General features: G+C 34.3%; 2 protein-coding genes across 7 annotated transcripts; both read right to left on the bottom strand.

Annotated features, from left to right (window-relative positions):
* Window positions 1–8,008: 8,008 nt before the first annotated feature.
* Window positions 8,009–63,575, bottom strand: LOC129237933 (mpv17-like protein). 6 transcript variants are annotated; one of them, XM_054872934.1, is made up of 5 exons: window positions 63,558–63,575; window positions 11,977–12,133; window positions 8,896–9,029; window positions 8,527–8,658; window positions 8,009–8,459 (listed from the first exon to the last, which is right to left on the bottom strand). In XM_054872934.1, the coding sequence occupies exons 2-5, from the start codon at window positions 12,122–12,124 to the stop codon at window positions 8,196–8,198; spliced, it is 678 nt and encodes a 225-aa protein (XP_054728909.1). In that variant the 5' UTR covers window positions 12,125–12,133; window positions 63,558–63,575; the 3' UTR covers window positions 8,009–8,195. The 6 variants fall into 6 exon arrangements, with proteins under 6 accessions (XP_054728909.1, XP_054728905.1, XP_054728910.1 ...); XM_054872930.1 differs by lacking the exon at window positions 63,558–63,575 and adding an exon at window positions 34,681–34,897; XM_054872935.1 differs by lacking the exon at window positions 63,558–63,575 and adding an exon at window positions 34,375–34,392.
* LOC129237935 (uncharacterized) lies at window positions 35,397–36,082 on the bottom strand. Its single transcript, XM_054872936.1, has one exon. It carries the CDS (start codon window positions 35,973–35,975, stop codon window positions 35,481–35,483), a length of 495 nt encoding a protein of 164 aa, XP_054728911.1. The 5' UTR covers window positions 35,976–36,082; the 3' UTR covers window positions 35,397–35,480.
* Window positions 63,576–66,635: the final 3,060 nt, after the last annotated feature.

Raw genomic sequence — 66,635 nt, 5'->3', positions numbered from 1 at the left:
GAAAAAAATTTACTGCACTGAGTCCGAAGAATTTGGTATCAACAGTGAAGCACGGTGGTGACAATGTAATGGTATGGGGAGCTGTTGCTTTTCCTGGAGATGGAAGTCAATCTGAAATCTTCGGTGGATGATTTGGAGCTTGGTCCAGGTTGGGTCTTTCAACAGGATAACGATCCAAAGCACACAGCACACATTGTGAAGGATTGGCTGCTTTACCATGCTCCAACGCAATTAAATACACCACCGCAAAGCCGAGATTTGAATATTATTGAACATGTCTGGGAAATTTTAGATCAAAAAATTAGAAAAAATCCGATTTCAAAGAATGACTAATAGAAGCTTGGAACAATATAACTTTTACAGAGTTAACAAATTTAGTTACCTCGATGCCACGACGGCTTCAAGCTGAAATTTATGCTAATGGTGGACCAAGTAAATACTAAGAAGCAATATTTCTTAGAGCTAGTGAAGTTTTTCATTCTGGCGTAAGATATTTGTGTATTGTATGTAGACTTTTCCAACGTTGGTTTTAGATTTTTTGCCATAGCTTTGCTATTTTATGTTAATATTTGGATTTTTTTAAGTTTATAATGATTAGAAAAAGCTTTCAAATAAAACTGTGTAAACACATTTTCCAGTAAAGTTTTTGAACTTTCAATCCAGTGGAAATTGGGAATACAAACAGAGAATTCAATATCGTTCCGGTGAATATTTTCGAAGTTACATGCAAATTTCAAAAGGCGTTTCAGAGTGCTTGAAAGTACAAGGCCGGAGTGGCTGCGCGTTTTTCTCAAAAAGGTGTTTTCAAAGTCCAACATTACTCGAAAACGGATAAACCGATTAGTCTGAAATTTTAACACGAGCTTTATAAATATTGTATATTTTTTAGAATAAATCTAAAATTTTTTTCTCACCGATAAATATTTTTTTATAAACAATTAAATTTCGAAATTTTAGTCAAAAACTAATTTTTTTTTTGAGAAACCACCATTTTGTCAAAAACATTTATTTTTCTTATTCCTTCGATTAATTACTAGATTAACATTACTTTAACGAAATCTGTTTGTTTTTTTGATTTGAGAGGATCCAGTTCAGAGATATAGTGGTCACCGCAAAACGTCTTTTTTGAGAGGAGCTCCCGGAGATCAGCTGTAGCTCCTTTCCAAATAGATATTTTTACTAATACTAAGCCTTAAAATGCACTTAAAAGATAACATAATATGTGCACAAAGTCCGAGAAAGTTCGATTTGGAGGCATTACTCAATTAAGACCAACCCATGCTACCTAAAAAATCAATAACTAAGGTCGAAAAATGTTTTCAAAATGCGAATTTCTGCTCAAACGTCAAGAAATGAAAAGAGTTTTTTTGCATCGGGTTTTGCCAGGGCATGAAAAACAGATAAACTACTACAATATAATCTATGATTATGGCTGAAAGAGATAGTTCACAACGAATTTCGTGAGAAACGGACGCACAGCTGCTGAATATGACGAAATTTGCCGTCATTTTTGCCGTTTGTTACATTTCTGATTTTACCTATGTTCTGTTGAAGGTTGAGGAAAAACGTTGAAAAATACTCAATGAAGTGCTTTTAACACACCCGGTTAAGATCTACACGGATGGATCTAAAATGGATACCGGTTTAGGATCAGGGTTATATTGCGAAGAGCTTTTTATCAGTGAATCCTTTAAACTACAGAATCAGTAGTGTTTTTGAAGCGGAAGTAAACGCTATTCATGAAGCCTTAAAATGGTTAGACATAAACAGAATATCATCAAAAGGTATCTACATCCTATCAGGCAACCAAGTTGCCCTATGAGCTGTGGATGCATTCCAAATCACACCATGGCATGTCTTTCATTGTCGCCGCCAATGTCTTAATGGAATGACTGAACAGTATCGTATTGTCTTAAGCTGGGTTCCAGGCCACAGAGATATACCATGAAACTGGGCTGACCAACTTGCAAGAGAAGGTACCTGTATGCCAAACATAAAAAATTTTATGGGATTACCTCGCAACATGTAAGCTTCTTGCTATGGACGCACTAATCAATTCTGTAAACCAAAGATGGACTAGTGTCAATACTTGCGAAATTGCTAAGCAAACATGGCCAAGGCTAAATTTACGTTTATCCAAGAATATTATAAAATCAAGTAGACTTCAAGTTATGAACTCAGTAGGGGCCCCCATAGGACATTGTCTCATAGTAAATCACGCAAGGAGATTAGGCGTTTACATGTACGATTTCTGTTGTAGCAGTAGGAATGAGGAAGAGTTGGAAGAGTTTTTGCATATGGCCGGCTCTAGCCTAAAAAATGGAACTGGACCGTAAACATTTGCAAGCGATTATTCACAATTTTCGACGTGGATTAACAAGGAGATAAAAATTTCGTAAATTCTCGTGCAACGAATTTTCTCGTGATCACTGTTCCCTTATTGGCTATGGTTATCTAAAGTCAATTATTGTACCAAAAAATATCGCTGCTGTGAGCGAAAGCAAGATTGAGCAAGATCATCTTATCTTATACTCTTACCGTGAGAGGTACCACTGCGCGACATGGCAACCTCATTTATTTTTCTTCGTGAAATCACTTTGTGGCTCTTACGAAGCGCAGGATTGGTACAATTCCAACGCCAAACAATTCACTTAAAAAAACTTCAATTCAGTTAGTATCTACCTAGAAAATCTGCTCTGATTTTAGCTAAGGCTGGACAGTTGCTCAACCTCTTCTTCTTTTTTATCTCTACCTCACCAAACTGCAGCGAAATCCCCTAACAGTGATACTTGACTCCAAACTCCATCGGAAGCTACACATTGAAAATCGGGTAAAGAAGGCCAGCATAGCCTTCTACTCCTGCAAATCTATGTTCCGTAAAAAATGGGAACTCAAGTCACAGGTCGTCCTGTGATTGTACAAGTGGGAAGTTCTTCGGAAGGGCTATAATATCACTAAACTGGGGAGAGTGCAAAGTACTGCATGCATTGGCATCACAGGAGTATGTAAAACTTGCCCCAGTGCTGCCCTGAATGTCCTTTTGCACTCACTTCCCGTCGACTTTTCCGTCATGTCCATCGCAGCTCAAAGTGCAATCAGGTTAAAGGAGATTGGCCTCTGACGGCAATCGCTCAAGGGACATGGTACCATTTTCGGGCAGTTAACACCGTATTTCTCCGAACTTTGAACAGATCTCTCTATCCGCAAACTGAAGTTTGAGGGTCGTGCTAGGGCAATCTTTAAAAGTAGACAGGATTGGATGAGCGGAAAATCTGCACCGAACCTTGCACCTCTGTCTTCACTGACGGTTCCAAAATGGAATCGGGAGCCGAAGCAGGGGTTTTCTCCAAATCAGCCAATTTATCTATCTCCTTTAAACTGCCGAACACTGCTAGTGTTTTTCAAGCCGAAGTCTTTGCGATCCTGCATGCAAAATGCTTAGAGAACGAGGGAGCGAGGGAGATATTAACATTTTTTCCGATAGCCAAACTGCGATAAAGGCTCTGTAGACACATCCAAACTAGTTAGGTCCTGTGAGAAGGAGATCAAATATCTTGGGTGTGCAGGTAACATTTCTCTGATCTGGGTTCCAGGACATAGGAACATAGATGGAAATGAAATTGCTGATGAGCTTGCCAGGAAGGCGACTGAATTGGTCTCAGAGACGTCCTATCCGATCATTGGCATTCCCCTGACAGTTGTTAAAGGGGAACTGCACAAATGTTTTCTCAGGAAAGCGCAGAAAAGATGGAGCTTCATTTCTTCATGTGTTATTTCGAAAACCCTTTGGCCCCAGTATAATATACGGAGGACTCAGAAAGTCCTCTGGACTCCACACCATTCAATTTCCAAACTTGTAGCTATGTTTACCGGTCATTGGATGGTCGGCTCACACGCAGATACCATTTAACCGCCATTGCAGAAGCTGTGGGGACTTTCAGAGAAGGAGACTGTTGAGGGTTTTCTCTGTAAATGTCCGAGTTTGGCAGCTAGACGACTAAGGTCACTGGGCGCTCCTTTCTTCGACAGCCTAGGGCAGTGCGGCAACCAAAATCCCATCAATCTTCTCCATTATATCAACAGGTCTGGTTGCGGCGCTTTAGTGCTACTTGAGGAGTGCCAGATCGGCACTTTAACCTTTTGAACTACCTACTTATGAGAGTCAATGAGGATGTATATGTATAATTAAATAGAGAAATTTAGTATCGGGTACCGAAAAGACTTCTCTTCGACTTCACCCAAGATATCCAGGGCCAAATACAGCTGGATCTACTGGACCAGCCTATATATACACAGACATGTAACGACGTTCACCGGGAGACTTTTACCACCACCTTCCTGAACTCCAACCCCCGAATGCCGTTATCGAAGTCCAGTCACGCCAAAGAGCTTCAGTTGTCTCGTAACTTTGGCTCAATTACAGTCTGGGTTTTGTAGCAGGTTAAACTCGTACCTATCCAGAATCAACTCCGACATACTCAATATATGACTGGCGTGTGAAGATACACCGCACCATCTATTTACTTGCCCTCTTAAACCCACTCAGCTAACACCCTCTCCTTCTGGACCTAACCTGTCGCAACAGCACACTTCCTGGGCCTAACGTTAGCTGACAAGAATGATAGAAACAAGATTGCGCCCATCAGAGCGTACGTGACGTCACGTTTGCTGAGTTGTGCAGTATTGCCAACCATATGCTCTTCGCAATAAATTGAGTGCTTTTTTATACCGAAAATGCGAAAATTTTGAAGTTTCGTGTTTGTTTCTTTTTGCGTTTAATTTAAAGCTACCGAAACTGTAAGTTAAAAAAACTGTATTATTAAAGAAAGAATGTTATAAAAGGTCACTCTGAGAAGATTTTAGTGCTAATGAAAATTAGTTGATTCTTATAAAATTTAGTATTTTGAAAAAATGGTGGGAAAAATCTTAAATATTTTGCAAATCATATGAAATTGTTCAACCAAGTCGTGGATCTACACATTTTATAGTGTCTAATATTGTTGCACAGCCGCTGATAAGATTGAACAATGTGTGAATATGGATTTTAATAGTGCTGATGGAGTTGCGCCAGGAGAAGTGCCTTGAACGGATGGTGCCACTTAGTGGATGGCGGAGGCAGTGTACTCTGTCCGTGGATCGGTGCTCAGTTACTATTCCTATAGACATTTTAAAACATTTAACTTTAATTTAATTAAATATTATAAACATATGTAGGTATGCAGAGCGCCTCATCCTTTGGAAATATAAAAAAGCTTATACATGGTGGCTGATGAAAGAAGCTACCAAAAAAAAATTGAATAACTTTTTTTCTTTTTAAGTTATCTGTTCCATTTTTGTTTTAATTTGCAGATTGATCTTTAAAATTTATTAAAATGGATAACTGGGACACGCAAACAAGAATTTGGATAGTCCGCCGCTATCACGCACTGGAGTCCGTAGTTTTGGTACAGAGAGAGTACAGGCGGATGTTTGGCGGCGATCCCCCGAGCAGATGGACCATAATGAGACTGGTGAATAACTTTGCTGAGCAAGGAACAGTCGCAAGAAGGCCTTATCATCGAAACCCACCAGTTCGGACGGAGGAAACGATCGCTGCTGTAGCTGCAGCTATACAAAGCAATCCAAGGGTTTCAACAAGAAGCTTATCTGCTCAACTTGGTGTCAGCCGACAGTCTTTGCAAACAATAATGCACAAAGATTTAGACTTATTTCCCTACAAAATTCAAATGGTTAACAAACTGAATGCAGCAGACTTGCCGATTCGCTTGGAATTTTGCCAGAAGATCCTGCAAATGGTGGAAGAAGACCAAAACATGTTAAACTGCCTTTTCATGTCTGATGAGGCCCACTTCGATTTAAACGGCAATATGAACAAACAAAATTGTCGAATATGGAGTACTTCTAACCCACAGATACTCCACGAGACGGAATTGCATCCTCTTCAAGTGACAGTGTGGTGTGCGGTTTCTTCGCGCTGTATTGTCGGGAATTATTTTTTTGAAGAAAATGGTCACACCGTTACGGTTACTGGAGACCGTTATTTGAAAATGCTGAAAGAATTTTTCTATCCAGAACTACGCCGAAAGAGAATTCCTTTCAACTCTGTGTGGTTTCAACAAGATGGGGCAACGTCTCACATAGCCCAGACTGTTATGACAGAGTTGCGACGAACATTTCCCAATAAACTGATTTCAAGAAACTCCGAATTTCGTTGGCCCCCCAGGTCGCCTGACCTTACTGCACCTGACTTTTTCTTGTGGGGTTTATGTAAACAAGAAGTTTATAAAACAAAGCCAACAAATTTGGATGAACTAAAACAATCCATTCGGGCAACAATTGCTGCTATTCCTGTCGCAACTCTCAAAGCAGCAATGAACAACTTTTTACTAAGATGCCGCACTTGTGTCAACGAGCATGGGGGGCATTTAAATTCAATTATTTTTAAAACTAGTTAAGCTAAATACATTTAATAAAATTTAATGACCTTCAACCTGAAAAAAAAATAAATGAATTCCATACACTAAAAAAAAAGTTATTTGAGTTTCTTAATGTAGCAAAATTCATCAGCCACCCTGTATCACACGCTTTATTGAGGTTCTTACTAGCACAATTTTTCACTGCACATTTCATGTTTTCTTATTTTTCATTTATACGAGTACACTTTCACGAATTATTTTATTTTTGCGTAAATATTCACTAAAACGTTTGTTACCCTTTGTTCTTATTAATGCACATTTCAAAGAAGAAACGAATATTCATAAACATCAACAATAACCGCAATCATGGGCAATGTGACCAGATCTCTGAGAAGATTTTAGTGCTAATGAAAATTTTTTTACTCTTATAAAATTTGATAATTTGAAAGTGCAAATTTAATTTTTGGCTCCATTTAAGGTTATGCAAAAATATTAAATGCCCCTCTCTCAACTCTTCTTAAGATTGAAAACCTTTTTACACATTTTAAAAAGCGTTTGAATTTATTGAATGCGAATTAAAACGATAGAGGTGTAATCGTTTCTTCCGGCCATCAATCCTTAGTGAGACATAGGACATTAAGAGTTGTATTCATTGTAAAAATAAGCAACAAAATACCAGAAAATACTAAAGAAACCATACTGACATTTTTACAAAAAGAGTACCTTATCTAGTTACATAACTTCAAATATAGCAAAAAAGTCGTTCGCTTAACAAAAGAGTCTCGTTTAAAAAAAACCTCATAAATTAAATTGTACGTAAGCATGACACATTTATTTAAAAAAACGCACATTTTAAAGACAATTTGTCACGCATACAAATTCTTTAAGTGATTCAATAAAAATTTGTTGGGTTATTTTCTTTGAATGGGCATTTAGTGCGTTTTTATATCCAAAGCTAGGCAACACTGCAGTAGCGAGAGAGAGATTTGACTGCCGAAAGCAGAAGAACACCAACAACACCTGCACTCGCGGGCAATGCCACCAGATGTTAAAAAAAAGTAAAGCTAAATAAAACTGAGTGCATTATTTAACTAATTATTAAAAAATGTATATTTTACAAAATTATAAACATGACATTTTAATTAGAACAATTAGAAAAATGTCATGAAGAAATAACTAAAACTCCGAGACACAAAATAATAAAAATAACAAAAAAAAAAATGATAAATCAAGTTACGAAAATGGTAATCTGGCCATACTGGAGCTAAAATCACGTAACTAGTTGTCAAATTCGCTGATTGCAAAGTAACGGGACCACGATAGGCGCCACCTCATTATTCTTTCCATCATGGTTAGCTGAGCTAGGCGATGGCAATCGGTGACTACACTCCACTGGCAGGGCCTAGTGAGCTGCTACAAAAATGCCTGCTTGAAAAAATTTTGAGTTTACGAATTTTCACTGAGACTTCCTACTTCTCTCCTGAAAACTCAATCTAATCTGTGATATTTGTAGATTGTAGCAAAACCAAACCAACACTTACATATCTTTAAAATTTAATAACAATTATTTTTATTAATTAAAATAAATGCACGCTTTAAGTTTTGTACAATGCATTTAAATTCGTCTAAAGGGGTGTCAACACTTCATATAAATATACTTAAAATACGCATATAATTTACTAATAACAAAATACACCGTTACTACCAAGTACAGTGGGTATTGACCTAGTTTTGTGAATCACATTTTGTTCTCTTATTCCTCCACTTATTATAAAATATTCACAGCGCGAATGCTCGTTTGACTTTTAAAACTAAACTTTCGTTCGTTGTCAATTCCTTATCCTGCTGGTGCAAGCTTTTTTGTTGTTGTAATGTCTGGGAATGCACTTCATCCACTTCATCTTCGTGCATATTCTTTTCCTGAATGTAGGCCAAAAATGTGGTCCAAGCCAAACTACAAATACTAACAAACACCACACGATGCTGCTCAGGAACCATTGAGAAATTTATTGTCTGAATAATCGGCCAAATGCAAATTCCAGTCTGCAAAATTGAAATGTAGGTTAGGGAAATCGGTATCAATTAAATTAGTTAATTTTGTATTGTATACTTCAAATGCTTTTGGGAATTTATCTTTGACCTCCTGCACAGCCTCCGAGCGGGTACGACCCTCTAGCAAACTCATAATGAAAAAGAAACTAGTGGCGGCGAATGGTCCATACGAGATTTGTTCGACGGCAGCCTGGAGGAAGGAAGAAGAAGAAGAATAAGCTTTGAAATCATTTTATCAGTAGTCTTAAAATATATGTGAAATAATATTTTGAAACCCATATTTTTTCAATATGATTTGTCATATACCTTCCCGAGGCATCACGCCAGACACTGGAGACATTTAAGAAAGTAAACTTTTAATTCCTCTAACCTAACCTTACTTAAATTATACTAAGTATTAAATAAAAATGCTTATATGTTCACATACTTTCACGAGTCCAACCCTCAAATTCATTTGTGGCCACATAACAGAGCTGAGACGTACCCATCCATATAAAGTGGGTGCCACATAAAGAGCGCCGAACAGACTATAGCGCAGACAACATATCCAGTCATAGGTCTCTGTATAAAAAAAAAAACAAAAAAAATCATTAGAGTTAAATTTAAAACATAAACAAAGTTCAGACAATCAAAAAACTGGGCTAGCGGGAAAGTCGTTCCAGATACTTAAGGGCATATTTAGGGACATTCTTATTTATTTATATTTTAAATGTCGGTTCAAGAACTGATTATTTTTCTGTATTTAGTTAAGAGGTATGCCAGTTAATAAAAATCCTCAACGAAATTTTAATCAAGCCCCTTGAAAGTTCAAAACTAGTATGACTCGAAGCTCCTATAACCACAAGAGAGAATTTCAATGATCTCCTATGTTGGCCATTGCACGATAATGGCGTCCGGTGTTAACATCGATGGCTTGTGTTCCAAAGTGAACGTTTATCTCGCTAGCCTTTCTCGCTTTTTCACTGCGAGCAAACTCCAGCTTTGACCCACTAAACCTACGGCGACCCTCTTTACCACCTAGACGAAGGAGGTCAAACTGCAGCTAAAGGCGAAAGTCGATGACACACCAATACCGACCGTTACAAAACCACAAAGGTTTGGGTGTGACCTTCAACAATTTGCTCTCCTTCTCAGCGCACACAACCGCTACAGCCACTAAGGTCCAAAAGCCCAAAAAAGTCCTCAATTGCTAGGCGGTAGCACTTGAGGCAAAGACAAAGAAATGTTGCTGGCGACATGTAAAGTACGTTGCTTCTGTTTTACGCTGCGCCCGTCTGGTTCCCTGGTTCTAGTGGCTCGCAGTGGACAAAGCTGCAGACCTGTCAAAATACTGCGATCGGAACAGCCACTAGTAGCTGTATGCAATAAAATGCAGATAGCCGTAAACAAGATTGATATTTGCTGGGAATTACATGGACTTTCAGTGAATTATATAAAAAGTACCTTGGTACTTTCCACTAGGAAACGACACTACGCACCTTGAAAGGAGTAACACTGCAACTGTCTTCTGAGGCCAAGTAATTAGGGGTAATTTTAGATTGTAAGTTGCCCTGGAAGACGCACGTCGTGCAGAAGGTCTCTCGAACACTAAAAGTCTTCTGACAGTGTAAGAGAATCTATGGCAGGACACGGGCTCTAAGACCGACGACAGTATACTGGTTGTACATCACCCTTCGTAGTCTGGTGGAAGTCTACCATGGTTAATTCTAGGGTAAAACCCCTAAACAGACTACAGAGAAGTGTGTGTGCTACGAGTATGAGTACGACATCTGACGATGTCTTTAATGCCATCCTGAACTGGCAACCTTTGGATCTTCAAATTCGGAAGGAAGCAATGAAGGTGGCATACAGACTCAAGTCAAACGGAGTCTGGGGTAACGAAGAAAATACTGACCAGTGTCAGATTTGTCACCAGTTGTCGGAGCGATGCGCACTGTTCTCAATGCCAGCGGATAATCGGGTGCTTTACGTTGGCTTCGGTATGAAGTATAAGGTTTTGATCCCAGAGAGAGATCAATGATTAAGTCCAGCGAACCTATTAACGGGATTTCAGCACACTTTCTACACTGACTGATCCAAAACCAGCGTTGGTAGCTGCATTGAGAGCCCTTGCTAAGCCCCGCTGCTCTTCTAAATTGGTCGGTGAATGTAAGACAAAACTGAACAGTGTTGCAAAACACAACAAAATTTGTCTTATTTGGATGCCTGAACAATGCGGAATTACAGGGAATGAGTTGGCTGATAAACTGGCTAATGAAGGTTCTGGTACACCACTGGGCGCTGAACCCTTCCTAGGGGTCAATTCAGCATCGTTTAGATTATAGAATGACGACTTCAAGAGGTTCACCCATAGAAGGCGTTGGTCTGAGTTGGGCTCCAGCAGAGTAGCTAAGTGCTTTGTGAAAGAAGCTAACAAGAACCGGCGACCTTTCTTTTAAAACTTAGTAGAAAGGACCTGAGAATACTGGTAGTTGTAATCACAGGGCACAACGCCTGTGGTCAGCATATGGCTACCATGAGAATATCTGGCGACCCAATATGCCTATCTTGTCGTGGACACTGCAGAGCATTTTCTCTGTAGCTGTGCGTCGTTTTCTAGAATCAGACTCAGACTGTTTTGGGGTGCGATGTTCTGAGTATTGATAAAGTTCATACTCTTCTTCTTCCGGATCGCATAAGATTCATCAATGCATCCAAAAGATTCGCGGAAGAGTGACCTCTAACCAATTCGCCCGTCATACCATCCATACACCGTATCTATCCTGTCTCTCTATTCCTTCCACTGTAATTTATGGTCTTCATAACTAAGTGTTTGGACTTGTCCAACCCCCCAAAAATCTAATATAATCTAAGTGATTTCTGCTTGGGAGTTACTGTTGGAATCACCCATGCGGACATGCTGATTAAAGTCTGGACCAACCCCTAGGCTAGTTAGAAGGCTTATCTTCGCTTACACCGACGAGATCCAGGAGCAAAAACAACTGGAATTGCTGGACTGGATAGTATATAGACCGACATTAAATCACATTCATCGCGAGACTCTTACCACCTTTCTAAACTCCCAACCACCGAATGTCGTTGATTGAGTCCAACGACCACAAAGAGCTTCCGCTGCCTCGTATGAGCCGCGTGACTTTGGCTAAATTACGGTCTGGGTTTTGTAGCAGGTTAAACTCGTACCTATCCAGAATCGACTCTGACATACTCAATATATGACTGGCTTGTGAAAATACACGGCACCACCTATTTATTTGCACTCTTAACCCCACTCACCTAACATCCCTCTCCCTCTGGCAGCCAGCCTGGCGAAACAGAACTTTTTCTGGGTCTACCGTTGTAAAGGCTAGACGATGACGATCGGTGTCTACACCGCATTGGTAGGGCCTAGTGAGCTGCTACAACAACTACAACAACATCAGTTAAAAATGCCTGCTTGAAAATGTTTTGAATTTACGAAAACTACCACAAATATTGTATAAAAGTACAGTAAAGTTATGTGACTACTTACGAAAATTTCTACCCTCAATGGTTTGCTGTATCAAACTACTCGTGGGCCAAATTACGGCGTAGGAAATGCAACCTCTGGCCAGCGGATGAGCCGTAGCAAAAAGGCGCCATTGTGCTTTTAGAAACTTTAAAGTTAAGGGGACCACCATTTTTTAGAGCTGAAAATTCAAAAAGAAAAGTTAATAAAATTTCATGGAAAATACAAAGAATAATACAGTTTTGATGAAGAAATTTGTAATTCACAAAAAATGTATCACAGCGGCAATGAGTTTCTGTGCCTAAAGCCTCCTATACGCGGCACTATAGTAACCTCGTTTTGACTAAATGATGTTTAATGTTTTCATATGTTACTGCACCGTGCACCGTTTTTGCTTGAATGGAGGATGATTTTTTTTGCTATTGAAGCAATCACACAGGTGAAGTGCGTGCATGCATTTACAATAATAACCGCCATTTTCGATTATTATTTCTATTATCCAGTAATTTTAAAGAACATTAAGGGGTAACAAAAGGCGTTCCTAATTTGTTGAAATTATTGAAACTTTAATTAATTGAAACTTAATTCAAATTAAATTTCTATACCGATGGCTCCAAGCTAGACAATGGAACTGGCTATTAGGTATCTTCGAAATAATTGGGAGTTGAACTAACCGTTCGACTACCAGACTATTGCAGCAGAGAATGTTAATGCAATGAGAAGGTGCAAATGTTACTGTAAGCTTTTTTTAGTACAATTGAGATCTGAAAGATTTGTAATAAGGTCATTTAGCACACCGAGTTTATAGACACCTCACTGACTTTTGCCCACACAAAAATTAGAAACACCACACATCTTTCACCTCAACACACAACACATTTCTCACCTCGACATTAAACCAATTAAATTTGTACTATTTTCGTATTTTTGAAATAATAAGCGAATACGTAAAATTTATTACATAATTTTTTTTTTTCAATTACATTAAAAAAAAAAAACCATTTTAAAAAATAAAATTTATAAAAAAAAGTTTACACCGGGAATTGAACTCGAGTCTAACATGTGGCGAGGAAAAATAGGCGGTGCGTTTATTTCTTCGACTGCTTATTTTTTGACCATTTTGTTACTTTTGAAATTATAAGCGGATACATAAAATTTATTAAAAATTTTTTTACGATTACATTAAAAAAAAAATTTAAAAACGAAAAAAAAAAAAAAATTTGCACCGAGAATTGATGGCGAGTCACGTGGGGAGGATAAATACATTAAACTAATTAAATTTTTACCATTTTGTTACTTTTGAAATAATAAGCGAATACGTAAAATTTATTACATAATTTTTTTTAATTACATAAAAAAAACGAATTTAAAAAAAAAAAAAAATTAATAAAAAAAGGTTTGCACTGGGAATTGAAATCGAGTTTAACATGTGGCGAGGAAAAATAGGCGGGGCATTTATTTCTTCGACTGCTCGGATACATAAAATTTATTAAAAATTTTTTACGATTACATTAAAAAAAAATAAAAAAAAAAAAAAAATTGGCGCCGAGAATTGATGGCGAGTCACGTGGGGAGGATAAATACATTAAACTAATTAAATTTTTACTATTTTCGTATTTTTTGAAATAATAAGCGAATACGTAAAATTTATTACATAATTTTTTTTAATTACATAAAAAAAAACGAATTAAAAAAAAAAAAATTAATAAAAAAAGGTTTGCACTGGGAATTGAAATCGAGTTTAACATGTGGCGAGGAAAAATAGGCGGTGCATTTATTTCTTCGACTGCTTATTTTTTTACCATTTTGTTACTTTTGAAATGATAAGCGGATACATAAAATTTATTAAAAATTTTTTACGATTACATTAAAAACACATTTAAAAAAAAAAAAAATTGGCGCCGAGAATTGATGCCGAGTCACATGGGGAGGATAAATACATTAAACTAATTAAATTTTTACTATTTTCGTATTTTTTGAAATAATAAGCGAATACGTAAAATTTATTACATAATTTTTTTTAATTACATAAAAAAAACGAATTAAAAAAAAAAAAATTAATAAAAAAAGGTTTGCACTGGGAATTGAAATCGAGTTTAACATGTGGCGAGGAAAAATAGGCGGTGCATTTATTTCTTCGACTGCTTATTTTTTTACCATTTTGTTACTTTTGAAATGATAAGCGGATACATAAAATTTATTAAAAATTTTTTACGATTACATTAAAAAAAACACATTTAAAAAAAAAAAAAATTGGCGCCGAGAATTGATGCCGAGTCACATGGGGAGGATAAATACGCAGTGCGTTTATTTCTGCGCCTGCGTTGTGAACCAAGGTTTTGTGCATGCGCGCGACGCGAATTAATTTTAATAAAGTTCTGAAAGTAATTCATGAAGTTTTTCATTACATACATTCATAAATGAACGTATACTCTATATGTACATAAATGATGGTATATGACAATATACATACATAATATGTATGTACATGTCAATAGGAGGTATTTGCATTAAGAAAAAAAAAACGGTTTAAGATAAATCAACACTTATTTTATATTGTATGTCAATTTATAGTTCATGTATTCGACAGCATTTACATACATATGTAGGTATGTACATTTGTATATGCAAAACAATAATGCACAAGCGCAAGAACATCATCTTCCTTTCATACATATGTACATATGCATGTATGCCCAAATAACCTTGACTTATGTATGTACACAAGTCACAGCCATCACATTCTTACAAGACAAATACACATACGCACTAGCGAGTTTCTTCCTAACAAGTGCAAAAACAATTCTGCTCTATGTATGTATTATGTCCTAGCATATATACATACATATATACCTACTTGCCTTCTAAACTTCCTACAAAATAATTGTATTCATATGTTACTACATCCATGCACGTTCATACATTCATGCATATGTACATATATGCGCGAGCACAGCGCTCCCTTCTTGCTTCCGTGTACTTTGTCTTTCACCAGTCGATATTCCTAATATTGTACTTACAAAAACACAATACTTTGATAGACGCAAAAGCAAAAGCAAGCGCAACGCGATGGCCGCTTTGCCACCACACATTCTAAAATGTTCTAGAACACAACAAAAACACATACCTCACATGCGCATGTCGCCCAAAGCTAAAATCTAAGCCTGGCGACTACAAAAATAAAATACATTCGTAGACGCAGTCGCAGCGGCCATGATTCTATCAGCGACTGCGCTGAACAATTTAGAAGAAAAACAAAAAGTTCATTCATAAGTTAGAGCTCATATTTCAATTTCATTCATAAAACGAGCCGCCCATATGCCAATTTTCGCGACCGTTCGAAAATAGTCAATATTGGAATATTTCGCGTGGAATTATTTGCCAATATTAGATAAATCTTAAATTTTTGTCATGTCGAGTGGCCGCGGCTCCGTATGTATGTATGCACCCTTATATGTATGTAAATATGTCTTCTAACTGTGCGACAGAGTTAATGCGACTTCCAGCGAATCACACATTGCTGTCCGCAAAGCCGCAAGTATGTATCTTATGATCAGAAAGTACCGGGAATGTTTAAATTAAACAAAACAGAGTTAAATTTAAGGCAAATTTATATTATCTTCTTCAAAATATGACCCGTCTGAAGCAACACACATGTGCCAACGTTTAACCCAGTCCTCCAAACACCCCCGGCAGGCCGATTTGTATTCTCTTTGAGCGCGTTATCATCATGCAAAATCTGAGAATTGTTTGCTCACATTTCCGGCGGTTTGCAACACACAGCATCTCTCTAAGGTTTCAAAACGGATAAATAATATTCTCTATTGACTGTCTGGCCCGATGGAAGGTACTCATGGTGGACTATGCCTTGGCAATCGAAGGAAACAGTCAACATCACCTTCCCGGTTCTTTTTGCTCATAGGGTATACATATCCCATGTGTCAAGTGTGCGCAGAAGCTTGTGTTCTGGGTTTGTTAGAATGGTGGTAGTTTGTACATATATTTAAACACATATGTGAGTATGCGCGTTAGGCTTCCTGGATGGATATTAGAATATTTTCTCATCAATATGTGTATGTAAGTAGTTCAGATTTGACTGAAGAAATTAAATATAGGAATGCATATTCATATGATTGACTTTATGGCTGTTTTACATATAAATCAATTCAAATGAATAATGTTATATAGAAAATAAATTTCTAAATAACTGGTATTAGAAAAACCTGAATACACTATTTCAAATCAATTTCAATTAAACCAAATATAAAAAATGAAATAAAAATATGGAATAAAAAACTGTGCACAGGATTTGAACCTGAGTCAAACATGAGACTACGTACTGCATATACGACACGTCTTTCACGATTGCGCTAATCTACAATTATTAATGGTCTTTTCTAAATCACTCATTTATTCGATTCGCAGTTTTATATGTACATATTCTGCGTTAGTTGAAAGTTTGTATGCGTAATTATATGCATATGCATCTGTGTATGCGCGTTTGGCTTTCTGGACGGATATTAGAATGATATTTTCTCATCAATATAATTTGGATTTGATGAAATAGATTATAGACATATGTACATATTTTCTGTTTTGATTGATTTATATAAAAATCAGGTCATATCCAGTATGAACTATTTTATACCGAAAAGAAATTTCCATTTATAAAATACAAAAAACAGTATTTTAAAGAAATTTTAATTAAAATAAACTCAAAAATTTTACCAAACTTTCCTGGTTTGAATTGTAAAAAAAAAAATGTGCAAGAAAAAAAATATGACTTCAGGACTTGAACCTGAATTAAATACGTGCAAAAACACAAAACGAATAACTCCGCCGACTTTAGCTTCTGCACCACAAACTAACTACCGCGCGGCCTTCTTAATCGCAAATTTATTCGCTTCGATTTCCTTAGTAGTGTGCCGAAAAATCTTATGAACGTCCTCAGTAGTATCAGAGAATGTTAATGCAATGAGAAGGTGCAAATGTTACTGTAAGCTTTTTTTAGTACAATTGAGATCTGAAAGATTTGTAATAAGGTCATTTAGCACACCGAGTTTATAGACACCTCACTGACTTTTGCCCACACAAAAATTAGAAACACCACACATCTTTCACCTCAACACACAAACATTAGAAACACCACACATCTTTCACCTCAACACACAACACATTTCTCACCTCGACATTAAACCAATTAAATTTGTACTATTTTCGTATTTTTGAAATAATAAGCGAATACGTAAAATTTATTACATAATTTTTTTTTTTCAATTACATTAAAAAAAAAAAAAACGATTTTAAAAAATAAAATTTATAAAAAAAAGTTTGCACCGGGAATTGAACTCGAGTCTAACATGTGGCGTGGAAAAATAGGCGGTGCGTTTATTTCTTCGACTGCTTATTTTTTGACCATTTTGTTACTTTTGAAATGATAAGCGGATACATAAAATTTATTACAAATTTTTTTACGATTACATTAAAAAAATAAAAATTAAAAACGAAAAAAAAAAAATTCCACCGAGAATTGATGGCGAGTCACGTGGGGAGGATAAATACATTAAACTAATTAAATTTTTACTATTTTCGTATTTTTGAAATAATAAGCGAATACGTAAAATTTATTACATAATTTTTTTTTCAATTACATTAAAAAAAAAACGATTTAAAAAAAAAAATGTATAAGAAAAAGTTTGCGCCGGGAATTGAACTCGAGTCTAACATGTGGCGAGGAAAAATAGGCGGTGCATTTATTTCTTCGACTGCTTATTTTTTTACCATTTTGTTACTTTTGAAATGATAAGCGGATACATAAAATTTATTAAAAATTTTTTACGATTACATTAAAAAAAAACACATTTAAAAAAAAAAAAAATTGGCGCCGAGAATTGATGCCGGTCACATGGGGAGGATAAATACGCAGTGCGTTTATTTCTGCGCCTGCGTTGTGAACCAAGGTTTTGTGCATGCGCGCGACGCGAATTAATTTTAATAAAGTTCTGAAAGTAATTCATGAAGTTTTTCATTACACACATATGCACATAAATGAACGTATACTTTATATGTAAATAAATGATGGTATATGAAATATACATAAGTACATAATATGTATGTACATGTCAATAAGAGGTATTTGCATTAAGAAAAAAAAAACGGTTTAAGATAAATCAACACTTATTTTATATTGTACATATGTCAATTTATAGTTTATGTATTCGACAGCATTTACATACATATGTGGGTATGTACATTTGTATATGAAAAACAATAATGCACAAGCGCAAGAACATCATCTTCCTTTCATACATATGTACATATGCATGTATGCCCAAATAACCTTGACTTATGTATGTACACAAGTCACAGCCATCACATTCTTACAAGACAAATACACATACGCACTAGCGAGTTTCTTCCTAACAAGTGCAAAAACAATTCTGCTCTATGTATGTATTATGTCCTAGCATATATACATACATATATACCTACTTGCCTTCTAAACTTCCTACAAAATAATTGTATTCATATGTTACTACATCCATGCACGTTCATACATTCATGCATATGTACATATATGCGCGAGCACAGCGCTCCCTTCTTGCTTCCGTGTACTTTTGTCTTTCACCAGTCGATATTCCTAATATTGTACTTACAAAAACACGATATGTACTTTGATAGACGCAAAAGCAACAGCAAGCGCAACGCCATGGCCGCTTTGCCACCGCACATTCTAAAATGTTCTAGAACACAACAAAAACACATACCTCACATGCGCATGTCGCCCAAAGCTAAAATCTAAGCCTGGCGACTACAAAAATAAAATACATTCGTAGACGCAGTCGCAGCGGCCATAATTCTATCAGCGACTGCGCTGAACAATTTAGAAGAAAAACAAAAAGTTCATTCATAAGTTAGAGCTCATATTTCAATTTCATTCATAAAACGAGCCGCCCATATGCCAATTTTCGCGACCGTTCGAAAATAGTCAATATTGGAATATTTCGCGTGGAATTATTTGCCAATATTAGATAAATCTTAAATTTTTGTCATGTCGAGTGGCCGCGGCTCCGTATGTATGTATGCACCCTTATATGTATGTAAATATGTCTTCTAACTGTGCGACAGAGTTAATGCGACTTCCAGCGAATCACACATTGCTGTCCGCAAAGCCGCAAGTATGTATCTTATGATCAGAAAGTACCGGGAATGTTTAAATTAAACAAAACAGAGTTAAATTTAAGGCAAATTTATATTATCTTCTTCAAAATATGACCCGTCTGAAGCAACACACATGTGCCAACGTTTAACCCAGTCCTCCAAACACCCCCGGCAGGCCGATTTGTATTCTCTTTGAGCGCGTTATCATCATGCAAAATCTGAGAATTGTTTGCTCACATTTCCGGCGGTTTGCAACACACAGCATCTCTCTAAGGTTTCAAAACGGATAAATAATATTCTCTATTGACTGTCTGGCCCGATGGAAGGTACTCATGGTGGACTATGCCTTGGCAATCGAAGGAAACAGTCAACATCACCTTCCCGGTTCTTTTTGCTCATAGGGTATACATATCCCATGTGTCAAGTGTGCGCAGAAGCTTGTGTTCTAGGTTTGTTAGAATGTTGGTGGTTTGTGCATATATTTAAACACATATGTGAGTATGCGCGTTAGGCTTCCTGGATGGATATTAGAATATTTTCTCATCAATATGTGTATGTAAGTAGTTCAGATTTGACTGAAGAAATTAAATATAGGAATGCATATTCATATGATTGACTTTATGGCTGTTTTACATATAAATCAATTCAAATGAATAATGTTATATAGAAAATAAATTTCTAAATAACTGGTATTAGAAAAACCTGAATACACTATTTCAAATCAATTTCAATTAAACCAAATATAAAAAATGAAAAAAAAATATGGAATAAAAAACTGTGCACAGGATTTGAACCTGAGTCAAACATGAGACTACGTACTGCATATACGACACGTCTTTCACGATTGCGCTAATCTACAATTATTAATGGTCTTTTCTAAATCACTCATTTATTCGATTCGCAGTTTTATATGTACATATTCTGCGTTAGTTGAAAGTTTGTATGCGTAATTATATGCATATGCATCTGTGTATGCGCGTTTGGCTTTCTGGACGGATATTAGAATGATATTTTCTCATCAATATAATTTGGATTTGATGAAATAGATTATAGACATATGTACATATTTTCTGTTTTGATTGATTTATATAAAAATCAGGTCATATCCAGTATGAACTATTTTATACCGAAAAGAAATTTCCATTTATAAAATACAAAAAACAGTATTTTAAAGAAATTTTAATTAAAATAAACTCAAAAATTTTACCAAACTTTCCTGGTTTGAATTGTAAAAAAAAAAATGTGCAAGAAAAAAAATATGACTTCAGGACTTGAACCTGAATTAAATACGTGCAAAAACACAAAACGAATAACTCCGCCGACTTTAGCTTCTGCACCACAAACTAACTACCGCGCGGCCTTCTTAATCGCAAATTTATTCGCTTCGATTTCCTTAGTAGTGTGCCGAAAAATCTTATGAACGTCCTCAGTAGTATGGTAAACGCAGAAAATATCTGAATTCTTGGCCTAGCGTGGTAAGTAAATATAGAAACCCTCCACTCGCGTCACTCGCGTGGTAAATATCTGCAATTCCGACCTCTTCAGGAAAGTTGAATTTGAAATGACCTTATTATGAATCTATAAATTAGAACTCGAAAAAAGCTCTTTTTTCGAGTTCTAATTTATAGATTCATAATAAGGTCATTTCAAATTCAACTTTCCTGAAGAGGTCGGAATTGCAGATATTTACCACGCGAGTGGAGGGTTTCTATATTTACTTACCACGCTAGGCCAAGAATTCAGATATTTTCTGCGTTTACCATACTACCAGAGAATGTTAATGCAATGAGAAGGAACAAATGTTAAATGAGCTTTTTTCGAGTTCTAATTTATAGATTCATAATAAGGTCATTTCAAATTCAACTTTCCTGAAGAGGTCGGAATTGCAGATATTTACCACGCGAGTGACGCGAGTGGAGGGTTTCTATATTTACTTACCACGCTAGGCCAAGAATTCAGATATTTTCTGCGTTTACCATACTACTGAGGACGTTCATAAGATTTTTCGGCACACTACTAAGGAAATCGAAGCGAATAAATTTGCGATTAAGAAGGCTTTTTTCGAGTTCTAATTTATAGATTCATAATAAGGTCATTTCAAATTCAACTTTCCTGAAGAGGTCGGAATTGCAGATATTTACCACGCGAGTGGAGGGTTTCTATATTTACTTACCACGCTAGGCCAAGAATTCAGATATTTTCTGCGTTTACCATACTACCAGAGAATGTTAATGCAATGAGAAGGAACAAATGTTAAATGAGCTTTTTTCGAGTTCTAATTTATAGATTCATAATAAGGTCATTTCAAATTCAACTTTCCTGAAGAGGTCGGAATTGCAGATATTTACCACGCGAGTGACGCGAGTGGAGGGTTTCTATATTTACTTACCACGCTAGGCCAAGAATTCAGATATTTTCTGCGTTTACCATACTACTGAGGACGTTCATAAGATTTTTCGGCACACTACTAAGGAAATCGAAGCGAATAAATTTGCGATTAAGAAGGCTTTTTTCGAGTTCTAATTTATAGATTCATAATAAGGTCATTTCAAATTCAACTTTCCTGAAGAGGTCGGAATTGCAGATATTTACCACGCGAGTGGAGGGTTTCTATATTTACTTACCACGCTAGGCCAAGAATTCAGATATTTTCTGCGTTTACCATACTACCAGAGAATGTTAATGCAATGAGAAGGAACAAATGTTAAATGAGCTTTTTTCGAGTTCTAATTTATAGATTCATAATAAGGTCATTTCAAATTCAACTTTCCTGAAGAGGTCGGAATTGCAGATATTTACCACGCGAGTGGAGGGTTTCTATATTTACTTACCACGCTAGGCCAAGAATTCAGATATTTTCTGCGTTTACCATACTACCAGAGAATGTTAATGCAATGAGAAGGAACAAATGTTAAATGAGCTTTTTTCGAGTTCTAATTTATAGATTCATAATAAGGTCATTTCAAATTCAACTTTCCTGAAGAGGTCGGAATTGCAGATATTTACCACGCGAGTGGAGGGTTTCTATATTTACTTACCACGCTAGGCCAAGAATTCAGATATTTTCTGCGTTTACCATACTACCAGAGAATGTTAATGCAATGAGAAGGAACAAATGTTAAATGAGCTTTTTTCGAGTTCTAATTTATAGATTCATAATAAGGTCATTTCAAATTCAACTTTCCTGAAGAGGTCGGAATTGCAGATATTTACCACGCGAGTGGAGGGTTTCTATATTTACTTACCACGCTAGGCCAAGAATTCAGATATTTTCTGCGTTTACCATACTACCAGAGAATGTTAATGCAATGAGAAGGAACAAATGTTAAATGAGCTTTTTTCGAGTTCTAATTTATAGATTCATAATAAGGTCATTTCAAATTCAACTTTCCTGAAGAGGTCGGAATTGCAGATATTTACCACGCGAGTGACGCGAGTGGAGGGTTTCTATATTTACTTACCACGCTAGGCCAAGAATTCAGATATTTTCTGCGTTTACCATACTACTGAGGACGTTCATAAGATTTTTCGGCACACTACTAAGGAAATCGAAGCGAATAAATTTGCGATTAAGAAGGCCGCGCGGTAGTTAGTTTGTGGTGCAGAAGCTAAAGTCGGCGGAGTTATTCGTTTTGTGTTTTTGCACGTATTTAATTCAGGTTCAAGTCCTGAAGTCATATTTTTTTTCTTGCACATTTTTTTTTTTACAATTCAAACCAGGAAAGTTTGGTAAAATTTTTGAGTTTATTTTAATTAAAATTTCTTTAAAATACTGTTTTTTGTATTTTATAAATGGAAATTTCTTTTCGGTATAAAATAGTTCATACTGGATATGACCTGATTTTTATATAAATCAATCAAAACAGAAAATATGTACATATGTCTATAATCTATTTCATCAAATCCAAATTATATTGATGAGAAAATATCATTCTAATATCCGTCCAGAAAGCCAAACGCGCATACACAGATGCATATGCATATAATTACGCATACAAACTTTCAACTAACGCAGAATATGTACATATAAAACTGCGAATCGAATAAATGAGTGATTTAGAAAAGACCATTAATAATTGTAGATTAGCGCAATCGTGAAAGACGTGTCGTATATGCAGTACGTAGTCTCATGTTTGACTCAGGTTCAAATCCTGTGCACAGTTTTTTATTCCATATTTTTATTTCATTTTTTATATTTGGTTTAATTGAAATTGATTTGAAATAGTGTATTCAGGTTTTTCTAATACCAGTTATTTAGAAATTTATTTTCTATATAACATTATTCATTTGAATTGATTTATATGTAAAACAGCCATAAAGTCAATCATATGAATATGCATTCCTATATTTAATTTCTTCAGTCAAATCTGAACTACTTACATACACATATTGATGAGAAAATATTCTAATATCCATCCAGGAAGCCTAACGCGCATACTCACATATGTGTTTAAATATATGCACAAACCACCAACATTCTAACAAACCTAGAACACAAGCTTCTGCGCACACTTGACACATGGGATATGTATACCCTATGAGCAAAAAGAACCGGGAAGGTGATGTTGACTGCTTCCTTCGATTGCCAAGGCATAGTCCACCATGAGTACCTTCCATCGGGCCAGACAGTCAATAGAGAATATTATTTATCCGTTTTGAAACCTTAGAGAGATGCTGTGTGTTGCAAACCGCCGGAAATGTGAGCAAACAATTCTCAGATTTTGCATGATGATAACGCGCCATCGCACTGATCAAAGAGAATACAAATCGGCCTGCCGGGGGTGTTTGGAGGACTGGGTTAAACGTTGGCACATGTGTGTTGCTTCAGACGGGTCATATTTTGAAGAAGATAATATAAATTTGCCTTAAATTTAACTCTGTTTTGTTTAATTTAAACATTCCCGGTACTTTCTGATCATAAGGTACATACTTGCGGCTTTGCGGACAGCAATGTGTGATTCGCTGGAAGTCGCATTAACTCTCGACTGTCGCACAGTTAGAAGACATATTTACATACATATAAGGGTGCATACATACATACATACGGAGCCGCGGCCACTCGACATGACAAAAATTTAAGATTTATCAAATATTGGCAAATAATTCCCCGCGAAATATTCCAATATTGACTATTTTCGAATGGTCGCGAAAATTGGCATATGGGCGGCTCGTTTTATGAATGAAATTGAAATATGAGCTCTAACTTATGAATGAACTTTTTGTTTTTCTTCTAAATTGTTCAGCGCAGTCGCTGATAGAATCATGGCCGCTGCGACTGCGTCTACGAATGTATTTTATTTTCGTAGTCGCCAGGCTTAGATTTTAGCTTTGGGCGACATGCGCATGTGAGGTATGTGTTTTTGTTGTGTTCTAGAACATTTTAGAATGTGCGGTGGCAAAGCGGCCATGGCGTTGCGCTTGCTGTTGCTTTTGCGTCTATCAAAGTACATATCGTGTTTTTGTAAGTACAATATAAGGAATATCGACTGGTGAAAGACAAAAGTACACGGAAGCAAGAAGGGAGCGCTGTGCTCGCGCATATACATATGCATGAATGTATGAACGTGCATGGATGTAGTAACATATGAATACAATTATTTTGTAGGAAGTTTAGAAGGCAAGTAGGTATATATGTATGTATGTATATGTGCTAGGACATAATACATACATAGAGCAGAATTGTTTTTGCACTTGTTAGGAAGAAACTCGCTAGTGCGTATGTGTATTTGTCTTGTAAGAATGTGATGTGCTGTGACTTGTGTACATACATAAGTCAAGGTTATTTGGGCATACATGCATATGTACATATGTATGAAAGGAAGATGATGTTCTTGCGCTTGTGCATTATTGTTTTTCATATACAAATGTACATACCTACATATGTATGTAAATGCTGTCGAATACATAAACTATAAATTGACATACAATATAAAATAAGTATTGATTTATCTTAAACCGTTTTTTTTTCTTAATGCAAATACCTCCTATTGACATGTACATACATATTATGTATGTATATTGTCATATACCATCATTTATGTAATATACATATAGAGTATACGTTCATTTATGAATGTATGTAATGAAAAACTTCATGAATTACTTTCAGAACTTTATTAAAATTAATTCGCGTCGCGCGCATGCACAAAACCTTGGTTCACAACGCAGGCGCAGAAATAAACGCACTGCGTATTTATCTTCCCCATGTGACTCGGCATCAATTCTCGGCGCCAATTTTTTTTTTTTTTTTTAATGTGATTTTTTTAATGTAATCGTAAAAAATTTTTAATAAATTTTATGTATCCGCTTATCATTTCAAAAGTAACAAAATGGTAAAAAAATAAGCAGTCGAAGAAATAAATGCACCGCCTATTTTTCCTCGCCACATGTTAGACTCGATTTCAATTCCCAGTGCAAACCTTTTTTTATAAATTTTTTTTTTTTTAAATTCGTTTTTTTTTATGTAATTAAAAAAAATTATGTAATAAATTTTACGTATTCGCTTATTATTTCAAAAAATACGAAAATAGTAAAAATTTAATTAGTTTAATGTATTTATCCTCCCCACGTGACTCGCCATCAATTCTCGGTGGAAATTTTTTTTTTTTCGTTTTTAAATTTTTTTTTTTAATGTAATCGTAAAAAAATTTTTAATAAATTTTATGTATCCGCTTATCATTTCAAAAGTAACAAAACGGTCAAAAAATAAGCAGTCGAAGAAATAAACGCACCGCCTATTTTTCCTCGCCACATGTTAGACTCGAGTTCAATTCCCGGTGCAAACTTTTTTTTATAAATTTTATTTTTTAAAATCGTTTTTTTTTTTTAATGTAATTGAAAAAAAAAAATTATGTAATAAATTTTACGTATTCGCTTATTATTTCAAAAATACGAAAATAGTACAAATTTAATTGGTTTAATGTCGAGGTGAGAAATGTGTTGTGTGTTGAGGTGAAAGATGTGTGGTGTTTCTAATTTTTGTGTGGTCAAAAGTCAGTGAGGTGTCTATAAACTCGGTGTGCTAAATGACCTTATTACAAATCTTTCAGATCTCAATTGTACTAAAAAAAGCTTACAGTAACATTTGCACCTTCTCATTGCATTAACATTCTCTGTTAACATTCTCTGATTGCAGCGTCTATCAGGCAGAAGTTCTAGCTATAAAAGAAAACAACAAAACCAAAATGGCCTTTAATCAATGAATGCGCCTATACTGAGGTCAAAGGTTAGGTTGGTGCGTGACTACCATTCGAAATTCAGAGAGAATGTAGGTTCGAATCTCGGTGAAACACCAAAATGAAGAAAAAGTTTTTTGTAATAGCGGTCACCCCTCGGCAGGCAATGGCAAACCTCCGAGTGTATTTCTGCCATGAAAAAGCTCTTCATAAAAATATCTGCCGTTCGGAGTCGGCTTGAAAATGTAGGTTCCTCCATTTGTGGAATAACTTCAAGACGCACACCACAAATAGGAGGAGGAGCTCGGCCAAACACCCAAAAAGGGTGTACGCGCCAATTATATATACATATATATGGAAGGGATAACAATAGAAATAAATATAAAGAAAATGTATACATTGTTAATTAGTGCTTTATGAAAAATTTATTTAAATTTTTCTTTACAAAAATAAGTATATAAAAAATCACCTGACCCAAAGTACAATGAAATTTTTAAAATCGACTTCCACAGAAATACGCCTAAAACTTTAAAGTATAATAATCTGTGAAAAAAACTTGTTTTTTTGAAAATTCTGGAGGCATGCAACCCCTTAATGTCGAATTCAAAGTCAGCCTTATTTGGGTTCAAATGTACAAAGATATTGAGGGAAATTGAAAAACCGATGAGCCAGGAAAGGCACTACTCTTCAATTGCATAGTGATATAGAATTACCATTGGGATACCTATGGCCACGAGCAAACTAATCAATTGAAAAGAATAATCAAAAAACAAGATTAATCAAGAGGCCAATAGGTCATGGAGAGATGAAGGCAAATGTGTCGCAGCTAAGCTACTGTAGCCGCAAATAAATAAGAAAATACTAAGGAACTTAGCCATCCAAGAGGGGATATCCCGAAAGTCGTGGCTTGTTAGCTATTTGGCAACATTACTTGAGATTAGGAGTTTTCTCCCATGAATATTGTAGAAATTGTAGAGATAGGGAAGAGAAAGAAACAGTTGAGCACTTCCTTTTTAATTCTCCAGACTTACATATCTAAAATCAGTTCAGGTATTGTAGGTAGATATGTATTTCTTCAATTTTCAACTATCATCCGTGATGATTGGACCAATCCTGAGCTTAATAAGAGCCACAAAATGGTTTCACGAAGAGAAAGAAATGAGGTCCCGTGTCACACAATGATGTCACAATCGAAGTGACATAACCTACAAGGTGTAGTCCAAAATAAACAAGACTGAGCTAAACTAGAAACGACAGAAGCTTTGTTCTGATAACTTCGAGTTTTCCCTTTGACCTCGATACACTGTTTTGGGCGATCTAAAAGCTTTTCGAAAGAGTGTTTCACGTCATTGACCGGAATTTCCTTCGGAATGTCGAAACAAGCCTTTTGGATGGCTACTGCGGACACAAAAAGTTTTCCTTTCATGGCCAAACGCAATTTTCCGAATATGTAGAAGTCACAGCGAGGCTTATCAGGTGAATACGGTGAGTGATTGAAGTTGAGTTTAAATGCGATTTCTTGTCAAAAAATCAGTCACAAGAGTGGATGGATTAGTTGATGCATTAACATGCAATAAACGCCAGTTTCCTCCTTCGCGGTATTCAGGGCCAATTCGACAAGCGCTTCAAAACGCCAAGATAGAAGATTGCATTGACGGTTTGGCCCGCTGGCACGAACTCCTTCCCTTGGAATCGTAAAAACAAATGAGCATCGATTTGATTTTTGACTTCTTCAAACGCCAATTTTTGGGTGGTGGCTGGTCTGGGGCCTTCCAATCGGCACTTTGACGCTAAGTGTCAGGTTCATGTTGGAAACACCACGTTTCATCACCACTTACAATGTTGTAAAGGAAGTTCTCGTCTTTTCTCGCCTCTTTAAAGAGGTATTTCGAATGTAGAATTCTGAGTAATTTTTGGTCCTCAGTTGACTTTTGCGGAATGAAACGTCCATAGACCTTTCGTTAGCCCAAATGAAAAAAATCAGTTAAAATGCGATAAATCGATGTTTTGGAGACATTCAACTTCGATTCCAAGATGTTTCTGATTCCACGATTTTTTCGACTAATTTTTGACCAATTTCAGATTTTTTATGATAAATTTCGATGGAGTTTTCGGTAATTACTGATTTTGGGCGGCCCGTATGTTCATTGTCTTTTATGTACAACAATAACCATGAAAATCCTAGCTTAGAACTTTGTGCAAGTTAAAAAAATATATGAATTTTTAATAAAATTCTTGAATTTAGTTTTGTATTCACGCAACTATACTTGCACTTACACGCTTGCCATGGACCTCCTTCTCCATTTTTTCACACACAAATTGTCAGTGAAAAGAAAATTTGCATATGAAAATATTTTGACGCTTTTTTTTCATTTTCTCACGGCACGCGAATCGAAAGTGTAATGAAAACGGGAAAAACTTTTCATTTCACGTTTATACAGAACGCGAATCGACCGCTAGAACTCAATTCATTTGATTGAAAACTATGTGTACGTCAAGGCTTGCATTATTAGATATCAAATCATTGAACAACGTCCTTGTTCGAGCAGTGAGAAATTTTCATACGCATGAGATGAGATTCGAAGCGCAATCGATGGGAGCCAATAAATATAAATGAAAAAAGTTTTTAAAAAACTCAAAAGTTTTCATTTTATTTGCTAAAACAGTGTACCAAAACATTTGCTACTGCTAGGCACCCAACATTTAATATATACATCATAACACAAATTAGCATTAATGAAATATTGAACCGGAGAATTTTTACAAATGTTTTTATATACATACATACATATAGTTTTAATAAGAACTCATTGGGGATTCCAACAGTTGGGGTTTTTATAGAGTATCGAATGCATTTCGCAGGTATTAGTGTGACAAATGTCTATTGGCTATTGCCAAACCTCCAACATTCCGATATACTACAGGGTAAGAGCGATGTAGAACTACTATTAATATACTAACGGCAATACCCCATTCTGTAGTTTGGCAGTGGAGAGACTGTATTTTAAGCACGTGCAAATACATACATACACATCGACATGCGTACGCAAATATTTTTATACATGCAGGTGTGCGTAGGAATTTAAGTGAGAGCGGCATTGCATGAATGAGAGGCATTCAACTTGACATTGAAAGCTTTCGTATAGTAAATAAATAGTTTAAACAAAAACGGGTTGCCAAATGTACTTATTTACGACCTGGGTGATATGTATCTCTTCATAAGTAAAAAAGAACAGGAAACTAAAATTTAATATGCTTTTGCGGGAGTACTCTAATGAAATAGGTGAGGTCAGACATTTAGCCCCAACGAAGGCCACGTGGACAAGGAGTCAAATTCGTATATTGTGATGCCATACAGCGGAAAAAACAGAGCGGGATAAACAAAAAAAAACACCAGTCTAACGGTTAGACGCGATAGAAGTGAAACCTTCCGTAAAACAAACTGAGAGAGAATAAGACGAAAGCAGCATTAGGGGCGGGATAATTATAGGTTCATTATAATATTGCTATAAAGTTCATATTTTATTTTCTTCATTTTATTATTATTCATCCTCAATGTTTTCAATTTCAACAAATGATACGAGTGGCTTATGATAGCTAAAATATGATACAAATGCTTTGGTTTCGATGTTGTCAACATATCTTTGAAATACCGCGTCAATTGTTGTTTTTGATCGTGTTGTCGATTCAGTGCGATTGTTACACATTTTTAAATTGAATGTTGTATTGAGAAAGTCAATGTGTGTTCAATGCAAAATTTACGTTAAAATCGCCACTTAAAATCATTGGAACTTTATTGTAATCTTTTCTAAGTATCCGCGATACTTCTGGTGTATACTTTATTAAATTTTCGTGAATGAATTCCGTGATGCTATTTATTGATTTTTTTTTTCTGTCGATATTCACGACACTTTTCTGCATTATTTTTCGGCATAATTGCGGTAAATATTTAAAAATGAAAATATTTACGAATATAAAAATACACACGCGGTTGCTATTATGAGCGTCCCCAGCAAAACCTGCGTGACCGAAACTCTAACACAATTACATTTTTTTTGAATGTTACAAACACATATGCACGCAGGTTTTGCTGGGGCGTGACCGAAACTCTAACACAATTACACATATGCACTCGTATTTGTTTGAAAATCGACTTTTTTTTTTGGTTCTCCGTCACCTTTGGAAAATGTGTAAACAGTAAGCAAACTTTATTCATATATTTTTCCTCATTTTTGCATCAGTAAAATTAAACAAACGCCGTAGCCGAATGGGTTGGTGCGTGACTACTATTCAGAATTCACAGAGAGAACGTCAGTTCGAATGTCGGTGAAAACACCAAAATTAAGGAAAACTATTTTTCTAATAGCGCTCACCCCTCAGCAGGCAATGGCAAAACACCGAGTGTATTTCTGCCATGAAAAAAAGCTCCTCATAAACATATCATAAAATAAAATAAAATAACTGTATAAAAAAAATTTTTTTCTTGTGATTCGAACCAAGGATTTTGGATCGGAAGCTCACAATGCTAGCCGCTCGGCTATCGCGCCATGCTGTCGGCGCTGGCCTAAAAGTTATTTAGTTCGTCGCTACGTGTATATGTAATATTCGTAGCCAAGAGTGTCGCTTTTTTCGTTTCACATTTTCTCAAATCACTCCCAACGATTCTAAAGAAGTTTTCACTTCAAAAAAACTGGGGAAGAACTGAAAAGAAGGGGGATGATGACCAAACGAATGACTACTAACGAAATAATGTTGGCTATATATTAAGAATGAATATTTTTTTTTTTTAATTAAATTAAACTTTTCATTTTTTGTTTACTAATTATACATCTTCCGTACGGATTTTCGGAAGCTATACGATTGGTTAGCCGAACATTGTTATGTAGATCAAAAAGTGAACCGCCACGATCAGCTTTATCCAATCGTGACCGCGTATGGAAGTCACTCTAAGAGTGTTTTTTATATGGATACTCAAAATAATTCAGAAATAATAAAAGGCAAAATAAAGCAATTACGCGGAACGGATTGTATTTTTGTGGCGCCAATCAATTCCTCGTAAACTTTCGAAAAGTTAATTGAAGTGATTAAATATATTTACAAACCGTAATAATTTTGCCTTTTTTCTATTATTCATGCCAACATTTTGTGTTTGTTTTTGCTACTATCCAAAAATGCGTTCGCTCGCTGTCAATTTCATGCAATTATTGCTACTTGGCGTGGAAATTTACAGTATGTCAAGAATGAGTTTTGACATAGAAAATAGAATAGCAAGTAACTAGCAAAAAATAACACTCTTGTTTTATCTTCGACTTCTTTTTTGTACTGATTCATATTTATTTATAGCATTTAAAGAGAATTAATAAAAAAAGTTCAAATTCTTTGGATAAACAGCCACTAAAGCAACAAAAACAAATAACACTCTATTTCCACACTGTCAATAAACTGTTTTTAAATTTTACTTTTTCCAATTCTTTAGAATGTGTTCCGCGATTAACTTCAATTTACCGTTATCTCTGCCTTGCAATGATAACTTTGATGCTTTCGTTTTATCATTCAGTGAAAAATTTTTGCTTTATTCGGACTTCAAATTTAAATACTGAGTTTTTAAAATGCCTACCAAAAGATTATCCTTCGAAATTACGCAACTATTATATTATATTTATTATAACTACCACCTGGATAAAAGTGTTCAGGACTTGTATAAAATGTTTTCGGTAACACGTCCGGCTAAAACTAAACTTACTGGACGTGCAGAACGCTTGATGATCCGAAAATTGAATCAAACCCCGAGTATTTCCTTGAGAACACTTGCAAAAGACCTGAACGAGGGGAATGGTATTGTTGTTGAGCAGTGCGGCAAGCCATACCGCACCACAAATATTTATAGAGATCAGCAGGCAAGAAACCATGCGTGTCGATAAAATTTCAATATGGGGCACCTTCCTCAGGATTGTCTCAATTTCATTTAAGTAACAGATGGAGCAGTTTTTCTTACACAGCCCGTTTAGCATAAGGCACCCAGCTTTAAAAATCAACGAAATTCTGTATCTATTGAAATCGTGTATTATGATCTAAAATAATATATATCCTGTTATTTAATAATTGTAATTTAAAAGGATTTTTTATGAGTAATTAAATGTTATAAAGTGTTCGTGAAACTAAACAAATTCAGAACAATTGAATCTAGTCCTTGTCTTTATAGGTGAATGGCGTTGTGTGGTTACAAATTTAAAAACTTTACACCACAAATAACTCGAAAACTATACATTTTCCGCTAACATGATAGACTACAAGATTTGGCCATCCAAAGGAAAATTGTGAAAGCAACTTTGGTTACTACGTCACAGGGGACTTGACCGCCCAATTGTGTCCGCTCATTATATATATATACAGCCAGGGACAGATAAATAGCACAAATGGGAACCTTATATGTTAAGTAAAGTTTTTAGTAAGAACTCTGATTTGAACAAATAAATTTGTTTGTTTACATTTATTACCGTTATGAAGCTTACATTTATGCGAGGAATTTATTGTTTTTTTTTTATGGAATTTTTCGCGTTCTATTTTATTTATGCTTATTGCTATTTTGAAATGGACACAAAAATAGCACATTTTAACTTGTGCAGCGAAGAGTGAAACTTTAATATTGTTTCAGCGATTTTAAGTATAATTTTTTGTTTCTTAAATAAAATTTTAAAGTAATTACTAAAAATGCAACGTGAAAAACATTGCAGGCCGAAGAAAAGAGGTCTTATATACCATATGGGTCAAAACGGAAAAAGCTATGCAGAAATAGCTGAAACGATGATGAGCTCTCGGAAAATGGTTTACAATGCTCTTAATTTAGTTAAGAAAGATGCATCCTATCTAAGCAAAAAAACGGAAAGAAAACCAAAGAACTGATGTTAATGTGGATAGCGCTATAATATGCAAGAGCAAAGCAGATCCTTTTAAGTCGGCAAGGCACGTAATGCTTGAAATAAACCAAGAAACTGGTCTACAGGTGTCCAGAAAGCTTGTAGGAAGGCGACTTAACGAATCCCAGCTGTTTGGCCGCATAAGCAGAAAAAAACCACTCCTCTCAGAAAGACATATCAAATACCGACTTATTTAAAATCATATTCAAAGTCTAAATGTGCTATTTATATGACCATGGCTGTATATATGTATATAATTGACGCGTACTATACATCCTTTCTGGGTTTTTGGCCGAGTTCCTCCTACTATTTGTCGTGTGCGTCTTGATGTTGTTCCACAAATGTAGGAACCTACATTTTCAAGCCGACTCCGAACGTCAGATATTTTTATGAGGAGCTCTTTCAAGACAGAAATACACTCAGAGGTTTGTCATTGCCTGTCGAGGGCTATTGGAAAAAACTTTTTCTTCAGTTTGGTGTTTCACCGATATTCAATCCTACGTTCTCTTTGAATTCTGAATGGTAGTCAACGCACCAAACCATTCGGCTACGGCGGTCCGCTCATTCCATACCCATTTTCAGGCTTGTAATCTATTATCCTAGGCAACGGCTGCTTTGAGGTTTTTCGTACATCACCAACACAATTTCAGTTTTTGTCGATCTCAGTTATGAAGAAATCGCTGGCATATCCCTTATTACGTCAGCAAATCAGCTGATGCATTTAAATTCGCTGAGAACCAATTAACGGTTTGATGCTGACCACATTTTAGTATTCTGAAAGTTTCCGGGTGTTTGTCCTGCAGCTAAAAGGGGGCTTATTTGAAGAGGAGAGGAATCCAACTTTTCAACAGTACAACTTTTTCTCCAAAATCGGAGGCCTCGCTCCATATAGTTTTGCACAACATCTCAAAATTTCAAAATTATATTTCATTGAAAAATATAATATGTATGTAAAAAAATGCACCTATGGCTTAAAATTTCCTTATAGTTGGCCACTCTAATCAGCAAGAGCGCGTTCGAAAAGCTATTGCCGGAAACTGTAAATGCGAAGAAAGGGGAAGACTTTAAAATTGTTTACTTTTCAAAAAAAGCAAATAAAAACTTCAATAATTAAAAGTACACAGAACGTAATTTCGTATTCGTGCAAGTAATTTCACACTGCAATGTACCAAATAACAGAATCACATAAATCAAATGCTTTATATAATTTTCGCATGACAAATGCACACAAACACATCCACAAACACTTGCTTGGCCCAGTTGACGACGAGCGATGCACGCTACGCACGAGCTGACTGACGTATGTATGTACTTTACACCCGGCAGCGCGTCATCACTTGGAGGGTTTGCCAAAGCTAATTAACAACAACAAAATTTCCATTCACCAATACATTTGTATGTATGTACGCATAGGTATAATTTTCACATTACTAACAAAATATATGCTCAGTTTCTGACATATGACCACTACTCACACAATGATTTAACTTGAGAAAACAGCTGAGTCAGGTATATAAAAGAACTATTTCGAGATTTATCACTTGACAGAGCATTTATAGGAGAGAAGTTATGAAAGGTAAAACTATACCGTTCTTTACTTTCATTTAATTACGTTTCACACAATTTACTTATTTTCTATTTAATCATAATTTATTATTCACGCCAAACACATGTCACGCGTCTCAATAGCACTCGCGCTGTTTTTGTACTGTGAGAATGATAAGCTGACTGGTGGTGCGTGGACTTAGCAGTTGTTGCAAATACTCGTCAATAAACGTGGGAGAGTGCACTCTATTCGCCTTGATGAGTATGAGTACTATTGTGAGCGGCTGAGAGAACTTTCTTGGTACAAAAATATACTCATCCACGTGTGTGTGTATGTGAATAAAGTAAAGAATGTTTGTGTGTCATACAAGTCGTAAAGTCCGACTTGATTGTTTGTATTTAAGCCAAAGTGTAACAAAATCTGCTTTAATGAGTAAATTTGAGTATTTCTCTTATTAAATTAAATTTAAAATATATAAATTGATGTTACTATTAAATTATTACCTACAAAATATTGTGCAATAAAACTGATAAGTCAGCAATTATGTTTCCCATGACACACAACGCTACAGTTTGACAGCCTATGTATGTTAAATCTACAACACGTTTAACGGCCACTGCAGTTTGAAGATAAGCAACACAAAAGTTTGAAGTTTCCACACAAAATTACTTTTATTTTAATTAAAAACAGTTATAATCGACAAATAAATATTAATCGCTATACGAAAATTCACATCGCTTTCGGTGCTGTTATATTTTTGATATTCTTCGCACTCAGAATCGCATTGAATTGTTGTTTGAACACAAAGTTCTGATACTCCTTTGCTGTCTCCGCACAGCGTAGCGGCTCACGTGGATTATCGCCGTAACATTTCGTGAGTTTGTGCTTCAATTGCTTTAGATTTTCACCGTTGACATCAGCAAAACGTACCGGCTTGCCCAACTGCGCTTCTAATTTCTCCAAAGTGTTCACATACTGCCTCTCTTGCAGTTCATTCAATCGCATTGCCAACAAGCCGGCCTCTTTGTCTTTGCCCTTGAAGAAGCCACAAGTGCAGCAGCGCGCACAATGAATTTGCTCATCTTTAGTTGGTGACGGTATTGCCGCTTCGGATATCTCTTTTGTGCTGCTCTCCAGCCGACTCAGAACGCTTGGCGTTATATGAATGGAGCGCACCGGATTGATGATGTGCGCCGTTTGTGGTGTGGAATTTCCGGCGCCCATTGCGAAATGGTGGAAATTCGTCGGGAACTTAGTTGTTTTGCCTTTTATTTATTCGTTGTTGTTAAACTTTTCACAGCCACACATAAAATAATGAGCTTGCTTTTGATTTTTTAAGTTCTAAAAATGTAAATGACATAAAAAATGTTAACATTAAAAAAACGGTTCGTACACTGAAAGAATAATATGGGTTTTATTTTTTTTTTTTAATAAATTTTAATTTTAGTTGAATTTGTTTTTGAGAAAATATCAATTCAAAGGATGCACTTGGTATCACAGCAGGAGCTTTAAACTAAATCCTGTCACAAGACCATAGTAAGTATCGGATGTACACTTGTGCTCACATAATAAACACACTTTTTCTTTTTACAAAATAGGCAATATTTTTCATGCACAAATTTATTTATTAATTTTTTATAAAAATTTAACAAACAATTTTTTATAAAACTTTCAAAAAATTTTTTTGTAACAAAAAAATTAAAAATATTGCCTGTTTTAGTTACAAAAAAATTATTTTGTTATAAAAATTTAACAACAAATTTTTTTGAAAATATTATAAAAGTAAATTTTTTGAAAATTTTATAATGCGATTTTTATTTTTTGATGATTTTATAAAAAAAATTTAAATTTTCATAAATCTTAATAAATTTTTTTAAAATTTAAAATTTTATTAAAAAAAATTTATGAATTTATAAAAAAAATTTTAAATTTTCATAAAACCTAAAAAAATTGTTTTAAATTTAAATTTTCTGAAAATTTTATAAAAACAAAATTTTTTGAAAGTTTTATAATGCAATTTTTATGTTTTGAAAATTCAGGAAAATTTTATAAAAAAAATTTTAACTTTCATAAATCTTTATAATTTTTTTTTTAATTTTAATTTTTTGCAAATTTTATTAAAACAAAATTTGTAGAAATTTTTATAATGCAATTTTTATTTTTTGAAAATTTAAAAAAATTTTATAAAAAAAAATTTAAACTTTCATAAATCTTTACAAATTTTTTTAAAATTTTAATTTTTTGCAAATTTTGTAAAAGAAAATTTTATTATTTTTTGAAAATTTTATAAAACCAAATTTTTATAAAAATTTATAAAGATTTATGAAAGTTCAAATTTTTTTTTATAAAATTTTCTTGAATTTTCAAGAAATAAAACTTGTATTATAAAATTTTCTACAAATTTTTTTTACAAAGTTTTCAAAAAATTTAAATTTTAAAAAAGTTTATAAAGATTTAAGAAAATTTAATTTTTTTTATAAAATTTTGATAACTTTTCAAAACATTTAAAGTTACATTATAAAATTTAAAAAAAAGTTTTTTGTTAAATTTATATAACAAAATAATTTGTTTTTAACAAAAAAATTTATGAAAAAAAAATTTTAAAAATTTAAATTAAAAAAAATTTATAAAAATAAATCTTTAAAATAATAATAAGTGTATAAATTTAAATTTCTTTTAATAAAATGTTCAAGAAATAAAAATGCATTATATATATAATTTTCAGAAAATGGGTTTTTTATAAATTTTCAAAAATATTTTTTGTTAAATTTTTATAACAAAATAATTGAACTACGATTTATATGGTTTTTTAAAACATTTTTTTTTAACTTTTTGTAAAAATTTAACAAGCTTTTTTTTTGAAAATTTTATAAAAAAAAAGATTTAAAAAAAATTTAAATGTTATAAAGTTCTCAAAACATTTAAAAACACATTTTATATAAATTAAAATTTTTTTTTATAAAATTTTCAAAAAACATTTTTGTCAAATTTTTACAAAAAGTTAAAAAAAATGTTTAAAAAAAAGATATAAATCGTAGTTCCAAACTCTCTACACAATTCACAAAAATTTAACGACTTTCAAAAACAGTCATCAAAATTTTCAAATTTTTAATGAGAATCAGAATTAGAACTTTTCGGCATGCAGTTTTATAGCTCATTAGATTTCAGTATAATGAAGATTGAGTTCAAGTGTTAAGTCACTTGTCGCACTGTGTTGAGAAATTTTTTCTATATAAATCATATGTTCGGAAGTCTTAGGACCATACGAGGTGCGTTCAAAAAATAAGGTGAATGTTCATTTTTCTCCAAAAATATTTATTTATTCATCAATTTCTATTTCATCTCCTTCAGATATAATACGCTTGTGCCAGCGTTTTTTTTTTTCAATCTTCAAAGAAGTTCTGATATGCACTTTTTGGTATGTCCTTACGCTCTCTCAGCGAATCGGTTTTTACCTCCACAAGCGTCACAAAACGCCGCCCTTTCATGAGTCTCTTTAATCTTGGGAACATGAAAAAGTTGCAGAGGGCTAAATCTGGTGAATATGGTGGCTGAGGCATGATAACGGTGTTGTTTTTGGCCAAATAATCTTTCACAAGCAAAGATGAGTGAGCAGGTGCATTATCATGATGCAAAAGCCATGCATTTTTTTCCACAATTTCGGGTTTTTTTTTTAATATTACTCCACGCAAACAGCGCATAACTTCAAGGAAATACTCCCTATTTACCGTACGACCTTGTGGTAAGAACTCCTGATGAACTACGCCATGGTAGTCGAAGGAGCAAAACCTCGATATTTGATCGAACTTGGCGTGCTTTTTTGGTCTTGGCTCTCTTGGACTCTTCCATTGGAACAATTGGGCTTTGGTGTCGATGTCATAACCATTTACCCTCATCTCCTTTATGACCCTTTTAAGGAAATCTGGATCATCGTTGACGTCATTCAACAATTTCTGAGCGATGCTCATGCGATGAGGTTAAAATTCAGCAATTTTGGAACGAACTTCGCTGCTCCACGCTTCATGCCCGAAATTTCAAAAAAGATTGCATGGCATGAGCCAACCGATATGCCGATATGCCGACATCCCCAGCAACTTCTCTAATTATGATTCGACGATTCTCCATAAGAATTTTCTTCGGTTTCTCAACATTTTCATCGGTTGTTGATGTGCTGGGGCGTCCAGTGCGAGCGTCGTCATTCACATATTCTCCATCTTCTGTGAAAAGCTTGCACTACTTCTAAACATTTTTTTGACTCAGAGTACTCTCATCGTATACCACTGTCAACATTTGAAGTGTTTTTGAGCACATAATTCCATGTTTTACACAAAATTTGATGCGACTTCTTTGATCCATTTTCTAGATGGAGAACCTGATTTGTGCGTCTACAATTTGGATCTTTTTTGTTTCTTATATTTTTAGGCAATCCAATGCGAAGATGGCAATGTTGACTGGGAGTTTTATATTCAGGAACCCACTGAAGCTGCCATGTCGAGCTAGATTACCAGATTTCGCATCATTTGAAATCTCTTCAACCACCCAAAAACATGTGCATCCCACAAATCTTCATCACCATAGGCAAGTTTCAATAAATTATAAGTGCATATAAATTTCCCTGTTTTGATAGAAATTTCACAACCATTCGATACTATTTATTGGTATAATTTTTCGAACACCTGCATAGTTGCTAAGGATTCTCCAGACCTACCTGAGTGAGCTTGAACTACTATACGACACACCAGATTTCCAGAAAACAAAAGGGGTAACGTCTGGCGCAGCTCAAGGATCTATTCTCGGCCCCGATCCCTGGAATCTGATCTACGACGAGATATTGAACAAATGCCAGAAGATATATATCTAGTGGGATACGCGGACTATATAGCGGCGGTCATACCAGCTCGGGACACGGAGAACGCTAGAAGGAAGCTGAGCCAAGTTATGATAAGGACGCAAATATGGCTTGCGGACCACGACTGGGAATTCGCCAAACATAAAACCGAAGTTATCCTTGTGGCACCAGGTCACATGCCACTCGAGCTCAGCATGCACATGGACACGTCCTTAGTGAGCCAAAATTAGTGAAATAACTAGGTATTCATCTTGAATGCAGGCTTACTTTCTGGGCTCAGATACGACATGCGGCTACCAGAGCAGCAAAGGTCACGGGAATTCTAAGTAGATTAATGGCAAACATCGGTGAACCAACACAGAACAAGAGAAAGCTAATTATGGCGGCCACAAACTCAATTCTCCTGTACCGCAGCGAAGTATGGGGAATTGTGCTAAACTGCAAAGCCAAGCGCAAAGCACTGGAGGCTGTGCAACGAACAGCGGCACTCAGAGTTGCCTCTGTCTACCGCATTGTCTCAGACGCCGAAGTCTTTGTGATCAGCGGACAGAAGAAACACGCCATCACTAGCTTCTCTGAACGGAGATGCCAAACCATGTTGCGGTGGCAAAGTCGATGGGACACTGAATCAAGTGGTAGATGAACGCCGAAACTCATTCCATCATTAGGCACATTCGGAAAGTTCAAAAAAGGAGGCTCGGTGCGAGAAGTGAATTACTTCTTAACTAAGTTTTTCTCGGGCCACGAATACTTCCGGTGATACCGCAGATAGCGCATGGGCAAGGTGAGCGATCCCAAGTGCATAAACTGCAAATCGCCGAACGATGACGCTGAAAACACGTTTTTTAGTTGTGACAGGTGGCTCGCGGAAAGAGATGCTCTGAGGAAGCAGATTGGCGACATCGCGCCAAGCAACATAAACAGCAAAATGCTCGAACGCGAGCAAAGCTGAACGCGGTAAAGAAATACATCGAGGACGTACTACGAAAAAAAGAGATTGACTTCGACACAGTGCAACAAAGCGAAGCCGTACAGATAGAGACACAAGAAGACAAGCCTATAGCATGGAAGCTGGTTACAAATATGATGGTCCCAGACGTGAGTGAATAGTGTCAAGTGAAAAAAACAACAATTCTTCAATAATGGAATTCTTCGGACAGAAGCACAAAGAGGCTCTAACAATATGCGAACACTTTTCTGGTAAACGATTTTTTTTCTAATAGCGGTCGCCCCACGGCAGGCAATGGCAAACCTCCGAGTGTATTTCTGCCATGAAAAAGCTGCTCATAAAATAGTAGTTGCCGCTCGGAGTCGGTTTAAAACTGTAGGTCCCGCCATTTGTGGAAAAACATCAAGATGCACGCCACAATTAGGGGCAGGAGCTCGACCAAATACCTAACAGAAGTGTCGTAATCGGATTTTCTAATCGCTCGTTCGATACGAGAGGTTTAGGGCAATTAGCAGTCTCAGTTAAAAGGGTCCACACATTGCAAAGAATTCACTCACATAGAGGTTTTCTGGGTTTAAAGCGACTGGCACTTGTGTTTTTTTCTTTTTCTTTCATTCTTACGTAGCATTGATCGAAGTCAGATCTCCGGAATGCCACGCGCAGATACACAACTCCCACAATTTAGAAAAAGATTAAAAAAAAAACGCTTCCATAGAATTTTTTTAAAGAATGTTACTCTGTATTAAAATTGTACTCTTAAAAATTATACATCTTGTATAAAATATGTACATACAACACATTTCAAAATAAATTTTTTAAACTTTTAATGTAAGATTTTCTATTAGGAACTGATTGATGTTGACAGGCTATGACGTATGTGATAAAACTTTAACATTTCTAATTGAAGCGGCTTTACTTGACCCAGAGTCCGCTAAAACAGACATTCTGCACGAGCGATCTCAGAGCTATGGTGCTCGCCAACGTAAACGTACGCCCGTACGCCCGTATCAGCTGACACGATGAAACAACGATCCACGATACTACGGAATGGAACGGTGGTGAGAATTCATTTACATGGGTTAGGTTAGGTTGTAATGGTTGCCCAGAGAATGGGCCCACTTGGACGAAAGAAGTTTGGTTCATCCTTTGTGATACCATTGCAAGAGGGGAAAAAGAGGCGAAGGAAAAAACGATAGGACGAAAAGGAGAGGGGTGCGGAGGGTTGAGTATTTGTGAGCTATGAACGGCGACTAATTTGTGATTTGCGATTGTGTTAGCCGTTTTATGCTGCTGATGAAGTTCATCAGATTTTTGATATCAAGACCTGCTATGTCAGCAGATGCAGAAAAGAAGTGAGAACCAAGATGCTTAAATCTTAGTCCCGCGAGAGCGGGCAGCTGAGTAGCAGGTGCTGAGATGATTCCACCTCATCCTCCATACAGCTGATGCAAAAAGGACTCGAAGTAATTCCGAGTCTCATGGCATGTATACTCCACGGATAGTGTCCCGTGAGGTGTCTCTCATTAGTTTCGTCGTGTCAGCTCATATGGCCGTACGTTAACAATGGTGAATGTAACCATCATTCACCTCACGCGGATGCGATGCGGTATGGATCGCTAAAATTAAGCGACTTGGCGTAGAGTTTTTCTTGTGAGATTATCTGAAATCGCAGGTCTATGCTAATAAGTCCATTATTACCAAAGCCTGCATAACCTGGGCCATTGCTCAAATGCAGTGCTGCTGAGTTGTTGTTGTAGCAGCATAAACATATTCCATGAAGAATAGCAAAAGAGTGTCTATTCGTTAATACTTTAAACCCAGATTTTTTTATTCCATTTTCCATTTTTTATTCCATCAGTACACGCCCTTATCGGAAACCCCTATACGACTACTTCCAAATCCCAACTGTACCTCAAACGGTACAAACTCCACATTTCTTCCATCACTACCGCTGGATATTTATTTAATACAATTCTTGTCCACTCGAACATGTTGGATGCAACAAGCAACACGCAACTTGTGTAGCCGCTCAATTCGACGCTAATAGCAAAACAAAAACTTGTGCATCAAACAGATCTAAATTTACCATCCGTCGTGAAGGGACTATCGCGCGCGTACGCGTCGTTTTTACACGTCGAATTAAAAAAGTCACACAAAAAATATTTAAAAACTTTAAATACAAAATTTAAGCGCCGTTGAAGGAAACAGTGTTTTTGTGTTTTAGAGTCGCGTGAAAACGAAACGAGTTCTAACGAAATTCGAATAAATTATGAAATAATTCTCTAAAATATTCGAAAATAATTTGCCTTTTTTAAAAGTGTGAAAAAAGTGTTCAATTTATTATGCAAATAAAAGCGAAAAATATTTTAGTGAAAAAACCACAAGCGAATTAATTGTTTAAATTATTGGAAATGTTTAAAATTATAGTAAAAATGCTTTGAAATAAAGCCGTCAGTATGTCATAGATTAAAATAAATTGTAAAAAAAAATTAAAAATACACAGGTGTAATCGCAGTTGAGTTGGTGTGCGTGTTATTATACAACAAGTGGTAAAAAAAACGATTATTTTATATTGCGGTGTGTTTTTGTTGTTCCATGAGTGTTTTGTTTACAATTGCTTGCATGCGTGTGTGTGTGTGTACACGAAGTTTATAGAGCCCGGGTAGAGAGTATCAATGTCGACGGCGATAAGAGTTCAATAGTGTGAATATATGGAAAGCATGGAAATACACACACAAACCAAGGCACAGCCAATCTACTCATACGAGCATTAGCTTTCGTTTGCCTACTAACTTTTAGTTTTTTTTTTTTGTTTTTGCTTTGCTGTATGAAGATGTCGATGGAGAAACGCGTTGACTTATCAGCTGCATCTGATAAGGGCGGCGACGGAGTCCAGGCAGTGTCGGCCAATTAGATTTAAAAGCAAAGACAAACATAATAATAAACAAAAACGAATAGGAGAACTTCAATTCTGTTGGAATGTGACACCGGCAAGCCATACAAATACAAAAACTACAGAATGGAGATGAATTAAATTGCATGAAATGGGATAATTTTAAGGTGTATAATTTAGACAAATTTAAGTTAATAAAAAGCAAAATTAAAAATGATCTAATAAAATCCAGAACTAGTAAAAAAAAAAACTAAATTAAATTAATTCAAATCAGAGAGAGAGAGAGGAGAAATTAATTAAAAAAAAAAAAAGAATTAAGTAAAACAATTTTTTATAAAAAAAAAATAATTAATAGAAAAGAAGCGAAAATGAAGTAAAATAAAACTAAATTATTAAATAAAATAAAATTTACTTAATAATTAAATAAAAGTGCATAAGATGCATTAAATTGGGGGAAAATTTAGTGGATTTATAATAAAATAAAATAAAATAAATAAAAGAAGAATAAAGTGTCATAAAAAAATTTATGAAATCAATTCATGAAAATTAAATGAGATAAAATTAAAAAAAAAAATATTATTCAATCAATTAATGAAAATTAAATAAGATAAAAATTAAAAAAATAGGCAAAACTAAATTAGACTAATTAAATAAATTAGACTAATTAAATAAATTTTAATTATATCCACTCAAATAAGGCAAGGAACATAAAATAAATAAATAAAATAAAGCAAAATAAATTTAAATAAAATTATAAGTGATAAATTATTATAAATTAAAATTAAAATTAAATAAAATATTAGAATGAAAAGTAAAATAGAATAAAATAAAGTAAAAAAAATAAAGTAAAGTAAAATGGAATAAATTTTAATAATGTAAAATAGAATAAAACTAGATTACATTAAAAAAACAACAAATTAAATTAAATGAAACAATTTGATGGCATTATAATTAAATAAAATTAACTCAAATAAAGTAAAATTGAATAATTAAAAAAAAAAACAATTAAGTAAAGTTAAAAAAATAAGTAATAGGGTGGGCCATGTAAAATTTGCATTTTGAATCGGCTATAAAAAAAAACTAATGAATATTTTTTCAAACTTTTTTTTTTATTTTGAAGATTGAACATTGTCATTTATGAATTAAAACTAATATCGTTCAAATGACTGCCACGACTGGCTTTACAGTAGGCCATTCGATCAACCCAATTTTTAAGCACATTTTCGATTGTTTGGACTCCAATTTCATGAATGGCAACTTCGATTTCGTGTTTTAAAGCATCAATCGGCTCTGAATGGTTCGCATAGCATTTGTCCTTAACGGCGCCCCACGAAAAATAGTCCAACGGGCTTAAATCACAGCTCCGAGGCGGCCAATTGATATCGGAATTTCGGCTGATTATTCGGTTTTCAAAAACGGTAGCCAAAAGTTCGAGTGTAACTTTGGCAGTGTGACAAGTTGCATCGTCCTGTTGAAACCAAATGTCGTCCATGTCATCCTCTTCAATTTTTGGAAACAAAAACTCGTTAATCATGTCACGGTAACGCTCGCCATTTACTGTAACCACGGCTCCTCGCTCATTTTCAAAAAAAAAATGGCCCGATGATGCCGCCAGACCAAAAACCGCACCAAACAGTGACTCGTTGTGGATGCGTTTGCTTCTCTACAGTAACGTGTGGATTTTCTGAGCCCCAAATACGACAATTTTGCTTATTGACTAGCCACCGATGTGAAAATCAGAAAAGAAGAAGAAGACTCACCACTTTTGAAATAGGTTTTCAATATTTCCCAATTTTGTTCAAGCGTATAGCGTCCCATTTCGTAAATGTCAAACCTTTAAGTAAATTATGAACACATTTGACATATCATTTGTGTTACCATTCTCAAAAAAATAGGTGGTTCAAAACGCAAACGCTATATGGCCCACCCTGTATTTAAATTAAATTTATAATTATAATTATAATTAAATTGACTAAATTAAAATAAAATAAATAAAAATTTGAAAAATTATAAAAGTTCAGTTCAACTAACATAAAATAAAGTAGGTATAATGAAACTAAATGAAATGAAGATTTAAATTAATGTGAAGTAAGAATAAATTAAACGCAATTTCATTGATTATATAAAGGGTGGTTAAGTTTCAAGGGCCGGTGTTGATTTTGAATAAAATACAATTTTTTTAAGAAATTATGGACATTTCTCTTTATTATGATAATATTGGTATGGCTCAATTACGTATGGAACAAAATATCGGACAATGGCCTCGGCGGCACACCTCCATCCGATGGTCCAAATTTTCGATGACGCTGAGGCATAATTGAGGTTCTATACCGTTAATGCACCGAATTATCGCATCCTTTAGCTCTTGAACTGCTGCTGACTTATCGACGTACACCTTTTCTTTCAAATAACCCCAAAGAAAGAAGTCCAACGCTGTCAAGTCACATGATCTTGGCGGCCAATTGACATCGCCGCGACGTTGGATTATTCGGCCATCAAATTTTTCGCGCAAAAGAGCCATTGTTTCGTTAGCTGTGTGGCAAGTGGCACCGTCCTGTTGAAGCCACATATCGTCCACATCCATATCTTCCAATTCGGGCCATAAAAAGTTCGTTATCATCTCACGATAGCGAACACTATTCACAGTAACTGCCTGACCGGCCTCATTTTGGAAAAAATACGGCCCAATGATGCCACCGGCCCATAAACCGCACCAAACAGTCACTCTTTGTGGGTGCATTGGTTTTTCGACAATCACTCATGGATTATCATTCGCCCAAATGCGGCAATTCTGCTTATTGACGAATCCACTGAGGTGAAAATGTGCCTCATCACTGATGATGATTTTCTTCACGAAGTGAGCGATATGCATTTTGATTTGAACGCCCGTTTTCATAATAAGCCTGAATAACTTTAACGCGTTGCTCGATTGTGTATCTTTCCATGGTTCAAATTGAGTTTGTCTGAAATTGAAAAATGTCAAATGAAAGGCAACAAAAAAAAATTGACGTTGGCCCTTGAAATTTAACTATTTTTATATGTTTGCCTTTTTTCGCATTAAATGTAATACAGTCTTATCTTAGAAAATATTTTTTATGTTTTCAAATAACAACTGGTTGCTTTTCATTTCTGTGATATTTTTTCTTATTTAAAATAATATTTGCAAGAGTAAAAAGAAATAGCTTCACTAATAGATATCACTCCAATATGTTTTGTCCGAGACTGTATATAAAAATCTATGAAAATTAAGTTCAATAAAATTAAAATTAAATACAATTTTATAAACACATAATTAAATTTATAAATAAAATTGAAAAAAATAATTTAATTGCTTTATAATCAAACAAAATAAAACATAATAAAATCAAACAAAGTAAAATTAAATAATTTAGAAAAATTAAAAAAAATAGAAAAATTAAAAAATAATGTAAAATTTAAAAATAAATTAAAATTAAAAAATAAAGTAAGAAAGAAAAGAAATAAGTATTTAAATTTCTCTTTAAATTAGATTTAATTGCTTTATAATCAAACAAAATAAAACATAATAAAATCAAACAAAGTAAAATTAAATAATTTAGAAAAATTAAAAAATTTAGAAAAATTAAAAAATAATGTAAAATTTAAAAATAAATTAAAATTAAAAAATAAAGTAAGAAAGAAAAGAAATAAGTATTTAAATTTCTCTTTAAATTAGATTTAATTGCTTTATAATCAAACAAAATAAAACATAATAAAATCAAACAAAGTAAAATTAAATAATTTAGAAAAATTAAAAAAAATAGAAAAATTAAAAAATAATGTAAAATTTAAAAATAAATTAAAATTAAAAAATAAAGTAAGAAAGAAAAGAAATAAGTATTTAAATTTCTCTTTAAACTAGATTTAATTGCTTTATAATCAAACAAAATAAAACATAATAAAATCAAACAAAGTAAAATTAAATAATTTAGAAAAATTAAAAAAAATAGAAAAATTAAAAAATAATGTAAAATTTAAAAATAAATTAAAATTAAAAAATAAAGTAAGAAAGAAAAGAAATAAGTATTTAAATTTCTCTTTAAATTAGATTTAATTGCTTTATAATCAAACAAAATAAAACATAATAAAATCAAACAAAGTAAAATTAAATAATTTAGAAAAATTAAAAAATTTAGAAAAATTAAAAAATAATGTAAAATTTAAAAATAAATTAAAATTAAAAAATAAAGTAAGAAAGAAAAGAAATAAGTATTTAAATTTCTCTTTAAATTAGATTTAATAAAAAAACGCATACAATAACATCAATTAAGCCAAACTAATTAAAATAAGCTTAATTAAAAAAAAATTCTAAAATTATAAAAATTAAGTTGAATTTTTTTTAAAATGGCTAATGTCACATAAAAGCTGCCGTTGCAGCAATGGTATGTCCGGAGACTGAAAAACTCCCCCGTTTAGAATCTTCGCCCACCCTAAAACCGCTTTCGCATTACTTCCGGGTGGCGTTCTATCTTCCTCATTACAAGGTTTATGCTTGTGCGACTGCGTCCAGGTCCAGCTTTTTCATCCAGATTTTTCATCAATTTTTTCCGCAAAACCACTGATGATTTCACACTTTTTCTCGCTGCTTAGCATCTTGTTGATTACATTTTCAGTGGTTATGTGACCAACTGAATTCTCCAGCGCTCGAAGTTCTCGTTCCCAACGCTTGCATTGGAAAAAAGTGTGTTCACCGGGCTGACCGCCATCACTTGCATGTGGGTTGTTCGCTTTTTATTTTGGACAGGTATTTCTGGAAATACTTGTGCCGCGAATGGATTTGGGTTGAGTAAAAATTGACTTCGCCGAAGTTCCTGCTGCGCCATGTAGTGACGTCTTTTATTAGCCTGACCGTTCAGCTGCCGCGTGTTTCGTCTCTCCAGCGGTCTGACCAAAGCCTTTGCGTTTCATCCTTTATTTCGCGCGCTGCAAGTTTGCTAATTCTTTCTTCCATCCTGTCGTTATTTAATGCCCACAAGTTTTATCTCTCAAAGGCTAGCAAATCCATCAACATTGAACACTTGAATAGCCCACAGTAGGCCCTGATACTGTGCGGTAGGCAGACACAACTCTCAGAGCTGCCGTTCGTTGTAAATGATTAATTTTGTTGACAATAATTAAATTGGTGTTAATTTAAACTACTTTAAATGCAACAACAAAGACAGAAAATATTAACAACTAAATTAAACTGAATTAAATTAAGCTAAATGAAATGAAATGTAGGTTAATACAATTTAATTAAAAAATCTATTAATTTAAATTACATGAATAATTCAATAAAATTTATATAAATTAAATTAAAATAAGCAAATAATGAAATAAAATATATTGCAAAAAAAATTGCCTCAAATTAAATTATCTGTACACTTGCGCAAAATACTGCGAATAGTAAATATTTGCAAATTTATGAAAGTCTAAGCGAAAAACATGTGCGCAAACATAGAATTACAGGCACTAAACCGAAGCAAAGCAAATAATAATGTAGTATAATCGGAATAAATAACACAACAACAAAATCATATAAGATTGCTAAGCAACGACACTACCTGTTGCTCAGCCACATGCACAGAAGTTTGTGTGTGTGTGTGTGCATGTATTCCATACATTTGCCAAGGTTAACTGTTCAGCATTGCTGCACATCCAAAGTCACTCACAAACGCATACATACATACATACATGCATAAATCTTTAGTACGAAAAATGGCTAGAGGTGTGCATGCAAGTGTATTTGAATGCTGTTGAGTAGCTCAGCAGAGCGCATTCAATGCGTAGCAGAGCGGTGGTGGCACCTACTCTGAAGATTCGTAGCTGTAAGTTACCACTGAGATTCCAACACCAGTACTGCTCAACGCTACACAAATGTGAACAGGTAGAATGCAAGAGCAAGTGATTGTAATGTACACACACACACACACGCTCGCAATAAATACATATGGATCTATGCAAATACGTAGCGTTCGGATGGTGCAAACTAAATATTCGACTCCGATTAGCGCAGTTATCTACCTTTTCCGATTTGCTTGCTTTGCTTTGTTGTTATAGTTTTTTTTCCTCCTCTAATCTGCTCTCTGTGCTACGGTACTACATACAAACTACATACTACGTATGTATGTAACTATGCATAAGAAGTAAAACATAAACAAAGCAAAACATTTCACGGCCAGTGTATTGCCTCTAATTCCAATTCGAAGTCAAATCAAAATCACACCAGCAAAAGTTATGCCATAAATGAGCGTACAAACTTAAAAATTAAGAATGTACAGAAATTGCTGCCGGTGAAAAAACAAAACAACTTACGAACGTGTACGAATATATGTATGTAGGAACCAAAGCGAATAAGAAAACAAGCGTAAATAAAATTAAAAAAAGGTGAAAAACAAAAATAAAAGCGTAAAAAATGTTTCAAGCGGCAAAGCCTAGTAACGCAACGAAAGCAGCAGCAACAGCAGCACTAAACTTACAAAAAGAAGAAAAATACTAGAAATAAAGCATTTCAGTGAAAAAAAAGACCAAAAAACGACAAAAAGCGGAAAAAAAGTCGAAAACGTTCACAACGTGACTGCTGACCGGTTTCTTTATCCATTTTGTTGTGTTTTTGTAAGTGCTTTGATGTGCATTGCTATTGCTTTTGTTGCTACATGCACTGCTGTTACTATTTTGATGGCCCTGTAGTGTTAGTGTTGATTGCTTATTTTCCCCGTTGCTCTTTCATTTTGTTTGTGCTTGAGAATTTTAGCTGTTTTGACTTTGCCTGTTGGTTTTCGCGGAGTTTTTTTTGCACTTTGCTTGAGTTTCTAATTTTTTTGTTAGTTGCTAATTTGTGTTTTGTTTTGCTTTGCTATTAGCAATGATTTTGAACCAGAAAAGTAGTGTAAACTAAAAATTTAATCCCATTTAAATAAAGAAGAAAATTTATTTTATTAAAAAATAAATATTAATATTAAATAATAAAATAAAATACATCAAAATAAAATAAAATAAAAATAAATAAAATGAAATGAAATGAAATAAAATAAAATAAAATAAAATAAAACAAAATACAATAAAATAAAATAAAATAAAATAAAATAAAATAAAATAAAATAAAATAAAATAAAATAAAATAAAATAAAATAAAATAAAATAAAATAAAATAAAATAAAATAAAATAAAATAAAATAAAATAAAATAAAATAAAATAAAATAAAATAAAATAAAAAAAAATAAAAAAAAATAAAAAAATAAAAAAAAATAAAAAAAAGATATACATACATAAAAACTTAATTCCATTTAAATAAAACAGAAGAAAGAAAACAAAATAAAAAATCTAAAGAAAATCTTGCAAATAATTAGAAATAGAATAAAAAATATAAATGAAAAATTCCAATAATTAATATAGGAGTTTAAGGAAAAACTTTTAAAATAAATAAAAAAATAAAATTAAATAGTGTAAACTAAAAACTTAGTCCTATTTAAATAAAGAAGAAAAAAAATTAATAAAATAAGAAAAAGCTTTCAAATATTTAAGAGATGAAGGAAAAAATAAAATCTTAATTCTATTTAAATAAAGAAGAAGAAAAAATAAATTAAAATAAAAAACATGAAAAAGATTTGCAAATAATTAGGAGATGAAGGAAAATCTTGTAAATTAAATTAAAAAAAATTAAATCGTGAAAATTGAAAACCTAATTCCATTTAAATTAAGAAAAAAAAAATAAAATATATAAATAAAAAATTGCAAATAGGAGATGAGGAAAAAACTTATAAAATAAAAAACTAAAAAAAAACAAATATAATCTAATATAATATTAAATATGTACGTACATAGTAAAAAACATGAAATTATTAATTAAATGCGAATTAATATATAAACTCATCGAAAAAAAAAATATTCAAAATCAAACCAAAAAAAAATTCACATCAAAAAGTTCACATCAGAAATTGGCTTTATAAATGCATCCTGCTTTCTATTACTCGTAAACATAATTTGAGTGCACAATTTTTTCCAACCTAAACTCTTTGAAAGAAATAAATATTTTTTTAAATCAAAGTTGAAAGAAGTTCACATCAAAAATTGACTTTATAAATTTAACCTGCATTCTATTTAGTTATACGGAACGTAATTTAAGTTCTGTGATTTTTGAGTGCACAATTTTTTTTTTTAAACTAAACTCTTCGAAAAGAAATAAACACCTTTTTAATCAAAGTTCAGCTGAAAAATTTAATGCCAAAAATTGGCTTTATAAATTAACCCTGCATTCTATTTAGTTCTACTGAACATAATTTAAGTGTTGTGTAATTTTTGAGTGCACAATTTTTTTTTCAACCTAAACTTTTCGAAAAAAATATAAATATTTGTTTTAAATTAAAGTTAAAAAAAATCAACACTTCAAAAATTGGCCTCATAAATGCACCCTGATTTCTATTTAATTCTATTAAACATAATTTGGGTGCTGTGATTTTTCAGTGCACAAATTTTTTTTCAACCTAAACTCTTCGAAAAAAAATAAACATCTTTTTAATCAAAGTTGAAAAAGTTCACCTCAATAATTTAATGTCAAAAATTGGCTTTATAAATGCATCCTGCATTCTATTTAGTTATACGGAACGTAATTTAGGTTCTGTGATTTTTGAGTGCACAATTTTTTTTCAACCTAAACTCTTGGAAAAAAAAAACTTTTTCAAAAACTTACCTTATAAATGCATCGTGCATTCCATTTAAATCTATTAAACACAATTTGAATGTTATGGTTTATGAGTGCTCAATTTTTTTTCCAACTTTAACCCTAAACAATTTTCTTAGATCGGTCAGAGCTGGCAAAGAAAGTGATTTTTTAGCTCACTTTACTGTCGAAATTTTCAACTTTGCTCTGTGAACACAAAATATAAAAACGGGTGATTAAATTTTTTTTTACATTTTTCGACAATCAATTTCGAACAGCAGACGTCCATAATTAGTCTACAATCACCGGAAAGCAAATTAGTCCAGAAAGTTGCTTTTAACTTGCTTGCATTGCGGAAGCAACATTTTTTTTGCCGAAAAGTGCTGCCAAACCATTTAAAATTGGCATGGAATTTTAATGACATGTCGAAAATATTTCTACTGGACTTTTTGCTGTATTTGTATTTAAATATTTCTGCTGGAGTTTTGCTTTTGTATTTAAATACTCTGCTTTTATGTATTTTTAAATATGATTTATTCTTATTTGGGCAATAATGTTTATATACTCGCGTTGCCACATCTTCTTTTCTCACCCAGGCGCTGACTTTCTGGACGATCAGTTAATGCTTTAAATTTTATGTTTCTTGTTTAATAGCAAATTATTGCTTTTCATGGCAAATTTCATGGCCTTTCAAAAATTACTGCATGAAATTCCCCCTTTCGCAGTGTGAAAAGCCCAAAAGCAGTCTCAGAAATGCAATTTTTAAGTTAGTTTAGAGAATAAAAATTTACTCTCCAAAAGCGCCTTACACGCATACTGTTATTGTTTTTGTAATTACTTACACTTTCCAAAACTACTTAGTTTGAGAGACCTGGCACTTTGCTTCTCACGTACGACGACTATTTTAGTGCCCATGGAATTTGACTTATTTGAAAGGAACTTCCAGAGGAAAAATTCTGCACTAAGAACTCAGAATACTGAATCTCGGGTTTTCCACAAGTTGTTTTTGTAAATATTTTGTGCAAAATTAAAAATAAAAAATAAATAATTGGCGCGTTCACTTCTGTTAGGTGTTTGGCCGAGCTCCTTCTCCTATTTGCGGTATGCATCTTGATGTTGTTCCACTAAAGGAGGGACCTACAGTTTTAAGCAGACTCCGAACGGCAAATGGTTTTTTATGGCAGAAATACAGGGAGTTTTAGGGTGTAAAAAATTTGTTATGCTGTTTTAATTGCTTTTAAATAATTAGTTTTCGTAGTTTTATTTCATGAGCTCAAATTCAATTTTTGTGTTTATTTATTTATCAGCAACGCTTGGCTGTGCCTGATCGACTAGGCAAAGTAGGAAAAAGACAATAGTGAAGTATTTCCAAGTTTTCTCTATATTCCATTTTTCGTTCATTGCAAGTCTCGCATTTTTTGACGAAATCTCGGTTTAACTCACAGCCCAACTTTTTTAATGGTTTTTTTACTAAAGGGTGGTTAAATTTCAAGGGCCGATGTTGAATGTGAACCACTCCTAAACGTCAACGACACCGTTTTTCTTTGGGGTTATTTGAAAGAAAAGGTGTACGTCGATAAGCCAGCAACAATTCAAGAGCTAAAGGATGAGATAATTCGGCACATTAACGGCATAGAACCTCAATTATGCCTCAGCGTCATTGAAAATTTGGACCATCAGATGGAGGTGTGCCGCCGAGGCCGCGGCGGCCCTTTGGCCAATATTTTGTTCCATACTTAATTGAGCCATACCAATATTATCATAATAAAGAGAAATGACAATAATTTCCTAAAAAAATTGTATTTTATTCAAAATCAACACCGGCCCTTGAAGCTTAACCATCTTTTATAAAGAAAATCTTGAATTTTTTTGTATAATACAGTTTCTCCTTTCCCAAAATAGTTTATTGAGGCTTCGAAAACATTATGAATCTGTAAGATTTATATACATAAATGAAATAACATCAAAAATCGAACACGAAAACTGAAGTTCTAGCAAAAAAAAAAATAATAATAATAATAAAACACCAACGGAATCAAGCAACACAACTCCCATTCAGTATAATTTAAAGCAAATATAAATATTAAATAAATATCTGTATGGACAAGCAAAATAAGCGTAAAAATTATGCGCTGGACGCTGTTGATCTGAAGCGGAGTGCAGTTGATCTGAAAATTTTCCAATTTTCATGAATGATAAAATAACCAAATCAGTGTTAGTATAAATACAAAAGTAAAATTTAAGTGAAAATAAAACGTCTAAAGTGGCTTTTAAAAGCAATCGTGAAAATTTTGCCACATTGTGATATCCAGCAGTAACTCAACATGAGCGGCTATATTAAACAACCGCCAATTACACCCAGCAGCAGCACCTCTTCGCTGTCAAGCCTACGTACGAAGAGAGCCAACAACACACAGCAGCCAATGGCAGCAGCAATAGCAGCAGAATGCAAGACTGCAGTATGTCGCCTATTTTCACTTACAACAAGTCTGCTGCTGTTGTTGCTTAGCCTCAGCATATTACACATTCCACAAAGTTGTGCCTTCAATCTGGAGAATCGTTTGCCGATTGTCAAATATGGACCACACGCGAACTCATACTTTGGCTATTCGATCGCAACGCATACGGTGGGCGAATACAATTGGCCGAATAATACTAAATGGTGAGTGGTAATGAGAGAAAATTGAAATGATGTAGATATAATAATTTTATTGTGGTATTGAATGGAAGGAAAGTAGACGATTAGTATTAGTGTATACGATATATGCGATATTTATAAAAAAATGTTGGCATAAAAAAACAAAAAAATAAATAAAAAATAAAACAAAGTAAAATTAAAAAAAAAATAATAAAAGAAAAAACAAAAAAAAAAAAATAAAAAAAAAATAAAAAAAAAAAAAATAATAAAAAAAAAATATAAAAAAAAAATATTAATAAAACAAATTAAAAAAAAAAATAAATAAAAAATAAAATAAAATTAAAAAAATAATAAAAAGAAAATTAAAAACAAAAATTAAAAACAAAAAAATTAAAAAAAACAAAATGAAAAAAAAAAATAAAATAAAAAAAAAATTAAAATAAAAAAAGTAAGATAAGCTAAATACTTACTTACTTGTAAATGTACTGTAGCCATATTCTCTAGCATCGACCTGTGCTCGGAATTTAACTCTAAGCTAAAATATACAGCACGGGCGTAGAGTTTTGGTGTTCACTAAACGATGCACAAAGGAGGTAAAAATGTATACCAAATGCTGCCAAAGCACTCTTTACATCTAAAGTTAAACGAGATTTAAGTTTAATTAATATGATGCCTCGGTAAGCTGAATATCTCAGGCCAGAGCAATCAGCTACGTATCCTATGGCTTACAAGGCACATAGGAATTACTGCGAACAAAATGGCATATAAATTACGGAGGAAAGGGGAGGGGATTTGTAAAGTCTAAGCCATTTTGTGGGCCTAGGAAAGAGTAACTTCTCCTCCCATATTCAGAATGTAGAGAAAAAGATCCTACTGTGAAAATCTACCGGATTTATAGCAATCAAAATCAATTATAGCCAGCTTTAACCGAAAACCGATTTAAAGATTGTATGTAATTAAATAAGAATACTTTTAGAATCATCACGGGGATTCTAACAGGGCATTGTACATAGATTAATTCATCATTCTTCACTTTGGCTAACCTCAGGCAGAAGCCGAGCTTAAATTCCTGCTTTTCGAATTCCTCCAGGGACTCGTTACTAATCAGCAGCAGAACGACAAAACTGTGTTGCTGAGGTTCCTCTACCTTGATGACAGATCAGTCATCCATCGCAAGCTCAGGGTTTTGCAATTTAAGACACTGGACAATTTCCGAACCGTCCAGCTTCATTTTCGGCAATCAAATTCGAGCTCGTGGTCGTTTTGGAATCTCTGAAGCAGGGATGAGCTTTAGCGAAAGATCCTTCCAGGTATTGCTAAACGTAGCAAGGCTCTTCTCGAGAAACTCTTTCGAAAACAGGTCGGCGAATTTTATGACCCGACAACCTCGACCCGGCCTTAGCTGTCGCACTGTTCGAACGGTTCTCAGCTGCCTAAGATGAGAAGTTTTTGCTCTCCTAGGCTTCGCGCTCACTCACGTCCTGAGAACGGATGCGTTTAGTTGAGCTCTGTGCCGATCGTTTAGACTGTTGTTGTGGCTGGGTGTGATCTCGGCATCGTACTCCTTCGTGGCCTCGTACTGAGCGCCTTACCGGCTTGTTCATTTTTGACAATCTTTGCCAGAATGAACTTGGCTCTCAGGTAAAGCGTCTTGAGAGGGCACTGGATAATTTTTTATTTTTCGTTTTGGTAACCTCCACCGGGCATCCTTGCCAGGGGTTTGCCTCGGTAGCCTTAGCAGAAGCCGCCTTGGCAATCTTTTGAGTGGCCACCTTGACTACCTTACCAGAGTTCGTCTTGGAGGCTTTACTGAAGTCGGCTTGGTTTGGGAAAACGAGTGCTGTGACGTGCACCGTTCGACGTACATGGCTCGATGATTTGGCTGGAGGCTAGCAGATCGTCCTCAGTGAGCTTAGTGCCTAGTACCTTGTTTTGTTTTTTTGTATGCCTATTTTATTTCTTTATTTCTTCCATCTCTTTTTGGTATCACGAGTAGGCACGGAATGGGATGGTCCGCCACGCGTGACTAGTCTTTTTTTTCCAGGACGACGCCCGTGAAGAGGGAACTCTCATGAGTACTCCTATACCGGCATAGCAGTATGCACGACTTGTAGCCACACAGCTACACCTATGTTCTAAACACCTCTCCACTATCTACCACTCTCCCCGCGGAACTGTCCAAAAAGGAATTACCTCACGGGGCTGGTTAGCTCATAGGCTGCTAGTTATTTCGTTTGCGAACCTCCGCGCGTCTTAGATCATTAGATATTTTGCATGCACGCAGATTCGCTTCCAGTTATCGCTCGATTTTAGCATAAAATCTATAACAATTTCTTTGTTTAATAAACCAAAACTTTCGGGAGCATAGCGTGGGAATTGGAACAAGACGTGATCAGCGTTTTCTTCTCTATCCGTGTAGATTGGGCAGTTTGGGGAACTGTCATGGCCGAATCCATGGAGGTATTTTCGAAATACTCCGTGCCCTGAAAGAAATTGGGTTAGGTGGAAGTTTGTTTCACCCATGGTTCCTTTCTAACCACGTCGTAAGAATGGGTATTAGCCCATGCGTCTTGCCAGTGGGCAATCGAACGACGCCTTTCTTCTTCTGCAATAGTTTTACGACTTCTGTTCAGATAGCCTTATAAACACACCTTGCATTCCTTTCGCCAAAATGTCTACGGGAACTAGTCCTGCTATAACGAAGGAAGCATCGTCCGAAATTGTATGGAAGCCGCAGATAGTTCGCAAAGCGCTTAGCTGATAGACGGCTGCCAGTTTTTTTGTGAAGCTATTTAAGTTCAATGCATCAGTCCGGATCGGTGCGGCATACAAACGAACCGAGCTGACTACTCTGCTATATATGATAGTAAAAGATTAGCTGTGGCTAGGTCCGCCATTGTTTGGCTTGATTCGCGACAGACAGGATTGCACACTCGATGCCTTCTTCACAGCGTATTCCAAGTGCGTTTTGAAGTTTAAATGGCTATCAACCATCACTCCTAGGTATTTAATAGCTGGTTTTGAGCTAATGGTTACAGACCCAACATTTACATTTATAGTTTCTACTATTTCTACTTTTTCTTAATTTTGATCTTTCACCGAGATTCGAACCGACGTTCTCTCTCTGAATTCCGAATGGTAGACACGCACCAACCCATTCGGCTACGGCGGCCGCCAGCTAATTCCAGTTTCATAGACCTTAGCCAAGTCTTGATCTTGCTTACTGATTAGTGTGACTAGTCTGTCCGCCTACGCTCGCTTGCCAGTGAGTTTGTGAGAGAGAGGAGGCAGATGCCATCGGCGAAGTCTAGGTTGTCAAGATGTCTGGTGAAACTCCATACATACGATGGCTCTTTTCTGCCGGGTTAATTGGCTAATGACGTCGTCTAGAACGATGGCGAAGGGACGCGGCGAATGGGGACAATCTTGCCTTACGCCTGCGTTGGTGGGGAAGTGGTCGCTGATGTTGCCGTTGTGAAGCACTGCCACTTCGCAGTTCTCATAAACAGCTCTGATGATGTGGATTATCTTAGCGGAAACTACCGCGTATCTAAATTAATTCCACACTTACTTCCTTCACTTTTTGATATTTTGCACTTAAGCTCCGCGTCTGGCCATGAAATGCCGATTCTCAAGCAGCTGATTTTAGTTTGCCAAGCTTGCCACCGCAGCGTTTCGTTACTTGGTGCTTTCGTTGGATTTACAAAAATAAAATATACGTACAGGGTTTGATTGAAAAGTAATGAGCCTTATTTTTTTAAGCAGTTTTATTAAACTTTTTGACTTATACAACCATAATAATATTCTTCAAAATAGGACCCTTGAGCGTCAATACACCGCTGGTAGCGGTCCTTCCACTGCAGGAAACATTTTTTAAACTCATCCGCCGGAATCGCGTTCAATTCGGCTGTCACAGTTTTTTGGATCGCCTCGATGGAGTCAAAACGCCTCCCGGCGACGCGGTTTTTCAGTCGAAGGAGCACTTCTTTGTAAAATGCCGCGTTTACAGTGCTTCCTGGAGGTACAAACTCCTTGTGGACGATGCCTCGAGAGTCGAAAAAGATGATCAGCTGCATTTTCACCACTGCAAAATCCTAACACACTTTTAAAACAGCTTTCACGCGCGGAGCGATGTTGACTGCACCGCTGTTGCCAGCGAACTGGGACCGGTTTCTAGTGGAAGGGGAAGGTCCAACGATCATTTTCCCCCACCAGCCGATTCGGTTGATCGCTTGGCAGACGCTCCGCGCGGGAAGGCTCATTACTTTTCAATGAAACCCTGTAAAACTGCCAAGTAACGAAGCGATGAGCTCAGCGTGAAGACCCCTAATGAAATCTGAGATTTTTTATTTGTAACGTACGACCGCCATTAGCGATCATTCAGCATTTTTACTACACTTCTTGGAGGAACCACAAAACTCATTCAAACTAAAAATATTTTCATATTCGGCGCATAATTCTTTGATGAACATTTACCCATACCCAATAACCGGTTTGCCATAGCAAAATACCGCCAACACTCAGTCATACTTACGGACACAACTTCATTCAACATAAATTTTCTCGAACAATTCAATTCATTTATGCAAATGAAGAAGTAAACAACTGATAATTTCATTCAAAATTAATTTCAATGATGCAACAGCAGTTGCAGCTGAATAAATTCGTATGAATTCCCCAATTTTTAAATAAGCAGAAGCCGTGGAGCGAATTGTCTCCCCTGAAATACAAATATGCATTTGACTTTTACAGTTACGCACTCATACATACATAAATGCTTGTAAATATGAATGTGAAACAGCCGTCAGCCAGGCAAACAGCCAGTCATAAAATCAACAAATCGTTTTGAAATACGCCGTGCAAAAATGCAGATTTCAACGAAAATTTGCTGATTTTTCATTTTGTGATTCACCAAAAACAAGAGAAAAAAAAGAGAGAAAAAGGAGAAGTGCAACTGTGTGCCTTCTTCCATCGGCTCATCGGCTATTTTTCAAAAGAAATCCGCAATTAACACCGCAGAGTTGCATGCAAACATGTTTCAAATTTGAGCAAATGCACACACACACACACACATGCAAACACATGCACACTTAAGCCGCCAGAAGAGAAATAAATGAGTTGAATATGCATTGGAAGATTGTTTTTTGTTGCGAATCGCGTAAAGTGGGAAGCCGAATGAGGGACAAGAATAAGAATGATGAAATGTGTGCGTTATCTGCGGTCTGCTTAACAGCCGAAAATCATTTATTTGGCATAAAATCAAATAGTAAATTTGCGCAATATATTAGCGATACTTTAAGTGCTGAACAAACTGTAATGTGATCGTGCGAAAATCATCCCCTCTTAAGTGTACAAATACAAAAAATAAAGTTAAAAAAAATAGTAGTATTTAATATGGTACATTAAGGAGCACCCTTCAGTATTAAAGACAAAATTTGAAGTTCTTAAACTCTTCATCCAAACATTTGGTATCACTATGGATCAATTTCTGGGCTATGTGCGATCTACAGGGTCAACCAAGTCCAACCTAAGCGACATTTTAAAATTGTAGTTAATTTTTTTTTTATTTCCAAAAATCATTCTCCACGTAAGTTGCGCAGATTGCGTAAAGTGCAACAGTTTTCCAAACCGTGCAATGGCACAGGAACGAAAAAAAGATATTTTCTGCCTGGAAGCAAATGAGCTGTTCCATGTCAAGGGATTGAACATGACGTAAATTTTTCTGAAAATTGGTTTGTTTGTAGGCTTGTAAAAAGTAAAAATATACTGAAAAAATGTATTCAATGTTGAAAAACTTAGTATCGAGTTTTTTAAAGTCAAACGTCTTTGGTACTTTTTCAAGTTTTTAAAATCTTTTTTACCGAAATATTAATAAATAAAATATTATTTTAAAAATAAATTTTTTGGAAAAAATTAAAAATAAATTTTTTTGAAAATTTTTTTTAGTTCCAAATTTTTGGGAATTTTCCATCGGGTAGATAAATCAGCGATTCCATGCCAAGTAATCCAAGCATTGGACATGGTTGCCAAAATTGGCTAATTTGTAGACTTGCCAAAATAAAAAGTGCACTGAAACAATTTTGAAAATTATTTAATCATCTTGAGATTTATTCAGTGCTCAAAATGTTGAGTATCAAGTTTTTTAAGTTAAATATCTTTGGTACTTTTTCACGTTTTTATAATTTTGTTTGCTATTTGGAATAAACTATATTTTTAAAAATAGATTTTTGGAACAAAAAAATTGTCAAGATTTGTAATTTTCGAACTAAAAATTGTATTGTTTACGTTTTGAGATAAAATATATTTTTAAAAATAGATTTGTTGAAACAAAAAAAAATTTATTTTTTGGAAATAAAAATTGAAAAGATTTGTAAATTTTATAATTGTAAAAATTTTTAATTTTTGTAAAAAATTGTTTCTAAAAAACAATTAAAGTATATTTTTTAAAATAGATTTGTTGGAACAAGAAAAAATTTTACTTTTTGGAAATGAAAATTGTAAAAATTTTTAAATTTTAGAAACAATTGTATTTAATATAAAAAAAACTTAAGATATATTTTTAAAAATACATTTTTTGGAACAAAAAAAATTTTATTTTTTGGAACAAAATAATTTTATTTTTTCGAAAAAAATTATAAAAATTTTTAATTTTTGGAAAAAAATTTTATATAAAAAAAAAATTAAAATATTTTTTTAAAAAGAGATTTTTTGAGTAAAAAAATTTTATTTGCTTGGAGAGAATTGGACAAATTGGTAATTTTAGGGAAAAAACTGTATTTAAAAAAAGTCAAATTAAAATATACTTTGAAAGAGGGTATATTATATTAATGTTATAAAAATAAAATTTCTAAAAAATAGAAATATTTCTTGGGGAAAAAATTGTAAAAAATTATAATTTTTGGAAAAAAGTGTATTTATGCATTCGGTTTTTTTTTCAAATACAATTTTCTTCTTTTTTCAAAAATATATTTTATCCTAAATAGTTTTGTTTAAATACAATTTTTTGTTTTTCAAAGAACAAAATTTTTTTGTTCCAAAAACTCTTTTTTCGAAAATATGTTTTATCCTTAATAGTAAACATACATTTTATATATACAATTTTTTTTCAAAAAATTAGTAGAACTACAATTTTTTTCCAAAAAATTACAAAATTTTTACAAATCATTTTTTTTTGGCATACAATGTTTTTTGAAAAAATTACAATTTAAAAAAATACTTTTTAAAATAATCAATTTTTTTTGAAAAATTTAATTTAAATACAATTTTTTCAAAAAATTGTTTTTCGTAAATAACTATTTTTTTCAAAATTCTTGTGAACCCCTTTATTTGTTAAAAATTTTTGGGAATTTTTATTTTATTTTTTGTGGAAACACACCTTCAGATTAAAAAAAAAAATTTATAATTGCTGAAAATATGCTTACTAATCCCTGGAATACTCATAGTGGGATTCCCGTAACTTTTCGAGTTGAGACCAAAAAAAAAAAAAACAAAAACAATTAAAATTTTTTCGCAAAATAATGATTTTAAAAAGTATATTTTATCCTAAAAGGTCAATAAATATATATGGAAATGTGAAGAAAGGCGGAAGATGTTTGCCTTTAAAAAAATTGTTTACTAAGATATTCACCATGGAATAAATCTCAAAACTATTAAATTTTTTTAAAATATTTTTGAGCTTATTTAAAAAAAAAATGTTTATTAAAATTTTCACCACAGAATAAGTCTCAAAAATATTAAATTTTTTTTTAATATTTTTCAGCTTGCTTTAAAAAAATTTCTTATTAAAATTTCACCATAGAATAAATTTCAGAATTATTAAATTTTTTCAATTTGGTTTAGCTTACATAAACAAAAAAATGTCCTGCTAAAATTTTCGCCATAGAATAAATTTCAAAATTATTAGATGTTTTCAAATTTTTTTCAAGTTACTTCTTATTTTACTCAATCCTACAAATAAACTAATTTTTCAGAAACATTTAAGACGGTCTCTAATATACTTGGATCACCTGACATGGAATCGCACAAATGCGACCCTGTCTCAGCTGTTTATTTCTCAAAACATAGGGAACCCCCCTATTATTTGAATCTGATGAACTTCATCAGCAGCAGAAAACGGCTAATACAGCTCATTACTCATTGTTCAAAGTAATCAAATACTCAACCACTCCAACCCTTTTATTTTCGTCCTATCGTTTTTCCTTAACCTCTTTTTCCCTCTTGCAATGGTACCACAAAGGATGAACCACACTTCTTTCGTCCAAGTCTGGGCAACCATTACAACCTAACCTAACCCCCTATTATTTCAGGTCATCTAGATTCTTCTTCGAAAGCGTACATTTTTGATACATATTTTTGGAACTTTTGACAATTTGCTGGTAATTTACATGTTTTGGCCAGATTTGAGCATCGAACTCGTGGCCAAAATGTTGTAAAAATGTACCATTCATAGCAAATTCTAAATAAGTAGCATTGAAATACTTGAGAATTCCTCACTTAAAAAGTGCGAACTCATAACTTAACATGGAAAATAAAAAAATGTTATGTAATATTACCAAAAAATATAGCCGCAGGCTAATCACCTACCCTGTCAGAAATCAAACAGATTAACAAAATCAACGCAAGACAAGTCTAGTCGAGGTCCTATGCCCCCGAGAGGAGTGAACAAGGACAAAAAAAATTACCAAAAAAGCAACTGAATTTCTCACTTAAGTACCACCCTAGTACCTTCATCTTACGAAATCATGCATATTGCGAAAATAATGCATATCAAGCAAACAATTTTCTCCTCATTCCAAAACTGAAGCGAAAATATTTACCTACTCTTCAAAATATTTATTACTTTGCTTCCAAGTAATTTGAATCTGTTTTCCGTTTTTCCACGAATACTAAAAACTCTTGATAAGACTACGGGCATAGCGATAATCTAATAGTAAATAATTTCGTAACAAATTTCAAATAATTTTTATTAAAAAAAAAAAAATAAATGACTTATCTTGAAGGAAAATAAAGATTTTTATCAACTTTTTTTTCTTTAGCTGAGTTTTCGATGTTTGCTCGAGTGAGACATTGCTTGTTTAGGTTTCGCCTTGGAATGAATGGAAGTCATTCTTGTGTGTTCAATAGCAACTTTATCAGAGTTGGGTTTCATTGTAAGGAAAAAGTATAAAAAATAAACCGGAAATTAATGATTTTGCGATTATCTTTTATATATTAAATAAATAGAAAATAAAAAAGAAATAATACGAAAATAATAAAAAAATAAGAAAGAAATTATACAATAATAATAATAAAATAATATTGTAGTAATAAAGTGAATAATATATTAATAATAAATATAGTAAATCTAAACGTACAGTGGGGCACTTAAGTGAATACTATTGTAAAAAAAAATACTCTAAAATACTAGGAAAAAAACTATTTATTCGTAATTCGACACAGTAACGCGTTTGCTTTGGACAACACTTGATGAATGTGGAATACGGAACTTCTTGAGCAGTCGGTAGCAGTCGGTATAACCTTTGCATATTTAGATCCGGTCAAAGACCGTCACTTCAGCTGCAGTATTTAAAAGAATTTTTTTCGTTTCCACGGCAGTCGGTTCCACGTTACCGGAACGACTAGGATTTATATCCGATCAAAAACTGTCACTCCAGGTCATTTATGGGAAATGCTTATACTGCTACAACAATAACAACAACAACAACAAGATAATCTTTGTTTTGCTGTAATAAAAACAATAATAAGCACGAAAAGGCGAAATTCTAATGTTTCTCACGGAAATGCTACCGAAGCAATGGACTATTATAACTCTTTCTGTAGAAGCTGTCGGGGTGAGTAAAAGTCTACCTTTGCCTATTTAGCCCTTCCTGTGTGATTACCCGTAATTCTAAGTATGTCTCGTAAGATTTCTGTGAAAATACTACCTCTTCGTTCCATCCTGATTGTTTACCGTAAAAGAGCGGTATGTTTTACGTACATGCAGGGATTTGAGTATAGGAGCTGGAGAAATATTAATGAATACGTCAACATAACCCAATAAATCTTAATCTAGTTATAAGCTGTTAGTTTTTTGTATTTAACAAATCTTAAATTGATTTTGAAATTTTTTACAAACTGATGTGCACCCCGCGACCAAATTGCGTTCATCAGCATTTTAATCAATTTTGAAAATGTTTCGTTTTTTTCAAATGCTTTTATTTTTGTATAACAAAAACCATATATGTACATACATAAAATCAATTTAAAAAAATATGAGAAAGTTAAAAATTCCACCAACTTTACATCAAAAATTTACGGCTTTTAGTCAGAAAGATATTTTTTAGAAAGATAGTTTAGGTTATGGTGGTAGTAGGTCTGCACGGTCAACTCACTTAGACCTTACAGGTCCGTTGTGATACCACTGTGCTGCACGGGAACCTCATGTACTTTCTTCGTGGAACCATTTTGTGGCTCTTATGAAGCGTAGAATTGATCCCTTACCCACGCCGGATAGTTCTGTAAGAGAATTGAAAAAGTATTTACCTAGACAAGAGACGTGCTCAACTGCTTCTTCCTCTTCCTCATCTCTGCAATATTCATGGGAGAAAACTCCTAGTCTCGAGGAATGCCTGCCAAATAGTCAATGACCGTTTATACAATCCACGACCTTCGAGATATCATCTCTTGAGAGGTTAACCAATTCCTTGGACCTTTTTCTGTTTATTTGGGGCCATAGTAGCCTAGCTGTGACGCACTTGCCTTCATCTCTCCATGACCTATTGACCTCTTGGATAATATTGTTTTTGATTATAAGTTTACTCGTGGCCAAAGGTATTCCAATTCAAAGTAAAAAATATGTGAAAATAATACAAAATTAAGAATTAATTTACTTTTGCGCGATATGACCACCTTTTGCCTTGACTATGGCCTTGACACGGTTAAGAAACGAGTCGCAAGCTGCACGAATATGACTTGCAGGTATTATATTTTGGCCCACTCGTGGACAATGGCTTTTTTAGCGCCTCGAGACTGGTGAGTCTTTTAGTTCGAACCCTACTCTCCAAAATGGCCCAAAGAGAATAATCCATCGGATTCGCATCTGGCGAATTTGAGTGCCATTGTTTGGACGTTATGAAAGTCGTATCGTTGTTTTTTAGCCATTCTTGGTTCACTCGAGCTTTGCGAAACGGTGCCGAGTGCTGTTGAAACGTCCATGGTCTGCCACCGAAATGTTTTTTCGCCCACTGCTTCAAAGCAACTACTTTCCCGATAATATTTCGCATTTACCTAGACGCCCGGCTCGATGAAAATGGTAAGAAAACGCTCATCTGCAGTTACAGCGGCCCGAACCATTATCTGTGGCGGGTGCTGCCTTCTGGTGTCCAATCGATGACTCAAATTCTCGCATGAACGGTCGGTCAAATAAGCCCTATAGTTTTGGGAGTTTACAAATTGCTCAATTAGAAAAATTCTCTCGTCAGGAAACACAATGTTCGGAAACTGAGCGCTTCGCTCTCTCTAGTCTTATTCGTGCTTTGGTGTGAGATCATGCGCCTTGTGGATCTTGTAAGGCTTAACTTTGGGATAATTTTCCAGAATGCGGTGGATGCTACGGTCAGATATTTTCAAGTTTTCAGTTCTTTCTCCATATGATTGGCACTTCGTCGGGGATTTCACTTTGTGGACCATTTCACGTCACGTTGCAGTCTTTTGATGATCACCTCCATGACGTTTCGCGATGCTACCAGTTTCATTGTAACGAGTAATGGGGCGATAAACAGAAACCTTATTTACTTTAAGGTGATCAAGTTCACGAACAATCGCTGGTTGTGATTTCCTAGGCAAATAAAAGGTGGTTAAGTTTCAAGGGCAGGTGTTGATTTTGAATAGAATGCAATGTTTTTAGGAAATTATTGTCAT

Source organism: Anastrepha obliqua, chromosome 2 (assembly GCF_027943255.1).
Source record: "Anastrepha obliqua isolate idAnaObli1 chromosome 2, idAnaObli1_1.0, whole genome shotgun sequence".
Taxonomy (NCBI): domain Eukaryota; kingdom Metazoa; phylum Arthropoda; class Insecta; order Diptera; family Tephritidae; genus Anastrepha; species Anastrepha obliqua.
Note: the sequence above shows the minus strand (reverse complement) of the source record. Positions and strands in the feature narration are given on the sequence as shown.

What these genes read in the sequence shown, in the direction of transcription:
- LOC129237933 (XM_054872934.1), bottom strand. Translation starts at nt 12,124, where the DNA reads ATGGTGGTCCCCTTAACTTTAAAGTTTCTAAAAGCACAATGGCGCCTT. An exon ending in CATTGAGGGTAGAAATTTTC is followed by an intron (nt 9,030 to 11,976) that starts GTAAGTAGTCAC and finishes TTTTTTATACAG; the next exon opens with AGACCTATGACTGGATATGT. An exon ending in TGAGGGTTGGACTCGTGAAA is followed by an intron (nt 8,659 to 8,895) that starts GTATGTGAACAT and finishes TCCTTCCTCCAG; the next exon opens with GCTGCCGTCGAACAAATCTC.
- LOC129237935 (XM_054872936.1), bottom strand. Translation starts at nt 35,975, where the DNA reads ATGGGCGCCGGAAATTCCACACCACAAACGGCGCACATCATCAATCCG.